The sequence below is a fragment of the Erpetoichthys calabaricus genome, chromosome 6 (genome assembly GCF_900747795.2).
Source record: "Erpetoichthys calabaricus chromosome 6, fErpCal1.3, whole genome shotgun sequence".
Classification (NCBI taxonomy): domain Eukaryota; kingdom Metazoa; phylum Chordata; class Cladistia; order Polypteriformes; family Polypteridae; genus Erpetoichthys; species Erpetoichthys calabaricus.
The window spans coordinates 49,595,274-49,667,362 of NC_041399.2; positions in this window are offsets into that span (position 1 = coordinate 49,595,274).

Sequence of the window (72,089 nt, forward strand, 5' to 3'; positions counted from 1 at the left end):
AGTCCCAAGTGGAATCCCCAAAGGACTGAGAAATGCACCCTGGCCAGTGTAGAGAAACAAAACCAGCAGCTGTAAAGAGTGCTGCAACAGGGTGTCAGCCATGGACACCAGTATAAGATGGAGAAAGAAATGCAGCCTGGTTGGAAACATGTAAGGTTCCTTCAGGATACTTGAGAGTCCCAGCAGGTGCCAAAGATGCCTGACGCTCTACATAAGAAGAGAATGTGACTACAGAGGACTGGCTGGAGGTGAGAACACATCCTGATTGACAGAAGCGGCAGCACATATTCCCAGGTAATTGTTAAGTTCTAGCCAGGGTCTCATCCCTGCTTCAAGTATGTTTATGTTTATTTAATACTAGTGAGACACGCTGACTTACAGTCAGAAAATAAAATGCTACAAAAGGCTAGATATAAAAAGTAAAAACTCTGCCCATTGTTTACAGATGTAAGACCTTACACTTGATTATGAATTCTAAACACGTGTACCATGTCCTGGGGGTCTATCAATATCTGGGCTGGCGGGACTGCTTTAGTTACAAAAAAAACATTTCTGCCCATCAGTAAAATGCCCACCTAATATTTTTTCTTAATTTCCAGAACATATCAAGATTAAGGTTCTTGCCCCATCACTTCTTGAACTTGAACTTTATTGCTAGGCAGAATAGAGGGTAGGAATTTCTCTAAACTGCTGTTGCCTGGTGTTTAGGCAATCCAGTGGGCCTATTCCTGGAATTATGATAGGCCTGTCCTTTTGTGGGGTTTTCCGGTGGCCTGCAACCATTGTTGTGGCTCTTTGTGGCACGATTTCATAACAGTAAGTAGATGTGTGACTGTGAAGCCCTTTTAAAGTGGGGAAGATGGCAGGAGGTCAGGTAGAAATCATCATCATCATTCCACATTTGAACTGGTGCAGGCAAATTAAAGAGAATGGAAGGCCCCAGTCTGTAGGAACACCAGCAGCTGCTGGAGGAAATTCTAGCCTGGCACCTCTATAGCAAAAGTAGGGCCACCATAATTAACTATGGAAAGGAATTTAGAGCCTCCACTCTTCAGAGAAAGGATATATTTATATTTCAGGTAGGTAAGTAGGTGAGCCACCAACCATGGAGACAGAAATAGACTTGTTCATTGTGACAGTTTAAATGGTCGTGCTATTGTGTTTTTAATTTTGTTTTTGTTTCCTTCCACTTCTGTATGTCTCCAGTTTTTTTCTTTTGACCTGAATGACATTTTTGGTGCAGAGGCTCACCACATGGGAAGTTCAACCTTTCAGCATATCAATAATTCAAAACCATGCAAATAAGCATTCACCTTTTACATTTTTAGCTGTTTTAGTGGCACGGTGGTGCAGTGCTGCTCTCTCAAATCTCCCGTGGCCAGGGTTGTAATCCTGGTATGGGCACCATTTTGTTGTGTTTGTTTGTTTTTACTCCTAGGTATTCTGTTTTATTCTCTCACACTCCAAAGATGTACATTCAAGGTTTAGTGGTATTGTCACTTTGTCGTTTTTGTAAATGTTGTAATTTCTCCTCCATTCTTTTGTTTGTTCTTGGTTTACTGTACTGAATGGAGTAGTCAGTGAAAGCTTTTAGGAGAAAAGACATAATTCAAGAAACAATATGTAGGTCAAAACTGGTCAGAAACATGATCAACAGAGCCCAAAACACTAACCAGAAATGAAAGTCAAAAAGGAATACTCAAGAAGTCACAAACCAAACAGAACATGAAGATCACACATACAAAGTAGTATTTTCTCCATCCAATCTCAGATATTGAGGACTGGCTTGGGTGTTCTTTATATTGGTGTACTTGCAAAATCATCACTGCACTGTCCCAATGCTTTTTGGATTCATTTCAATGGAAACCGGCAACATGAAAACTCCACCAAAGCGGGGTCAATTGGCCAAACAAAACAGCTTCAAGACTGTATTTAAAAATGAATAAATTTTTAAATGATGCTTCTAACCAAGAAATTAATGTCAGAAATGTTTGTATGAAACACCCCCCTGTCCAAAACACGTACAACTTAACATAAAAACACTCGGAGAATCCCGGAAAACTTATAAGAAATCATGCCATTCGTGTTTATGTTATTTTTAATTCTACCCTGGTCCCTTTCCTCAATGTTAATATAATAGGGTCTTCCGGCATTTTCTAAAGAGGGCACTATAAACACTTGTTGGCCTCAGTTTGGCCACAGAGGCATCAGCTGTTTATTCATCTCCTTTCTTTAAATTCCCTTTGTGACATTTATAAGTTTTATATTTTGATTTTTACTGTTTTTTGGACTACTTACTTTTGCTCTTTGGATATCAGATACTGTTTTTGGTTATTTTTATGTATCCTCTTTTGAGGCAACTTTTTGTTCTTTTGCCTTTTTGTGTCTCCTGTTAAATAAACTTTAGGAAACTATTTTTGTTTATTGGACCAGGGTTTTTACAGTTCCCCTCTCCTTTTTTGAGTTAACAAGCATGGCCTTGTTTTTGTGTTTGTCCAGGCCTTAAGCCTGTTCTTGAGTTTAGGTCCAGACTTCCTCAACGTTTGTAGGCCTCATTGGCATCTGGGGTTAGTTTATGAAGTAAAGCCTCTTCTGAGTTTGGAGGTATGAATATTGATAGTAAGTGATTGCTCAATGTGAGTAGATGTGAGGAGGTGGGTGAGTATGTGTTGTAATGGATTTGTTCTGATCCACTCACCCAAAATAGCCAAGGTGGTGAGAGGAATTCAAAAACAGACAGGGGCGCAGGTCTAAACTCACCAGCCTGCCCAGACAAGGTGCACCAAAAGGCATCCTGTGTATTGTATTTGTTCAGATGCAGGAGTTCTTCCCAAGCAAAATCCACAGGGGCCTCCACACTGGATGGGGAGCAGGCCAGGCTTTTTTCTGGTGTATCCAGCAGAGCCACATTTAATTTGGCCCAGTCCCAGGAGAGACCTACTGGCTTTAGGAAGAGCAGGTCCTCAAAAAAGAGAAACCGACCACAACAACTACTAAGTCCCAAAATACTGTAGCTAATGTCCACAACAGAGAAAGGATAACCATCAACCTTTGGCTGTATATAAGTGCAGACAAAGAATCTTTATAAAAAATGAAAGATTTATTTCAAAACTGCTTTACAAATCCAAAATGCTCAAATAGTAAAAAAAATGCATAAATGGATATTCCTAAAGGCAATCTGATAACAAACAGAGTCCAATAACTGCAGTCAAGAACAAAGGCCAGAAATCGAGAGAATCAAATAAAGAATAATATTTCAATAATCACAAAGAGAACTCACCAACACCAACTGTTATAAGACAATGAACTACATTAGACCAGTGGGTCTTCCCAGCCTTTATAGAGACAGACAGGTGGTCTTGACACTTGGGAAAGCACCCGCAAAGCACAAGGGACATAACAGAACATGAATACAAACTGAACAACGTAACTACACAATTATGAAGAATTATACAGAATACATAAATAATAAATATATAGAAAATGCCTGAAATAAAACAAGGAAGGCAATAAAAATGGCATAAACAACGAATACAAAACATAAACAAGCAGAGTCCTGACAGTATTGAAAGGCAGTTATGTGTAGTTTAGATTTTATTCTTGCTTCTGTTTATTTTGAGTTATTATTTTTCAGATCTTTGTTATCTATGTTGATTTCATATGTAATTATGTATCGGTGTACTGTCTCTTTAAATGTGAGTATGTTCCTAAGGTTCAACCAATAAAGAACATGGAGGTGGGACCACCCTGACATCACCATTCCTAGGCCCACCCTCTGAGTATATTGATAAGTCAGGGAGACCCAGTGAATGGGAACCATTGTTGTATAGTCAGGTGGAGTATTTGTGTCTATGGTTTGATTTTCTGGAATCTTCATTTTATTTGCTCTGTCTAGGAACGTTTTGACTTTGATTTCTTTGAATTGCCTTTTAGGTGACTCCTTTATGGCTCTTCTCTTCTTTTGCGCTATTCTATTTGTTTTTGATATTATTTGTTAATAAATCTTATTTGTATAAAGATTCTCTGCTTGCTCATCTATGCACAAGCCGAGGTTTACGGTTACCCTGCTCTTGTGGGGCTTTTGTGATATTTTGTGACATTATTAGCTGTTTTATCAACTCCTCATTCTGGGCCTGCTCCAGCTGAAGCCAGCAGGTCTCCTTGGGCCTGGCTAAAGTTAAAGCTGCCTCTGCTGGAGAGAGAGGTAAGGCTCTAGACTGCTTCGTAGATTCTTTTAGAGGCCTCACCCATTTCTGTCTTGGAGGAAAGTGTAATTCATGACAGCCTAGCTTCCACTTGAGTGGCTGGCTTAGCACTACACCTGGCTAGAATTCACTTAACTCTTAAAGTTCAAAAATATACTATTTCCCAAAATAAAATCAAAATGCCCCACTAGAAAGTGGAAAACCATCAGCTAGTATCTAGTACAGAGCAAGGCAAAAACCAAAAAAGCCAAAAAGGAAGCAAAAAGAAATTTGCCAACATGGCATTCCTAAGCAAACAAGTCCCAAAACACAAACCAGAAATCAAAATCCCAAAATCAGAAGGAAAAGTGTCCGAAAACAAGTAAATAAAAAATAATAAGCAATAGCAAAAAAGAAAAACATTCAGCATTCACCAAACACATATTTAAGAACCCCAGAAAGACCTGAAATTCCCATAAGCTTTTATAGGGCAGAGGGCAGTCTCTCAATGGAGATTGACAGGTGGCCTTGCCTCTTGGGGAGCCCCCTACAAAACTCAAAGAATAAATTGAAACACGTACAAACCAAATAATAAACAAAGCTGATGAAAATACATGATAATTATAAATAACTACATTAATGTAAATGATGATAACCAGCAGACCCAAAATGAACAAAAAATGGCATAGAAAGGAATTTAAATGGATGTCAGGGTAGTGACCATGGCTTAAACATAACACTATTCAGGGCTGGTTGATCCTTGTGCCTAATGCTGGTAAGCATTGGACTAAATGAGTTTGTTAATGGGTGAATGGAAGTTTTGGTTTAGTTATTTTTATGTCTACAGTAAAATTCTCACAGAGGAGCATAGTGATAGGGTTAGATACCTGCTGTAGCTGCACATCAGTCATTTCCTGAAAGCTAATAGTTCAGTAAACTGACCCTGACACCAAGGTGACAGTGAGACTAAACCTACCATATATTGTCAATAAATGAATGAATTTCCCTGGAAGCTCTTTGAAAGCCTGCAGATTTTATACCCATCATTAGAGAGCTGTGAGAAGGAAGTAATTTATTCATCACACAGATTACCAGGAGTAACAAATGGTATTGCCATGAGATATAAGGGCAAACTTTAAGTTAATTCATCAATCAAAGTCATATTTACAGGCGTTGTCATTGCATTCACCTTAATAATGCAAGTCATAATTTAAATCCGTATCAGGCAATGAATTGAAAATTTAAGGAAATTAAATTAGTGATTATCTCGTACCCTCCCTACATGGGCCAACAAGTCTCTAATAAGCGCACTAGCAATGTGGAACATGCTGCCAGCAATAATTAAAAATGAGTGGAATCTAAGATTGATTAATTAGAGATAAGAAATTTGGTGGTTTATTGGATCAAAAAATGGATAACAGTTAAAAAACACCAATCATAGCTTATTAATTGTTTACAATTTGCAACAAGCAAAGCCAAAATCAATATGACAAGAGTTTGTTTATAGACTGTTTGACATGTTCATAAATATATTTATGCAAAAAGTCATTGAAACATTTCCTTTATTTATGGGCTCAATATTTTGTGAAGCAAAAACCAGTGTGGCACATTGCATCCAGCCGGTCAATCTCTTTGAATTCATTGGCTTTCTACTCTTCTAAACCAAGCTGCATAAGACTCCCTAAATATGAATTTAATAGAGGATGAATTTGACAGAAGAGCATTTAGCTGTAATTGCTTCATTGAACACAATGAAATCAATAATTAAGATAAAAATAAGCTTAATACCTTTGTTGCCTCCTTCTACATACTACAGTAGCTTTTCAGGGCTGGCACTTGTTCTTTTCCGCATACCTGCTGCTTGCCTGCTCATCTCCGGAGTTGGCTTTCAACCCTGTTTACAAAAAAGCTTTCATCACTAAAACCCACGAGTCTGAGCAGGATACTAATTAGCTAATTAATCGAACCTGGGAAGTAGGAGCTTACCACAAAAACCTCCTGACATAGAATGAGCTGCAGGGGTCAGCAAAGCAAGTGAGAGCTAACCTAATCATAAAAGTGTTTACTTGGAGACATTGTTATAGATTAAGTGTTTATCTCTGTTAAACATTATTGCAAGAAGAAGAATGAATTTAAGTTGATCAGGGACCTGACAAGCAAGTAGGAAACACTCTAATTTGTATGGGTGTGAATGGAAATAAAAAGTCAGCTTGGTGAAGTCTCCACCATTGAGATTGCAGTTACACTACAGCATCAACAAGAGCACAAGCATTTTCAAAACAGGAAACCATTTAGTTCATCTACTATGGCTAAAAGTGTTTCAGCCACCTCTTTCCATTTCCTAATTGAAATGTTCCTTTTTCTACAGATAAATTAGAAAATGTACCGCACCCACCCACTGGCTTTTACAGTAAAGGATGGTACATGCATTGTGAGATCTGAGCATTACTGGTTCGCTCATCGCATCTTGTCAGGTTTCCTAATCAACATTTGTCTATTAAATATTAGCTGTTCACATCACTATTTGCCTTGCAATTTTATCAAACATTCCTTAAATCCACTCAAATATATTTAATAATATCAATTAATAAAATAATGGTGCTTGACATGGGAGCAGATTAATTCATCAATTAGTTACATTTATGTAACCCTTTACTTACTTCTCAAAGTGCTTTACCTCAGAAGCTGTTTCATACACCATCGTGGAGCATCCACCTGGATAATGCAATGGCAGCCATTCTTGCATTAGTGCGCTCACCACAGATTGGTGATTAGGTGGTGAAGGGGGTGAGAGAGATAGTTAGCCAGTTAGAGATAGGGGAAGATTAGGGGACCAGAATGACCAGACCGTTGAGGACAATTCAGCCAGGGCATTGGAAAACACCCTACTCTTTTTGAAAAATGCCCAGGAATCTTTTATAACCACTTGGAGTCAGGACCTCATCTTTACATCTCATCTGAAGTGTGGCGCCAGTTTCTGCAGCAGTGTCCCCTTCAGTGTTCAGAGGTATTAGAATCCGTGCACAGATCACAGGCTACATGTGCCAGACTCGCCAACACCTCTTCCAACAGCAATCCAAACTTTTTCCCAGAACGTCTCTCATCCAAGTACGCTTAGCTTCAGGTGGGGTGCATGTGGTATGGCTTCTGTCTAATGTGCCATGTTTCTGCAAAAAACAGTGTTAATAACTGTCTAGACATCATCCCTAGTTCAGCCTGTCAGCTCAGCTGTATTTCAGTCATTGGGCTTTATGGTTTAATTGCAAATAAAGCAGTAAGGTTGAACATGATCTGAGTCTTAATAGGTGAAGAATTTAGTTCTCTCCACTAAGGGTGGCATGAGAAGGTAAAATAATTCAGTGAGCAACGTTGTTACAGCACACGAAACAAATGATGATGACTACCTGGCTTTCTAAGTTATTGAATGTGCTCAATCCACTAGAAAGCTGTAAACAGAACAGTCATAGTTTGAACTCAAGTGGGACCAATCCAATCTCAATACTTGTAGTAGGTCTTGCGTCACCTTCAATGAGACAGAAAAAGTTGCTTTGCTGCCTTCTACCAGTTCACAGTGTCGGTCGGTGGCTCTATGTTGGCTCAATATGAGTAAATCTTAAGTTCTGTTCCGTGGTCTAATGTTCCATGAGAGGTAGTTCTCCTCCCTTCTGTTTGTATCTTACTTTAAGAAAGTCTTTGGCTTTCCTCGAATCTAACCTGAGTAAATGATGTCTAAAAAGTTAGGAAGTTTTCCTTTACACAGAGAACCATAAAAACGTGGACTGCGTTACCAAGTAGAGTGGTACACGGAAACACTTTAGGGACTTTGAAAACTCAACTTGATGTTATTTTTGAAGAATTAAGTGGATAGCACTAGTGAGCTTTACTGGACTGAGTGCCCTATTCTAATGTTCAAAAAAAGGAGGTAGTCTCACCACCCATATATTTTATATTACACCTATCAGACAAACAGCTACACACATTCAGAAGAGAAGAAAAATGTCCACAAAACCAAATAAATCCGCAGTAATAAAGAGCTAATCCCCACTGTGTACTGGATTATCACACGAGACATCTAGTCATCTTCTTCACATCTTTTAAAATATAAACACGGGCTACTCCATGAATTCACCCTTCTCCCCCTTCTTTAACTCTTCTGGGACTGAATTTTATTTTGTTATGGCTATAGGTTGTGTGGCGGGCGGCTGAAATGCCGAGAAGGACTGGGAGAGCGACTATGCCTTCCCAGACCACGAGAGGGCAGCTGCCCTGGGTTGTTTATGGGGGCCACGGGAATTGAGCATGGAAGCTCAACCCTGTAGGGGCCCGTGGCCACTGCCAGGGGGTTTCCCTGAAGACTATGGAGCCCTGGACGTCAGCACTTTTGCCACACCCGGAGGTGCTGGCGGCAGGAATGCCAGGGACACCTGGAGTGCTTCTGGGTGCTCATGCAGCACTTCCACCACACCAGGAAGTGCCGCCGGAAGCTCATCAGAGGGCACCTGGAGCACGTCCGGGTGAACATAAAAGGGGCCGCCTCCCTACAGTCGTCAGCTGGAGTTGGGTGGAAGAGGACAAGGCTTGGAGTAGAGGAGTGGAGGCGGCGAAGAGAGGACAGGATTTGAGAGGTCTGGACTGAGGGTGTGTGGTGCAGGGGCACTGAGTTGTGCGTGGGACACTATTTATTGTACATAAGTGTAAATAAACGTGTGTGGTGATTTGAACATTGATGTCCGCCTGTCTGTGTTGAGGCTGGTCTCCACCATTGATTTTTTTTTCCAAAAAAAAATTAATTTTTATTACTCAAATTGTAAAAAGAATACAACTAACAAATAATACATACTCTATATATGATAATTTTGAATTACATGATACCATTCAAAACAACCAATTGTATGCATTGTTAAGTCACTCTATTTGCAAAACGTGTTCCACTGCAGATGCTTTTTCAGCAGCAGTCTCGGTGTCATGTTTTTCTGACAGTACAGATTTTGAGTCATCAACAGTACACAAAACATCTTCTGCAGAATATTTTTATGTTAAGAGAGACCACTGGTGTTTGAAGCTGTGCTGTAAAGAAAATCAGTGCCTGAAGTGAGTATGACTCAGTGTATATTGCAGTTCTTGCCATCATTTATTGGAACAAGGTAAGTAATACATTCCAGGTGATGTTATTCAATGTTTTGTCTTCTACCCTTTATGTCAAATTTTGTCAACACAAAGTTAAGCTTATTGAGTTCTGGAAGGAATTGATTGATTTATAACAAATTCCGTGAGTCATTTCTGAAACATCTACATTGTCACCATTTAGGCTCCATATGAAATACTCCAAGGATGCATCTGAATCAGTGCACTTGAACAAGGAAGACATACTTACCCAGCTCATTTGGTAACTTAAACAGTCCTGAAAAACAGTTCAGGAGGCATTAATGAGGGTTTGGCAGAACTTTAAACAGCTTGCTTTACCCAACCAGCCGAACGAATGCTATAATGAAGTGCCTGCCTAAGTAGGGGGCTCCTATGAGCAGGCAATATAAAAACACTGAAAAGAAGCAAACACATGGCAATTGGACTTGAAAATAGAACAAAATCTATAAGATTGGGAAAGCAGAAAAGCAAAGTCTTTTTCTTTGAGAAAAAAATGCCAAAAAGCAGTCTTTTTTACTCCGCAAAAGGCTGATGTCTTGACAGTTGAGTCATCTTAAAAGCAGTCCTATTTATCCAAACAAAGCCAGGCTATGTTGTTCCAAATGCTAACGTGGCAGTTTGCCTAGTAATGTGCACTGCAGTGAAGTCCACACAATGTGATTCATCAAATATACAGGAAAGCTGCCAGAGCTACATGTCTGCAAAACCAACAAATAATATTTAAAATAGAACAAACAAGTGGTCAGCCGACTACTGAACCTGACACATGGATTCACGTCAAGGGCTGTCCCACAAACTTCCACCAGGCGGTCAATGGGCACATTGCATCTCTTCTCCCTGGGTTATATGCAGTGAGCCAGGGAGCCATCATTTCTGTTCGACTTCATAGCATGTTAAGAATACAGTATTATTTGTTCTCTTTCATTATCTTTAAACATATGGTTCCTTTGTATTGTCTATAATTGTATTATTATTTTTGTAACAATATGACTGTTTTGTTTGCTGTGGTATTGTGACTATCATGCTGTTGTTTGAGATTTTTTATGTATGCCTCCAATATTCTTTACAGTAATTATATCTGTTGATTTCCACATGCATGTGGCTATTGGGGCATCTACCATCTGGGCTTTATCGGTGCTCACCCAGGGGCTCATGATGGCAGGGAACTTTTTTACTACCCACAATCTTTCCTCCATGTGCCAAAATCAGCAAAGCGGACCCCTTCTTTCATGAAATAATTGTGGGTCCATGCACCAAAGTCATTAGGGAATAACACAACCTGCCCCTCTACACCGCCCGAGTCTCTGTGTACATAAAACGACAGGGTGTCCATGTGCTGCATTGTTTAAAGTATGATCAACTCTCTGTTAATTTATTAAGGTACCCAGGGGCCTGTGTGGGTCTTAGTTTGACCTTGGATGTGGCCAATTATAAAAGATGGCAGAGTATTCAGGGAAACACCCAAACTTTACTACTTAAAACACAATAATATTGTATTTTCTTTAACTTTGACTTGTTTACTTTTGTAACATTTGACCATACAATTTGATCTATCTATCTATCTATCTATCTATCTATCTATCTATCTATCTATCTATCTATCTATCTATCTATCTATCTATCTATCTATCTATCTATCTATCTATCTATCTATCTATCTATCTATCTATCTATCTATCTATCTTTATGACCTCTGCCTGAGCCCTGACTAGTGATGAATGAAACAGGCAAGTTACCATTTGCATACAGTGTCATGAAATTGACACTAAAATTTGTTTCACAGGCAATTTCAGAATTTTAAAACATGAAACTCACCTCATAAGAAGTCTGACAAACCAAGGAGACCATCACGTCCATCAAGCTTGTTTGTTTAGCCAATAGCTACGCTGTCCTAATATCTCATCCATATTTTTCTTAGAGGTTGTCAGGATTTCTGCTTCTATAATATGTCTCGGTAGTTTGTTCCAGATTTCCACAACTGTTTGAATAAAGAAGTGCTTCCTGACTTCAGTCCTAAATGCACTTCCCCTTAATCTCCACTGATGTCCTCGAGTATCTGATACACCCTTAAACCAAAAAAATGTTGCTGGATCGACTTTATCAGTGCCTTTGAGGATTTTAAATACCTGGATTAGGTCCTACTTGAGCCTTAACAGATTTAATTCTCTGAGTATGTCAGTGTAGGACACGTCCTTAAGTCCTGGGATGCACTTGGTTGTTCTCCTCTGCACATCTTCAAGTGCTGCTTTATTTATTTTTTTGTACTGTGGTGACCGGAACTGCACACGATACTCCAGAGGTGGTTACACTAGTGCATTATATAGTCTGAGGATAACATCCCCCGATTTATATTTAACCATATTTATAGATAGATAGATAGATAGATACTTTATTAATCCCAATGGGAAATTCACATTCTTCAGCAGCAGCATATTGATACAATAAATAATATTAAATTAAAGAATGATAATAATGCAGGTGAAAAACAGACAATAACTATGTATAATGTTAAATGTTAACGTTTACCCCCCCGGATGGAATTAAAGAGTCGCATAGTTTGGGGGAGGAACGATCTCCTCAATCTGTCTGTGGAGCAGGACAGTGACAGCAGTCTGTCGCTGAAGCTGCTCTTCTGTCTGGAGATGATACTGTTTAGTGGATGCAGTGGATTCTCCATAATTGATAGGAGCCTGCTGAGCGCCCGTCGCTCTGCCACAGATGTTAAACTGTCCAGCTCCATGCCAACAATAGAGCTTGCCTTCCTCACCAGTTTGTCCAGACGTGAGGCGTCTTTCCTCTTAATGCTGCCTCCCCAGCACACCACCGCGTAGAAGAGGGCGCTCGCCACAACTGTCTGATAGAACATCTGCAGCATCTTATTGCAGATGTTGAAGGACGCCAGCCTTCTAAGGTAGTATAACCGGCTCTGTCCTTTCTTGCACAGCGCATCAGTATTAGCAGTCCAGTCTAATTTATCATCCAGCTGCACTCCCAGATATTTATAGGTCTGCACCATCTTCACACAGTCACCTTTGATGATCACTGGGTCTATGAGGGGTCTGGGCCTCCTAAAATCCACCACCAGCTCTTTGGTTTTGCTGGTGTTCAGATGACATTTATGACATAACCTAACATTTTACTTGCCTTTTTAATCATTTGTGCATATTACTTAGATGTTGAAAATATGACGATATAAACCCTTTAATCCTTTTGAGAGGTTGCTTCCCGTATGACAGTGTCTCCCGTCTTGTATTTATAACTGACGTTCCTTTTACCAATGTAAAGTACTGTGTAATTTTCTACATTAAACTGCATTTTCCAATTGTTCGCCAACTTCTGCAGCTTATCCAGATCTTTTTAAATTATTTTTGTTGCCTCTTTATTGCCTCCCATTCCTCCATTTTTAGTATCATCTGCAAATTTCACAAACTACACTGAAGTCTATGCCATTAATGTAAATCAGAAAAAGTAATACTTCACGGAGAGACTCCTGAGGACTCCAATGCAAATCTCAATCCACATGAATCATTCTACTCTTATCTGTTCTCTTTGCAACCTGTCAGTCAAACAAAACAAAATCAATTGAAGTTTTTGTGAAGCTTTAAAGGTTTCTTGTTTTGGAAAGCAAGTAATATATTCCCAAAAGTTTCATTCACGTGTCCGTTTTCACTTGTGTTCTTTTCTGCAACTGAATAACGCATGTAATCCATGCCAACAAACTTAACAATATTTATGACTTTTGTTCACATCACTATGAAGGAGCACAGTATATATATATATATATATATATATATATATATATATATATATATATATATATATATATATATATATATATATATATATATATATATATATATATATGACATGCTGAATATTTTCCAGAAGAGGACACACTAAAACACTCCATTGTGCACATTAGTGTGTTTTTTTAAAGGAAAATCTCACTACATGGAAAGCTATCCTAGCTTCCAAAACCTTGCAGCCGTCTGTTTGAGGTTGAGGACCATCTGAGCACTGTGAAGCTTCAGGTTTCTTTTCAGTCTCTGATGCATCTTTAGGATTGCAATCACCAAGAGTGACTCCATAATAGGCAAAGATGGGCAATGTGCTACCAGAACAGGATTGCAGTCTCAACAAAATCTCCACAAATCACAAAATCTCACTAAAGATCTTTATTTAAATACTAAGTGACATGCATACTTAAATACTTATAGACAGAATTAAACATATTTCTTCTTGTGTCAGTGGCACAAATTTGCTGAAATCTGTTTCACAACCTCTTCTGCAAAGCAGAACACAGAGTTTCACCTGAATCGTTTTGCTCATCAGTTCTCCTGACTCTCATTCTGAACCTCCCTTTAAACTCAGATGACTGTGTAAGGCACCCTGTTAATTTACAAGCTCATTTGTATTTGCTTATGTCCAGCACAAATTTAACAATTCCATAATTATCTCTTGCTAGGCCCTGCTAGGAAGGAGGATTCATGCTAAACCCTTGTCAGCCTCTCAAGAAACATGTTTGTGCCTTGTGCTCTATTTCACAATTTTTGCTGCCTTTATATGGTAACTGGCTGGCAACACAGACTTCTTGAGGACTTCTCCTCTTGCTTTTGAAGCTTTTCTTAACACTGTCACAAACCCTTTCTATGAGTTAATTTACATACATTTTAATAATCTGGTGTTACAGAAAGAATCTCAGCTTCAAAAATGCCATGTAAACCCTTATTCTGGTTAGAGAAACCATAGTAACGCTGAAGCCAAGCTAATATATACCTCTCGAGACAACCATGAGTGAACTGTGCTTAAAATGAGGTGGGAAAAATTAAACAACTCACTGAGTGTCACATTTCCAAACCAGTCAAAAATCTGTGACTTTGAATTACAAATATCAGAGGTGCTCTTGTTAATCTGGTCTCACAAAGAGCAAGGTTCTTTTACAATGAACAGTCTACAAACGAAAAAAGTTTCATTTTAAAAATAAACATAGCCTCATGCGAGGGAAAAACCTTCTGTACCATCAGATTATGCATTGGCATTTGACTGCATCAATGGATAAACGGTAAACGTGAACAATGCATTGGTGCAAGTGCAGTGTGTGCTCTCTGTTGTTCAGCGTTAACAACGAAAGGACTGGCAGTTAATACAGAATATGCATTTGAAGCCAACAGTGTTTCACACGTAGTCAAAAGCACTGACATTAAGAGAGCTGATCATGAAAAGCCACATTAGATGCAGATTTCAGTACTCAAAACACCAGAATTAGCAAATCTCCCTAACAACACCAGTAGGTGCAAAGATGAAGCCGCACAACATCCGCCTTGTGACTGCACTTCAAAACAAATAACTACAGAAATTTAACATTACTGAATTGGAAGTGCAAACATGCGATAACAAAATATTTAGATACGCAGTGCTACTATCTTAAATGGATAACATCAGTTTTAGCTTTTTATTTTTTTCCTCAGTGCAAGTCTTTTGTTCAGTTTCTTTTGCTCTCTCCCTAAAACACATAGACTGGTGAAACTGGAGGTGCGTATTTTATGAAGAAGCCCTCTGAGTGTAAGATTTTGCCGCTGTTCACTACATACTTTTTAACAGGTTATTACCAGACGTGTATTCTCATTTGAGAATCATGTCTGGCCCCGCAAGACTAGATAGTGGTCATGGAGAAACCTAGTTAACACGTAGATTCCTGCATGTGTAGCCCAGTTATGTGGCCATGCAAACCCTTAGCCAAGCTGCAGTTAAATATTTTGTAGACTGCACATGTCTGTTGCACTCCGTTAGCCTACGCTTGTGTCAACTTCACATGCATCAAGCAGCCATAGGTAGGAATCCTTGAAAGCATCCTGAGGCAAATGCTCAGGCGATTGCATTATTCCTTCTCCTGTTTGAAATATTGGTTCATTGCTTGCATGGACTGTGTGTTGGGCAGGGTCGTGGGGTCCAGCAGCTGTGGGGCATCTCTTGGTGAAGGAAGATTCACTGATCTTGACTTTGATGATGATGCTGTGATCTTCACAGAGTCAATGGAAGCTCTGATTGGGCTCTTGAAAGACTAAGAGAGGAGTCTGAGTGTCTGGGCTTGCGAGAGTCCTGCATGAAAACCAAGATCCAGGCCTTTAAAAACCTCTTGGGCACATCCATCAGCAGTGTGTCTGTCTGCAGAGAGAGTTTCGACCTTGTCGAGAGGTTTACTTACCTCGCCTGCAACATTTATGTCTCTAGTGACACTTCCTATAAAGTCAGTAGACGGATTGGGAGAGCATGGGGTTGTCATGAGGTTGCTGAAAAGGGGTGTGTGGCGCTCCCGATATCTATACAAAAGGTCCAAATCTTCAGAGTCTTGGTGCTTCCTGTCTTGTTACATGATTGCGAGACATGGACGCTATCCAGTGACCTGACACGAAGACTGGACTCCTTTGGTACTGTGTCTCTTCAGAGAATCCTTGGGTACCGTTGGTTGGTTTGTGTCGAATGAGCGGTTGCTCATGGAGTCCCGAATGAGACACATTGCCTGCATTGTCAGGGAGAGTCAGTTGCGGCACTATGACCATGTGGCGCGACTCCCCGAGGGTGATCCAGCTCTGAGGATCCTCATTGCTGAGGACCTGAGCGACAGGACCAGGTCAAGGGGATGCCCATGTAACACCTGGCTGTGGCAGATAGAGGGTCATTTCTGGAGGATGGGACTGGACCACATGTCTGCCTAGGGGGTTGTCAACCAGGATCCCGAGCTGTTTCGCTGTATGGTAGGTGCAGCAACACACTATGCCAGTGCATGCCCCCCAACCTGACCTGACCTGACCTGACTGGTTGAAATAATCTGTGTCAGTGTTTCAGAAATTGCTAAATTTATGATCTCAGCATACGTGCTAATCTCAGCAGCACAAACTCAGGAGACACAGGCTCCATGCTTGTTTTCAGATTCATAGTGGCCCTTGATAATGTTTAATTTTTTTTTTGGCATATTTTTATGACATTGTTGTATTTTGCCAAAGGAGAACTCTATAAGTGAACTCACACATGTAAATGGTGGGGGAGGCCGGTTTCTGCTTTAACCGGGTTACTCACCTTATCCCGGAGTCGTGTGTGCATGTAAGCGCACTCAGTGACTTGGGTGTACTTACACCTATGTGTATATGAAGACTGGAACTTTAGGGCTGTCCTGTGTGTAGGGGGTCTTAAACTCAGTAGGGGGTTTGTGTGCCGATTAATGACAGCAGTTGCCTTTGAAAAGGACAGAGGTTGACGGATTAATAAGGAGGTGTTTTGAATACCAGGAGGAAGTGAAGATGTGCCTTTGAAGGTGTGGGGAGGAAGGGCAGGTGTCTGGTTTGGGTTTCACCGTAAAGGAAAAAAAGTTTCTGACAAACTACTTCACCGGAAGGTGTTTGGTTTCATATATGCCAGTTTGTTTTTCTTCTTAAAAGCCCAAGAATGAAAAAAAAAAACACCCAACACTTTAAAGTTGAGGTTAGATAATGGCACACAGGCATAGTGGCTAAAAACTGGAAGGTTAAAATTTCACAAGTGACAGTCCTGTACATCATAGTAAATAATTATCTTTACCTTTCCAACTTTTTGTTCTTTTCACTGTGATGCCCATCTAAACAAATTAGTGAGCGCTCAATCAGAAAGACAGTAAAAGAAACACTTCTGACCTGTAAAGTAGCTGTGGATGTGTACATCACCAGGTGCTTTTTTATTCTCTGGTCCAGAATCCTGGATGGCAAATAAAATGAGTAAAGATTCAGCAGAGAACAGCATAATTAAATTGAATGTTTCCTGCTTAAATCCTTTTTTTATAGCAGCCCTGCGAGAACGCCAGTTCCACCTCTGCTCCTCATTACCAGTGTTAAAACAATGCCAGTTGGCTTTCACATAAAGTTCATTTAAAGAGCAGGCAGGACTGACTTAAAGCTTCTGTTTGAAATCAAAAATGACATTTATAGCCCAAATGGTCCCTTGTAAACACAAAATCTCGAATGCGGTTGTAAAACCATCCACTTTTATTTCCTCTGGTGAAGTCGACAGCCGCTAAAGCGCACAATTGTGGCTTTTGGACGGCATCCTCTAAATGGTGGGAGAAATGTTTTTGGACGGGATTTGAAAATGAATTCCAAGCTCTTCTGGGAGGCTATAAAAACCAAACACATTCTGTGGAAATGAGTTGACGTCTCTGGCGGGTGAGCCAAGAGTGGGGTTATGTAACAAGTGAGGCCTGAAAAAATTGGATATCCACCTCACTGGCTGCCTGCAGCTGAGCAGGTGCATCATAAGGCACAAGAAAACTTTGAAACAACGCAGTGACTGTTTAAAAAAGAATAGTACAATAAACTGAATTAGAGGTAGGAAGGCGAAAAAGCAGAAAATATCCACAGTACATAAACAAAAGCATTGTGTGGCTTGAGAACCGCTTCTTGGATGGTCTCATATTAGGCAGGAATGAAACAAAAGAATTGCCCATCGCTCTATGGAGCTGTGATTTCAGTTACAGACGGGTAGGACAATGGAAAACAATCCCACCCTACCCCCACCGACAAAAGCAATTGAATGATTTATTGCATGTTAAATTTACTGTAGCATGCCTGGGGAGAACAAAGGCGGGATGACATCATTAGCCCTGGACTGGCTTTTTGTTGCCGTGCAAAGTTTCTTTTTTTTTTTTAGTTTTTTTTTCCCCTTTACAAGTGGCAGCTGAATATTTGCTGACGGTGTTTCACAACTCCATTTCTTATCAATAATTCTTTGCAGTGACGTTTGCCCAGCGACACAGGTCATTGCATGCTGAACGCCAGTTCCCCAATTTTACCCAAACTTGCTGGCTTTTTACTTTCTATGCCACATCCTTTTTATTTTTTGGAAGAGGAATTGGCATGCTGGTCCGAAAAAAAAAAAAAAAAGGAAGTTGACATTTCTTGGCTTATACCCCATCACCTTTTGAGAAGAATGAACAGATTGAAGGTATTTCTCTTTAAATATATCAACTTGCTCCTACTCCTCAAAACCAAAGAGCAGAAAATGAGAAAAGGAACTGCCGGGGTGTACAGGCTTGTACGATCTGACTGCTCCTTATAAAAACTGTCTGTTTACTTATGCAATACACCACCACCACCCCTCCATACTCTCCCCTCTGCCCTTCTCCCTGGCCATAAGCCCTCTAATCTGGATGGATCCAGATTTTTATGAGAACAATCCCCCAAAGTGAAGTCATAGGCTCGCAGATCCCGTGCTCGGCCTGTGCTGGTCAATAGTGCTGAATCAGGGCCGGTGATTGATGGCCGGCATCAAGGGGATGGGGGTGGGGAGCACTGAAGAAGGGGTCAGGACCACCTCTTCTATGCAGTTAAACTAGAGGACACTGGCAGACGTCACAAACCAAATGTCAGACTGCTCCAATTCTTGTGGCTAAAATAGCAAGGATTGTAGTTTTGGAAGCAGCGTTTTTTTTCCTTGCATTTTTAAGTTTTCTCTTTATTTTAAATGTGTAACTAATTTTTTTGTTGTTGTTGTTATTGTTTTTAAAGTGCTGCTGCATGTTTACTAGCTGAATGCAGTGTATCAGCCTTTGCATTTTAACTAGTGGGCTGGCAGGTTCTGTCACTCACCCTGTCCACTGCCAAGGCTACGAATTAACTGATGGTTAACTGTTGTGTCAAGGGAAACATCAAAGGGTTCCTTATGAAAAATTGCATCTGACATTATTTAAGCAATGACATTTTTCTTTTTTGGGTAACACAGTGGCTCAGTCTCTCAAATCCAACACCTTGGGTTCAAATCCTGCACCCAGTTGCCTCCTGCGTGCAACTTGCATATTATTCATTACATTTATTTACTGCCTTTCTAAGCTACTCAAAGCAAGTCCACCACCACTAGCGAGTAGCATCCACCTGGATGATGTGATGGCAGCCATTTTTGTGCCAGTACGCTCAGCACACATTGGCTTTTAGGTGGTGAAGGGGTGAGAGAGACAGTTAGCCAGTAAGGGGCAGGGGATGATTATGGGGCCAGAATGGTCAAGGCCATCATGGGCAATTTAGCCAGGCCATCGGGGTACACCCTACTCTATGATCATAGAGAGTCAGGACCTCGGTTTTACGTGTCATCTGAAGAACAGCAGAAGTTTTTACAGCATAGTGTCTCCATCACTGCACGGGGGTAATGGGATCAACACCCAGGGGCTAGGGTAAGCGCCCCCTGCTGGCCTCACCAACACCTCTTCCAGCAGTAACACATAGGTGGTCCCCCATCTAATTATTGGCTGGGCCCACACCTGCTTAATTTTCGGTTGAAGTGCAATTGTTATTGCTGTGTTTCTTTTCCAGGCACTCATGTTTACCCCAAAGTGTGGTGATTCTGAAAATGGCTCTTTAGTATTGGGAGGCTGAAATGCATTAATCAAATAAAAACGCTTTTGGAACTAAAATGCTTCACCAACATTTCTTAACATCATATAAATAAAATTAACCCCTTGTAGACGATTGTCGCGAAATCGCTTAAAACCGCTTCCAGCCTGAATGCAGCCGAGGTGGCGTATGTATTCTGCCAATGCCAGTTGACGCGTATTTGATACGTACCAAGGATCGTATTCGAAGCTCTGGTCATGCCATCTAGCAGTCGTAGTGGAGACTGCATCCACCTGATGGAAGCAAAGGGTTGGTGTGGCTATTAATGTGACTATTAATTTCGAGAAATTGCCCAAATTTGAGATAAGTTGTTATAAGATAAAAATATGTACCAGCTTATGATTTGCTTGTGTGCTATATTCAAATGAACAATCTCCACTTAATTTCAACAGAGTGTAATTGCAGACCACAGTACCTAAGAGGTCAGCTATGTAATGCCCCAACATCACGAAACACCCTCAACGTCAGTCACGTAACACCCATTGCATTAGACTATGGTTAACATTAGGGGCCCATTACCCTATGGTTAAGATTAGGGTTGTAGGAGGGTTATCTAAGTCAAAGGGCATTTTGTGACCTATGTCATAGGCATTGCAGGCTGCATCTAGACCCTTCTCCTTAATTTAGCATCTGCTTGACAGCAAAAACTCAAAAGTATTTCTTTTTTTATATAATTGTAAATAAAGTTAGGAAACAAGGGGTTAAAATGAATTTTTATAAAAATATTAAAGCTGATAAAAACTATTATCAGTCTTACAAGAACTGGCATGAAAAATTAGAACAATTATCACAAAGCTGGAATTTCTTCCGTCTTAAGAATCGGGCATGTGTTAAGGCCATGTCACATTTCGGTGATTTCCAGTGGTGGCCTTCATTGACATTATCTTAGTGAGTTGGAGGCAGTTGCTAAATGTGACATAACCAGCGACTCACTCCATCTAGTCTGTGACTTGCTACAATCAAATCCATCAGGTTGATGGATGACGATGAAGATGACTAGGAGAGGAAATGCTAGCCACCGCTAAATTCAAAACGGGACATATGTCCTATTGATTGTCACCTCCAAAATTCTAATCAAAGAATCGTTGGAAGGAAACAAAAGCTTACAGTCACTAACCAGCAATATTAAAGCACTTGGCATGCACACACACTCTAAATGATATTTTTTTTAAATATCCACAAACTTGGATAATGATGTACTTGACGTGCCACCTTTGTTGTCGTCGCATTGATAATGTTGATTATGTCATTCCAGAGATGTACTTTGTAGCATCATAACAACAGAGACTCACAATGGCAGTGCCCACAAAAACAAAATGTTGACAAAATTAAACAGAGATTTGTATTAATAACTGAATAATCCTCTTTAATAAAACCCCTGTGTGTGTCCGGTGTCCGTGTGTGTGTGTCTTCTGGTGAAGTGCGCATGCGCGGGGCGCGGTGTGATGCTTCAAAGGCCGCCTGACGCGTCACACAGATTGGGCGGGACCTATAAAATATTGCGCGGCCGATCCAATCGGATTTCAGTAAATGAGGTAACACCTAAAACATAAGGCACGAAAAATCCAATCGGGTACTGAGACACGGAGACCAGCTTCCCCAAAGACGTGGGATTAGTGTTTGTTGTTGTGCAAGTGTTCACTCTGAGGATGTCAGATTTGCGATTAACAAACTTGGCCCGGTAAAGTGTAAAATGTTTTCCTAAATATACGAATTTTCATGATATTACAATAGGATGACTTTTAAAAGTAGATTTATTTTCGCGCACATAAAATGCGTTGCTGGGGAGACGCCATACATACAATAATCAGCTGCACGCCAGCACAGATTAAAATACTTGCTGGAGAGACGTATTACTGTGAGAGAAAATTAAAGGCACACAATACAGTGACGCATATTACAGCCACATACAAGCCAGTATTACTGTAACAGAAAATAGATGGTCCTTTGCCATTTAATATAGACTGTTCCTACTAATGTTTATGCACTACTATTCTAGTGCCCGTTATTGTAACGGGCTTAATGTCTAGTAAATAATAATAATAAAACAATACATGCAAAATATGATGCAACACCAAAAATGGGAGAGCTGTGAATAAAATAACTGAAACAAGCACACAGGAATGTTTTTAAAGTTCATAGAATTGTGAGGAGAAGGATGGGTCAACAGAGACTATCTATTGAGCAGTTTTGTTTCTTCCAAAATGACTCATCAGACATAATGAAAGTAGAACCTGCATGCCACAATTTCCTTCTTCACAGGATATGCAGAACTGATGCAAATACTACTTTAGAAGCCTTGGTTTTGCAGCTTTTACATAATTAGACTTTCTGGATTTCAGAATTGGCATTGCTTGCTTGGGTTTGCCATTCAGACATATCCTTTGCTAATACAGTTTTGTCTCTTTGATCTTGTTTTTAGATTTTGATAAAAAAAAAAAAAAAAAATTTAAATATGAAGGTACATTTTCTGTTTATTTGGAACCAGGGGTTTAAACATTCCCCATTCTCCCTCCATTTTGATATATTTTTTCAGTCTTGTCCTTTTTGGTCTTTGCAGGCCATGAAGCCTTCTTCTTGAGTTTGTGGCCAGGCTGCTTTTGTTACTAGACTGTATGTGGAGCCTTGTAACCCTAATTATTAGAAAAAGCCTTAGTGTGTGTTTGGTGGAGCCCAACAACTGATAACATACCGTATATACTTGAGTTTAAGTTCTCCCGCGGGTAAGTCGGGGCTTGATTTTACCGTATAATTTCCAGTATTTTATAATGCCAGTCATATAAGTCGAATGCGGAAGATTCACGCTATTGGTCCATGAGATTACAATATGTTAACTCCCACCTGAGAGAGTAACCACGGAGCACACTGCCTTTTTTTCTGTGTATTGTGCCTACGTGACCACACAGTAATACCCAAACTATTCCGAAGCGACGTTTGCACTGTTTTGTGTTTTTTGTATCTCACACCCTCATACACCTTTATTGTAAGAGCATCCCTTATCTATCATGGAGCGTTCGATTAGAAGAAAATATGAAGCTGGTTTTAAATTAAAAGTCATTGAAGTGGCAAAAGAAATTGGTAACTGCGCTGCTGCAACAAAATTCGATGTGTCTGAGAAACTGATGTGAGATTGGAGGAAGCAAGAAGATGTGAAAAAAAATAAAGTTTTGTATTTTTGAATGGGTGTATAACTCTGGGTCTGATTTTATGATCGATTTTTTGGGTTTCAAGACCCGACTTATACGCGAGTATATACAGTAGATCTAATGAGAGCTGCTATGTTCTTTATTAGAGCAAAGGTTTTCCCTCGTTTGCCCTTCCATGAATGTCATGCATGAGCATGGTAGCTTTCATTATAATGTTATGGTATGAACAGACACAGAGGTCCTCGAATGCCATCCTGTTACTCATTGTAATAATTCAGAAGGATCTTCTACTGTGGGTAGACTCGCCATGACCTTTAATGATGAATATTTTTCTTGAAGAGACTGTTCAGCTAGCAGTCTGTAAAGAATATAGCAGGGCCTTACAACTCCACAATGCATTGCTGTGGTTTTCTAATCTCCCCAGGCTGATGCAGAACTCTTCCTGAGGTTGTTGGAGGTCTCCAGATTGTGACATGGTTTATTATACTAACCAAATGAGTAAGACCAAATTGTCTGACCTTTATATATAAGAGTTTGTCTTCTACTTTAGCTGATGAGTTGCTCTTTGCTTGGTCCCTGCTTGTTTTAGCCCCTGGTTGCGTTTGCCTTTTTGACTGAGCAACCAAACTTTGCGTTTCACATTCAGCTTTCAAGACTTAGGAAGTGCTGAATTAGTGTGTTTTCACTAGCAGGACCCTGTCATTTTAAAAGGTGGACAGATCATGACGTCACTCTCTGTTGTTTTTACAACTCCGCTACAGTGCAGGTGTCTTCTGTCATCAAAAAAATGAAACAATTTCACATTTTTTGCTGTGGGCAATTCTAATTGTAATTCTGTCAAGGTTTTAGCATGTAAGAGCTCATTAGGTGCAAAAATTTGAGGACACAGAAGGTCATCTGATTTGCAAAATGCTAGATTAGGGTCTCTTTGCTTGATTTGTTACTTTGACTTTTTTGCAGATTGTTCTCAGCGTGGTAACATTTACTGAATAATAGCAAAACGTAATATTGTAAAAATTCATTTAATCCTGTTCAAAATCCTGGGGGGAGGTGCACAACCTATTGTAGCACTTTAATTACAAGGCAGGAAACAACCCTGGACAAGGGTGCCAGTCCATCCCAGGCTCCACTCACACACACAGGCTCGGTTTGGAATTAGCAGTGAACCCAATGTGCGTGTGGGAGATGTGGGAGGAAAAATGCATGCAGACACAAGGAGAACATGCCAACTGCACAGAGCCAGGGATCGGGCACAGGATAGGAATGCAAGACACCAGATCCTGGATACCCAGTATGCCCACAATGCTGCATTTTACTGAATAATACTCGTCATAAATGGTCATATTAACCCCGTAAATGAGAGATACATATAATAATATTCACAAATAGGTTTTAAACTAAATGAATAATAAAGAGAGAAAAAATTGTATTGGAAATTAAATATATTATTTGGTGGCAATAGTTTCCTCCCACATCCTAAAAGACATGCAGGTTTCTTGTTGACTCTTAACTGAGTGTGTGGTTGTTTGCCACCTTTTGCCTACTGCTACTGGTAGAGGCTTTAACCCCTTGTGACTCTGATTTGGATTAGACAGAGAATGTATGTATTTGTGCGTATACAAATGAGCATATCATGTGACGGCACGTTGGATGTGTGAATGATTGTGCCTTGCGATGGACTTTAGTGATAGGCACTTTGATTCACTTTACCGATTCGATTCTTTCAAACTACTCGATTAAGTGAATCAATATATTTTAAAAAGAAAAACCTTTCTAGGGTAGTCTCCCTGCAATGAATCGCAAATAAATAATTTACTTAATGATAATATATTGTGAACAAGAATCGTGCGACTCATTCTCGGGTAATAATTCACTGATTAAATTCATGCAGAAATGAAGAAGCATGTCACTCGTTTGCAAATGAAACAAATGAGAATTATGTGACTTGTTTTTTGGTAATGATTCAGTCGAACATGAAAGAATTAGTGAATGACACATGCTTGGTGAATTCAATTAAACATCATAAGTATGCACTGAAGTGAAGCTGACAGCAAATAATGGTTAGAAATTAGAATTATATTTTTTATATTATAAGGTTCAGTGCTGTGTGAATGTGAAAAGGGACATAAATAAATTAGTTTATTAGCATGTTTATATATTCTGTTTAAAGCAATTCCAAAAATAAACTGTACAAAACAAACTAAACATTCTAATATAAACATGTTATTACTATATTTTATGATGAGTGAGGAATTGATCAAATCATTCCTGTTTCAGAGTTTCTGATCGTCGATAATGATTTAGTTCTAAGAATCACAAGCGAAGTGAACAAGAATCATGAATCGGGAGGGCAGTACTTGCACAGGCGCATTAGCACTCCCTTTGAACTCTAAAGAAATCGGCTCATTTGTGGATGCAAATGAATTCTCAAGAATCATTCAAAAAGAACAAATCATTCCTACATCCCCCATCACCAATGGACTTGCATTCTGTCCAGTCCTTGCACCCAGTGCTGGAACAGGATGTGGCCCTCCGTGCCCATATAGTGAAATGACCGTTTTCAGACAGTGAACATGTGAATGAGGATTTTTTGCAGTGGTGATGTGGTGTTTGCATGTTCTCTTTGTATTAACTTTATTTTTTTTCTTCTGCTCTTCTCCTACATTCTACAATATCCTTATTTACTGTAATGAATAATTGTGTTTGTATGGGAGTGATTGTGACTTAAGGTGTAGCTGCACTCTGCCATGGTTTGGCTCATACCTTAGGCCCAATACCAATGACCCTGTATTGGAATAAGACAGTTCAGAAAGTGAATTATTGAAAAATATGTTATATGGTAAAGTGGACACCACAGTTGCCACAGATTTGTATTCCATTTAGATCTATTTCCTGCCTTTTGTATCCCAGTACAAAAAAGTACACTAGTTTAAAGAAGTGGACAGATGGATAACTGTTGTGAGAAAGTATTTTACTAAACTCATTAAGAAATACAAGAAAAGTATATTAGACAGACGTAGGTGAGTATGTGTAGATAGTGTTGTAATGATCGCATCGCTATTGAGGGAATTCAGTGAATAAACACTGGCACAGCTGAAGGGCTCTAGTATACTGTAGTTCTACTGCCACACCAGGGGTTGGTGCTGTGTATAAACATCTTTCTCTTTCTCTCCCTGCAGACCAGACCGGATGACAAATGGCTAGAACACCTCTGACGTCATTTCCAGTGTCCGTCCACCTGGACTCGTCTCTTCCTGCCAGGAGGACTGAAAGCTGGAAGCTCCGCCATCTTTGGCAGTTCTGTTTGAACTCGTGTCTGCAGAGATTCAATCAAATTTACTGGTACTTGCCCAACAGTATCAGATAGGAGCCAACTGTGGAAGAGTCAGCAGATACAGATACTACATGTGTATAAATAGCTTTCTTTAGTTAACTTCTTAAGGCACCCAATAGTGATAAGTACATGTGAATCCAAAGTGCTTCATTCTAAGAATTTGCCAAGGCCAGATGTCAGTAGAGAAGGGCAAGCCAAACTGCCATCTACATCAAATGGGTCATGGGCATTGTCTGCAGGCAAAAAAGGTAAATCATATAATGGCATGTGGTGGACTGTCCCTTTCATGTATCCTTAATCCCTTTTTTGTCACACTGCTTAATTTTCTAAAAAGTTAATATGGTGAAATGATCTTCCTTATACCAGTGTTCGCTGCCCACTTTCATGTTTTTCATTTAGGGCTACATCCACACTGCTATTTTTTCATTTAAAATTGCAGTATCTTTTTCCGCACTAACACAACCGAAAACACATATGCCATAGACATTCGCCTACACTTGGTTGGAAAAAGTTACTGAGATAAAGAGATTTTTGTACAAATTGTTCAGGTTTGTAAAAAATGCTCACACTCTTTGTTTATGTCTGCTCATTGGCCACTTTATGAGGTCCACCTATTTAGTTCCTGTAGGGGCCCCATTTAAGCTATAGAATTCTTTAAAGCGTGGAGACATCCCTTGGAAATTTTGGCCCATTAGCATCATACAGACCTGCAGAGGATTTGTTTGCACATTCATGCTGTGAACCTCCTGTTCCACAACATACAAAAGACTTCTAACTTTCATAGATCTGGGACTCACTGGAGTAACCTGAAGTCTCTGTGGCTTGTTTTTGGCACCAGCTAGAGATGATGTCTGCTTTGTGGCATGGGATATTATCCTGCCTCAATGATTCCTATGAAAAACAGTACACTGTGGCCATAAAAAGACTCACATTGGTCAGCACCCATGCTTGGATCAGCTGTGTCATTAAAATTAAGCTCAGCTGGTACTTAGATGCCTAATGTGGGCTTTGGAGACATTCCCCATACCATTACACTGCCATTGACCTTCTACACAGGATGGATTCATGTGATTTACACCAAATTATGATCGCACCATCTGTATGTCACACCAGGCCACATTTTCCAGTCTTCAGTTATCCAGCTTTAGTGATCACATATGTCCATTGTAGTCTCATTTTCCTGCTCTTGGCTGGCAGGAGTGGAACTCATCCTGATCTTCTGCTGCTGCTGTAGTCCATTTACGTCAGATGAGTTGTGCATCTGGAAATCTCCTTGTGTGTGTTACTCCGGTATGTTGCTTTAATTTGTGTCTGTGGCCATTCATGTTCAACAGAGAACAGTGAAATTCTTTAATGCTGTCCAACCAACATGCAACACAACACCCCTTTTTTGCTCCAGAGTCAGCAAGTCAAACATGGACCATAATTTGAAAATTCTGGATTCTTCCCTCCTTGAACAAATCTGGTCATTTCCTCCTAACCTTTCTCATCAAGGTGTCTTTGCTTATAAAATCACTGCATTCCAGATGTGTTTTATTTATCGTACCATTCTTTGTAAACTTTAGTGATTGTTGTTGTGAAAACTTTCTGGTTACCAAAAAAAAAAACAAAACATCAAAATGAGGCCAGTGCTTTTGTGATGGATCCTCAGGCTCTCCTGCTTGTAGGCCCCTGAAATTGTAATAGCCAGTTGAGGCTTAGCCTCCTTACTCTAAGCCCCCAGAGAAACCTGAGGTATAGCATCAAAATAGTGTTACTTTAAGTAAGTAATCCAAAACAATCCTTTGGTAGCTTCACCCAAATACAGAATTAAAGAGAGGAACTTCTGTTCAAAAATAACACTGGGCTGTAAAAAAACAAAACAAATTTTTCAGCTCCCGTCAAAAATTTTAGGGGTTCTCTGTAGATTTGGGAGGTGCTGCATCCAAATCTGGCAACAGAATTGCTCCAGGACATCCAGTTTTTGAGAAGTGAAGATTTAAAATGAAAACGCACTGTTTTAGACAGCAAGCCTAATATATTTGTTAAATTTAGGAGCCCAAAGTTTATTCTGATTGGCAACTCTGCAAATCAAACAAAGATTGTAGGCATCTTTTCACAAGTGGTGTAAGCGACTTTCATTCCCACAAATGTAGCAAATGTGTCCGGTTTGTTTGTTGAATCACATAACACAATTCACTTTCACTAAATCATGACTTTAAAATTAAATGAGCTTCGCTGTCTGACTTCTGAGGTGCCACTGAACCTCTGCAGTGACTTGCAGGGTTTAGTTTGCTAGCGGGATTCCCGGAACTTCAGGAATGTTTGTTGTCTCAATGAAAAAAAAGGTGGTGTATCCTTTTAATGTTTGTCTACATGTTACCTGGTCAAGACAATGGATAGATCAACCCGACCTGGCAAATTTCTGTAAAACCTTCAGTACTAGGGTGTTGTACCATGTTAGCCATTATGGACATTAGTGGCGGTTGAAGTGGCTCCGCATTGTCCATGTAAAGTTCTTTGAGTGTCTAGAAAAGCACCGTAGAAATGTAACTATCTACGGTATCCGGTCCTAGTCAGAGCTCCAGCATGTTCCATTTAAATTTTGCCCGAGTCATTTCCTGTGTGGAGTTTACACGTTTGCCTTATGTTTCTAAGGGTTTTCTCCTGATACTCCTCTTTTCCTGCCTCATCCCAAAGACGAGGCTCATTAGCAACTCTTATTTGGCTCAGTGATGGTCTGTGCATAAGTCTCCTTTATGGTGGAGTGGAGTCCTGTATACATGGCTGGTTGCGATTGTTTTATCTGGGTCCCATGAGACTGAAGTGAATGAAGCAAGTTTGGAAGTGGGTGGATGTAAGTGTCTTCTTTATGGAAATCCTCTAGTGACCACAACAGGCCAAATCTTTCTGATATGCGAGTTTATCTTGGAGGATAACCATCCTAAAACTCCCCCACACCCCCGTAAAATCCTTAAGTGAAAGAAAAGCCGGTGATCAATGCTAAAATGTAACAAAAGGATCCCATCCCCCAATTATCTCTTCAATGGCACAATTCCCAGCTCCCCCTATTTGCCGTGTTAATAATTTAAAGATAAAACAGAGTGGGAGGTACAGTAGCAGAAACCCTTGAAAGGGGGCATTAGCCAAATGTTGCGGTCCATTAGCATGCCTTTAAAAAAGTGAAAAAAGAAATAGCCAAATGCTGTAAGCTTAAAGACATAGCCAGCTATTAACCAACAATGAAGTCACAGCTCTTTTACTCCTCCATAGTGAACTTTAAATCAGATTGCTGCTGCAAAGGGAAAAGGTAATGATACTAAGTAAAGAAAAAGCGTTGTTAACATTAAAATCGATATTTATTTTTATCAGCTCATTTTGCACTGAGCGCTCATTACAGAGCACTAGCAAGTAGACAATAAGACAACACAAGATAAGAAAGAGCAAAAAGTATTTTTAATTACAATTTGATGCTAACTGCTGGGCTTTAAATTACAGGTCTCAGCTGCCATTAAACTTCCTCCTGCCCCCCTATAAAATGTAATCTCCTGAGTAAATCCTTTCATCTTCCTCTCGCTCAAAGTGCGCTTTACTTGGTCTTCACCACTTCCTCCGCTGATTGCTGTGATTCTGTCCTCAACAGACTTGCTTCACGAGATATTAACAGCCTAGAGGTTATTAAAAATGCTGCTGCCAGAGTCCTGTCATGGCCACTCAATCTCTTGGGCTGGCTTGGCCTAGTGGACTTCCTATTCTGCTTAAGAATCAGACACCAGACATTAGCTGCCTTCGGTGTTTACCCGGCATGATCTACTGGAGCCAGGCCTCGTCTCCATCCCTTTCTCTGTTAAAACTAAATTGTGAACTGAACCCCTTTCTCTTCATTATCTGCTTCATTTAACAACCTTCTTTTCTTATTTTTAGTGTTTAATGATCTAATTACTGTTGACTGTGCCCTGTTCTGCCTTATATACTATCGTCCTGTGTTGCTTTTTAACTTCATGTTTCTTAATGTTGGACGGTTTTAATAGTTTCCACCTTTTGTGAGTGCCACTACCAGGCTTGTATAGAGAAAGCTTAAGTCCTGCTGAAATCCTAAAGAAAGTCACAGAAATTTCTGTTCATGCCAGTGTGGGTGCCGAGGATTGGGATGCCCTGCATCTCAGCAGGTTACCCCAGGAGAGCAATAGTCAGGGGTACAGCCAAAGTGATAGAGAGAGAGAGAATTGATTATAGGCCATTTTGCCCCAGGACACTAGGTGATAGGCAGCCTAGCAGGAAACAGGCTTGCCAGACCCTCACACTAGAGTCGGAGACGTGAAGATGGGGTGAGGACTTAAAATGCAAGAGGAGGATCTAGGTTAGTGATAAGCGAAGTGGGAGAGTTTCCATTCACATACAGTTTTGCATTTTGTGAACAGATCACTAAAATGATTATTTTGGAGATTTAATGTTTGGATATAAAACAAGGACAACTGCTTCGTAAAGGATCGTTCACATTTTGATGTTTACCCACGTTCCTTTCTGCAACTGTGTAATGTATGTAATTGGTACCATGCCAGTAACATCAGTCTTGGTCACATCAACACGGAGGAGTGCAGGACTTTCTTAAATATTTTTTCCCATTACTATGTTTTCTCCACAGGGAAATTTACTACATGGAAAGTCAGCACTGTCAAAGCACTCCTTCCTTTACTTAGCAACTGTCTTATCCTAGTTGAGGATATGTACATTTCTGGTGATTTTTTTTTTTGCACTATATATATTTATTTGAATATCATATGACATACAGATACTGTACATGCAGGATTAATGCATGAAAACACTTCCAGGCAGGAATTAAGCAAGTTTCAAGATAAGCAAGATATCCACACGTCGCTGGAAGCGAAATACAATTTATTTCACAAATTTTTTGTGGAGTGAAGCATTGATTTTTGATGCAAATTGTTTTGCTCATCACTAATCCAGAAGGAGTGATGTGGGGTGAGAAAGGACATTGTCTCCATTGCTTGTACGGTGGGAAAATGGGTTGGTCAACCCAGCTGGTAGAGTACGGTTGTGTTCAGCAGAGACCATTAGCTCCACGGATGGAAGGAGTTCAATGCTAGGAAATGCACTGTGGACAGTGCTACCTCACAGCCACAACAGTGGCAAAAAATAACCACAACAAAACCAAACCAAACAAAACAAAGAGCAATCATGGCACAAATAACAATTTTGTACTTAGCTTGTGTTAAAGAATACAGCATGCAATCCACGTTAGGCACTCCTAAGTGACTCCCATTGAATATTGGTTGACTGATTGTTCCTGTAGTGGATGGGATGCTCACTTTCTGTCTCTCTGTTAGCTGAGATACACTCAATGAACAGGCTGGTGTCTTGCACATTTGCTGTCAGGAGGGGTGCAAGAGTTACAGAGGCCCACAATTCAGATATCCTGGGGTGGGGCAGGTCAGTGGTGGTGGTGTTCCAGTGGTTGTGGGGTCTGAAATGCCAGGATGGGGTAACACGATTTGTAACATTAAGATAATATTGTTTTGGTACAACAAAGCAATATGTGTCTAACTTAGAGTTTAGGTGTCCATTTTTCTAGAAGACAAACAAGCTTCTTAGCATTTCTACTGACAGATCTCTTACAGATTTATATGACACAAGAATGAAAACAAAAGGCAACCAACGTATAATAAAAAGGAACATAAAGAACTGTAACATAATAATAAGAACAAAAAGCAAAAATAAAATAATATATAGTACATATAATTTAGGAAACAATAGTATATCACAGGCGGCACGGTGGCGCAGTGGGTAGCGCTGCTGCCTCGCAGTTGGGAGACCTGGGGACCTGGGTTCACTTCCTGGGTCCTCCCTGCGTGGAGTTTGCATGTTCTCCCCGTGTCTGCGTGGGTTTCCTCCGGGCGCTCCGGTTTCCTCCCACATTCCAAAGACATGCAGGTTAGGTGGATTGGCGATTCTAAATTGGCCCTAGTGTGTGCTTGGTGTGTGGGTGTGTTTGTGTGTGTCCTGCGGTGGGTTGGCACCCTGCCCAGGATTGTTTCCTGCCTTGTGCCCTGTGTTGGCTGGGATTGGCTCCAGCAGACCCCCGTGACCCTGTGTTCGGATTCAGCGGGTTGGAAACTGGATGGATGGATGGATAGTATATCACAGCACATAATGAGAGTTCTATGCTTATTAAATACACAGTAACATGCTCTATATTATTAATCTTCAATGCTGCTATATGTTTGTAGGCCTTCAGCGGCTGTAGCTTTTTATTCTTTTTAACGGCGATCTTGGATCCGTGTAGATTTTTTTTCAGGTTTAACATACACCTCATTACCACTTCACTATTGCTTCAGTGACAGTGAACAACGTGCGAACCCACACGGTTCTTCTCACTCTGTTTCTGTCTTTGTTTCAGACCACAGGATTGCGGTTTCAAAAAACTTCAGAACAGGGGTTATGTGGTCATACTAGAAATTGAGTGATCTGAGCATCTTGCAAATGACACACTTCAGTAGTCTGTTCTACCAGAAATTAATACACAGATTATGTTCTCTGTGTCCAACGTTATAAGAGTATGTTTAGCCCAAAGAACTTGGTTTTAGATAGTTTTGTAATGTGTGTCACAAAGACTAGTGCCACATGGCTAAGTCACTTGCTTTAAGACTAATGTTTAGTATAACAGTCAAAGGTGAGAAAGTGTTGCTGAGCAAGAAAGTGGCATCATAAGCTAGAAGAGTCAGATTTGCAAATATCTAATGGAGATCTGATTTAGCTGAGCAACAGAAATGGTGGTGGTTTTGCCTGTTAGGAATGAGACGTTCATGGCATGCGGAAATGGCCTAGACAGAAATGGTCACCAGAGTACAGGCAAATGTCAAAAAAGTCAGAAAACCACAAAAAATGAAACTCAATATGTAATCCCAAATTGTAGTCAAAGTAATGCAAAATTCTAAAGCCTTGGGTCACAAAGCCACAACTAAACACCAAAAGCATATCTATTTGGTTATGATCAGAATCTTGAGCAAACGTGCAATGCACAATTCCATCTTTTATACCGACAGAATGGTGACATCATATGCTGTGACTTCTAGTTGTCCCACAATAGTGACGAAGGTAGCAATGGTGGTATACAAAACTATACCCAAAATAACAACACCTGTGGAAAAACAAAACAGCATTGTGTCATGCCGGTGAAATATGGACCTTAAAAATGATTTTAAACTCACAAAACAATTAAATAAATGAATTCCCTATACCCAAAAATGCCCAAAATTGAAAAAAGCAAAGGATTATTTTGGAGATTTAATGTTTGGATATAAAATAAGGAGAACTGCTTCCTAAAGCATCATTCACATTACGATATTTACCTGTGTTCCTTTCTGCAACTGTGTAATGTATGTAATCGGTACCATGCCAGTAAAATCAGTCTCGGTCACATCAAAAGAAATTTGAGAAAATCAGTCCAGTAAAAAATGAAAACGTGAACCCCCATATCATAGCAGAAGCTTTTAATCCCAATGTCCTGAGTTGATGTCTCACCTGTACCATCTCAGCGAAGCCTGCGTCATATTAGACAATTTTTCCGTTGATTTTCTATTGTAGCCTTTGTTTACATTATCTTAGCAAGTTGGCGGTATGCTACTGTGAAGTCGATTGCCTAATGTGACATGCCCAAGGAGTGACACCAATTAGGTTTGATTTTGCCTTTAGTTGTAGGGGCTTAGGTGTGGAAGTGTCGAAATAGGAGATTCTTCAGCAGGGATATTTAAACAACTATTGCGTAAAACGTGAGTGGGCTTTGGCTGTTGTCGGTACTATTTCAGTAAGTCAGCTGTTGCTCTTAGAATGTTCCTTAGGTATTATTTTATAAATGTCATAAAATGTATGATTATTGAAACCTGAATGTTCATGTATGCTGGTTAAAAATACCATATATACTCGTATATAAGTTCTACCGTGGATAAGTTGGGGCTTGATTTTACCGTATAATATTCCGGTATTTTATAATGTCAGTCGTATATTGATCCAAGAGATTATGACATGCTAACGCCCAGCTGAGAGAGTAACCACGGAGCACACTGCCTTTTTTTTCTATGTATTGTGCCTACGTGACCACACGGTAATACCCAAACTATTCTGAAGCGACGTTTGCACTGATTTGTGTTTTTTGTATCTCAAACCCTCATACACCTTTATCATAACAGCATCCCTTATCTACGATGGAGCGTTCGATCAGAAGAAAATATTAAGCTGGTTTTAAATTAAAAGTCTTTGAAGTAGCAAAATAAATTGGTAACTGCGCTGCTGCAACAAAATTTGATGTGCCTGAGAAATTGGTGCGAGATTGAAGGAAGCAAGAAGATGCTAAAAAAAATTTGTGTCATATTTTTGAATGGCCGTATAAGTCGGGGTCTGATTTTATGATCGATTTTTCGGGTTTCAAGACCCGACTTATATGTGAGTATATACAGTACTCATGTTGACTCTGTTGGGGGGAGCTGACAGCTTACAATTTATGCATTTTGTCTGTGTATTTAGCACATGCCAGTACCATAAAAAGAATAAAAGCAACACATTTTTTTTATCATATTTTCAAAACCCAAGAAATCATCATTCACACTTTCCATTCATCGCAGGTGATACATCTGTTGGAGGCATAATTATATTTACTGTACTTGTATTACTCTCCCAAAATTGTGGGACCAATAAAACAATAATTTTGAATATTTGGAAAGAGCTTTGTCTGGAATATGAGATTTCTCAAGCAATGAATGGCTTTTAGTTAATTGCATGTTGGTAATTAGGTGCTCCGGGGTGAACATCAGTGCAATTTGGTTATCTTTGCTTACATTATCCTCCCTGTTAAGATGTGATTTTCCAGTATTTAGAGATGCCTGATTAATTTGTTTATTAACTGTATATGCTAATTCTTGTATTCTTTTGAGGCAGCTTTCATGACACTTATTTAAACTCCAAAGACAAATCGGATTTTAATGGGATCTCCATGCTGTGAAATACAATATAAACAGGAGTCAGCATCTGTGCATTTGTTTCCCTTGTTTTACAATTGTTTTGTTAACTTATTGTTACATTATGAAAATGTGTCATGAGTACCTCTCCCTTTTAACAGTTGAAAGCAACAGAAGTATGACTGCCAAAGGACATCTGTACATTAGGTGTTACATTTCTTGTAAAGTCCAGGTGTGAGTTCTTTATATATATACAGTATATAAAAAGAAAATGAAAGAAGCTTAGAAAACAATGGGAAGTAAAACGATGTGATGGAGGACCCACTTGGTACCATCATGAACAACAACCTGGGACATTTGGTGCCAGACGCACAAATATTTTGCAAAGTACTTTTATTCTTATAATTCTTTTTGTATTGGATTATTATAACAGTTTTAACATAAAGAGACTTTTACTACAAAAAGGTACAGATCAGATAACCAATCTCTGACAACACAATAAAGATCTAATTCCATCTTTATGTACACCGTTGCTGTTGTGTTTTTCTCACGAATTGGCCATTTCTCTTAGGATGGGGTTACACAATAGCTAACCGAATGCGCCAGATGGATCGCCTTTCTTTTTTCAGTTTAGGCTTGTAGTGCTAAAGTAGACAAGCATGTCAAAGAACTCGGGTCAGGGCTCAGTCACAAGGAGTAAACTCTTATTTTATTTCTGGGTTACTGGAAGAACCGATATACAATAATGACTATGTATGACTAATCTAAGGAGAGAAAACCTGAAAAAAATGTATTCCTGGCATTGAAAGCTTATTGGGTAATCAACCTTGCTGACTATATGTGAATGCCAGTTTGTAACAATAAATGCAAATGGCTGTCAGTTCTCTGTATAGTGCCATATGACGTGTGATGACAGGGCAAGTGTTAAGAGCCATTTAGTCATCTTTAAAATCTGCTTTTTCACATAACACCTCATATATCATATACAGTGGTTCCAATTAAAAGCACTAAAGCCCTTCGAAGTGAAAAGAAGCAGAACAACTCAACATTGCTCTAAATTACAACCAAATGGCTGTGGAAATACCTAAACTGATTCTGAATGGTTTATGTTAGCAAATGTGTGATGCTGGCCAGGTGGCAGACCACAACAGTGGTGGTGGAGGCAACAGAAATTTTAGACGGGTGTTCCCCTCAACTCCACTCATGGTGACGCCAGCAGAGGACTTCAAAAAGGCCCGATGAGTGGGAAGAGGTTGTCTAGCGTGAGAAGGAGAGGGAGCAGGAGAGCAACAGACTGACAAGTGTAGAAAGGAGTACTGGGTGTTAGTAATGGGGCGTTATAACTAAGAGGGAAAGAGAAACGAGGATGTGTACTTAACTAGTGAATGGACAGAGATAGAGGAGGATGTACTGTTTGTTGTTTTTTGTTTGGATTCTCAAGGATTTGCTATCAGGAAGACATTGGTGGTAGCACATTAGTAACTGTGCCACAGAGCGGGACAGCTGAGGGAGGTGACGGTATCTGATCTGAGGCTGCTTCTAGCATCCATCCTGGTATGTCATTATATTATTTTTTAGAAGTGGGATTGTGTGTTACCTCGGGGGCAGTGTAACGCTGGGCAGCTGGCAGACAGCATGGGTGGGGGTGGAGGGAGCAGAAATAATAACCAGGAGGATGTTAGCTTCCCTTTCACTCATGGTGAAGTCAGCAAAGGACTTAAAAAGGGACTGGTGAGCAGTAAGAGGCTGTCTAGGATGTGAAGGAGGAGAAATTATAATAATAATATTAATAATACATATTTATAGAGCACCATAGAAGAGTTATGCTGGGACCCAGTGGACTGGAAAACCACCTTGATGATGACTGTTACAAAATATATACTCACTGAGCAAATTATTAGTAACACTATACTGATACTGGCTAAGGCCTTCATTTGCTCTCAAAACAGCCTCAGCCATGGATTCCACAAGATGTTTGAAACACTCCTTTGAGATTCTGGTCCATGTTGATATGAGTGCATCATGTCATTTCTGCAGATTTGACAGCTGCACATTCAAGCTGTGAATCTCCTGTTCTGCCACATCCCAAAGGTGTCCTATTGAATTCTGATCTGGTAAATGGGAAAGCCATTTAAGAACTCTGAACTCATTTTCAGGTTCATGAAACCAGTTTGACTTTTGCTTTGTGACATGGTGCATTATCATGCTGGAAGTAGCCATTAGAAGACGGGTAAGGTGAGACCATGAAGGGATTCACATGGTCAGCGACAATACATAAATAGGCTGTGGCATTCAAGCGGTCATTGGTTGGTATTAAAGAGCCCAAAGTGTGCCAAGAAAATATTACCCATACCATTACACTACCATCACCAGCCTGGACTGTTGACACAAGGCAGGTTAGGTGCATGGATTCATGTTGTTGGCACCACATCCTGACCCCACCATCTGTCTGCCTTAAAATGATCAGGCCAGGCTACGTTTTTTGAGTCTTCAATTGCCCAGTTTTGGTGAGCCTGAGCTCACTGCAGCCTCAGCTTTCTGTTCTTCTTAGCCGATAGGATAGAATCCAATGTGCTTTACTGTTCCTGTTGCCCATTCACTTCAAGATTCAATGTGTTGAGCATTCTGAGACGCTTTTCTGCTCACCACAGTTGTACAGAGTGGTTATCTGAGTTACCATTGCTTTAATGTCATCTTCAAACAGTATGGCCATCCTCCTCTGATCTCTCTCATCAACAAGATGTTCTTGTCAGCAGAACTGCCACTCAGTGGATTCTAAATCAACTCTGCAGACTTTAGAAAATCCCAGGCGATCAGCAGTTACAGAAATACTCAAACCTGCCCGCTGGACACCAACATTCATGCCACGGTAAAAATCACTGAGATCACACTTTTTACCCATTGTGGTGTTTGATGTGAACATAACTAAAGCTCCTGACTTGTATCTGGATGATTTTATATGTTATGCATTACTGCCACATGATTGGCTCATTAGATAATTGCACGGATAAGCAGGTGAACAGGTGTTCCTAATAAGTTGCCCAGTGAGTGCATACAGAGAGAAATATTCTATTATACGCATCTAGTTTTCCCTTTTTGATGGTAGGTCAGTTGCTGGCTTTTCTTCCAGTATATGGGTCAGTGGATTTAAGCCATGCTTACAGTAGAGTAACCTAAAATGATGGATCAAATTTTGGCAACTGGCCCAGGATACATGAATACAAGTGCATCTGGTGTTCTATCCAGGATCACATCCTACTTGTGACTACTTCAGAAAGCACAGGGACTCTCCAACCCTGTAAGTGGGAAACTGCTTTAGAAAATGGAGCACTGACTCTATGAGTCTGACCCAGCTTGAAACTCTCCTTTTATCCACCAATGCACCACAAAAGTGGGCGTCTCATTTGATTACAGATAAGAAGCACTGTACAGGCTTGAAAAAGCATGTGCAGGTGCCATTTTGGATAAATGAATGGGGTGTTTATTTCACATCAGTAAGTGGAATTAGTGAAGAGCTGAGTCAGCATACATCTGTAAAGGGAAATTATCAAAAATTAATTCCACCTTAGAAAATCTAAGTTTGTAATGTTCATGTTAATATTGTACAATTCTTTATTGTAGAATTCTTTATTGTCATTATGCATACACATAATGAAATTTTTTGTTGGTAGGACTCGGCTTCAAGGCAGAATACTTAAAATACACAATACAATATAAATAATAAAATAAACATAATAAGTATAAAAGACAGTAGCAATAAAACATCATCCAGTCCAGACTTTTCCTGAGGTAGTACGCCTGCAGAGACCAGTGATCTGTGTGCGTGGGTCTGCAGGGGAGGAATACGAGAAAAAGTGAGTGTGCATGTCTACAGGGGGGCAGGTTAGGGGTAGATGTAGATATATGTGTGTATCAGCAGGGGCAAATGGACTTCACAGCTCTGGGGAAAAAGCTGTCTTTCAGTCTGCTGGTACGTGTTTTTATTTTTCTGTACCGCTTTCCCGAAGGCAGTGTTACAAACAGTCTATTTCCCGGATGGGTGAGATCCGCAGCTATACATTTGGCTCTCTTCTGCACCCTTCCAGTATATACAGAGTCCAGGTCTAGGAGAGGACTACCCACGATCCCCTGTGCTGTCCTCACCACCCATGCCAAGTCCTTCCTGTCCTGTGCTGTGCAGCTGCTGTACCACACTGTCATACTGTGACAAAGAATGCTTTCTTTAGTGGATCTGTAGAAGTTTATGAGCATCCGAGAGGAGAATCCAGCACATCTCATCTTACTGAGGAAGAAGAGTCTTTGTTGGGCCTTCTTTACCAGCAACATTGAGTTGTAATGAAAGGGAAACACAAATATGGCAAAAGGGTGTCAAGTCCCACAAAAAAGGCCAGGACATTCATTAGCCTGCCCAGATATGGCCTCACCACAGGCAGCCAGTTCCAGCCAAAACAGTCAGGCTTCAGCCTTCACAGGTCTAAAAAGGGGCCCTGGCTCTTAAAGTGTAAAAATATATAATATATAAATGTTACATATAACATGTAAATATACCGTATTTACTCGTGTACCACGCACACTCGTGTAAGACGCGCACTCTAATTTTTACAAAGAAAATCACAAAAGAATTTTTCCCCGTGTACGACACGCGTTGTGATTGTATAGGAAGAGTTTAGGGAACATTTTCCGCGAAATGCCCTTCTGTCTTTGTTGCATGACGAAAGAGCAAGAGAGAGGTAGAGAGCGCGAGCGAGCGAACGAGCAAGAGTGACAGAGAGGGCGTACGAGCAAGAGAGAGAGCGAGCGAACGAGCAAGAGAGAGAGAGTGAGCATGCATGATCGAGCGAGAGAGAGAGAGAGCGTGCACGAGCGAGCGCAAGAGAGAGAGAGAGAGAGAGTGAGTGAGCGTGCACGAGTGAGCGCAAGAGAGAGAGAGAGAGCGCGCACAAGCGAGCGAGAGAGAGAGCGTGCACGAGTGAGCGCAAGAGAGAGAGAGAGAGAGAGAGAGTGAGTGAGCGTGCACGAGTGAGCGTGCACGAGTGAGCGCAAGAGAGAGAGAGAGAGCGCGCACAAGCGAGCGAGAGAGAGAGCGTGCACGAGTGAGCGCAAGAGAGAGAGAGAGAGAGAGAGAGTGAGTGAGCGTGCACGAGTGAGCGCAAGAGAGAGAGAGCGCGCACAAGCGAGCACAAGAGAGAGAGAGAGAGCACAAGCAGAAGAAGTAAACATTACAGAAAAAAATTTCCTCGTGTATGATGCACACCTGATTTTCTAATGCTAATTTTCGGGGAAAAAATGTGCGCGTGGTACATGGGTAAATACGGTAAATAATCCAAAAATATCCAACAGTGCCCTTGAATGGAGAGGAACTGTAAAACCTTTGGCTTGACAAGACGAGTCCCATATGAACTCTTAATAAAAGAATATGTTTATGTGGTTTTAACAAAAAGACCAAAAGATGTCAAAAGAGGGACAAAGAAGGCAATGATTTGAAAAGGCAACAGAAAGCTGTGAAGTTCAATTTTACAATTCAGAAATAAGTAGTGCCAAAAGCAGAGGCAGTAAATCAGAAAATTCAAACACTGATGAAATGTGCTCTATCCAAATTTTCAAATACAAAGTCTGAGGGCGGTCCCTTAGCAGTGACATCAGGGTGACCCCAGCTGTGGGCATTTCACCCACAAAACACAAGGAATATAAATACTCAATAGATAAATATTAAATAATAAACAGAAATGACATAATCACATGAAAAATAATAATTTAGAAATGACAATAAAAAGTGAAACTATACACGAGCTAGTGAATGAACTATGGCTGTAATATAACAAGAACCAATAGACTTTCTGATATGGTTCCTCCATAAAGATTCAAAAACGATTTCTTAAAAATTAAAGAAACTGAAAGGTGCCTTAAACTTTGTTCACACACACTTCCTCAGTACTAAATGGTTAATTATGGGCTCATCTAGAGCAGTGCTTCCAGGAAAGATGTTTAGAGTAATTTAAACAATTTGTCTACCAAAAAACAGAGTTACAAAGTAGACTACCAAGTGTGGTGCCAGAGAGGAATCAGGGGCATCCTGGCTGGGATAAAGGAAGGATTCGTACCTGGCCGGGAGGCCATAATGGATGGACTGGGCGAACAAGCTTACCAGGAGTAGCTTATTCCCCCACATGACAGGTGGCAGTGTTCCTCAGGGCTAAACCTGATCAGGACACCCACACGGTGACAAGGGAGTTGGAGTCTGGAAACGCAGCCCTGTTGGGGTCTTTGGGGACCATCAGGGGCCGCTGCTGGAGGAGGACTGCCCTGGTGGCCACTTGACCTGAAAATGCTCCGGACAACATTGTTCCCAGTCCTTTTTAAAAGAAAGCTCATTGCCTCACTTAAATCGAGGTAGAGTTGGAGGCAGTGGGCAACACTCTTGGAGGAGGAAGGAGAATTGTGAATGGTTTATTTGGACTGGTGTTTGTATTAAGAAGGTGTTTTGGCATATAAAAATCACTTATTTGAATGTGGAATTGTGTTGAGTACAGTAATCCCTCCTCCATCGCGGGGGTTGCGTTCCAGAGCCACCCGCGAAATAAGAAAATCCGCGAAGTAGAAACCATATGTTTATATGGTTATTTTTATATTGTCATGCTTGGGTCACAGATTTGCGCAGAAACACAGGAGGTTGTAGAGAGACAGGAACGTTATTCAAACACTGCAAACAAACATTTGTCTCTTTTTCAAAAGTTTAAACTGTGCTCCATGACAAGACAGAGATGACAGTTCTGTCTCACAATTAAAAGAATGCGCGTCAGGAGCAGAGCATGTCAGAGAGATAGAGAAGAGCAAACAAATCAATAGGGCTGTTTGGCTTTTAAGTATGCGAAGCACCGCGGCACAAAGCTGTTGAAGGCGGCAGCTCACACCCCCTCCGTCAGGAGCAGAGAGAGAGAGAGAGAGACAGAGTTTGTTTTTCAATCAAAAATCAATACGTGCCCTTCGAGCTTTTAAGTATGCGAAGCAGCTGCACAAAAGATAGCAACGTGAAGATAATCTTTCAGCATTTTTAGACGAGCGTCCGTATCGTCTAGGTGTGTGAACAGCCCCCCTGCTCAATCCCCCTACTTCAGGATCAGAGAAAGTCAGCGCAAGAGAGAGAGAAAAGTAAGCTGGTGGCTTCTCAGCCATCTGCCAATAGCGTCCCTTGTATGAAATCAACTGGGCAAACCAACTGAGGAAGCATGTACCAGAAATTAAAAGACCCATTGTCCGCAGAAATCCGCGAACCAGCAAAAAATCCGCGATATATATTTAAATATACTTACATATAAAATCCGCGATGGAGTGAAGCCGCGAAACGCGAAGCGCGATATAGCGAGGGATCACTGTATTGCTATGTCTGCAGTTTGGGGCTCAGTGGTGGCCCCTAGTGGTTACACCAAGATAAGTGTATTCTGTAATTATGATTTACTAAATAATTGATTCTTAAAGAAACAGTATGACGAAATAAAGAAAGAATGAAATTAAAGTGAAATTAAAGAAGAAAATATGATTCAGAATTTGTGGCCATGTGAGGTGAAGTCGTTTACACTTGAATTCCAGCATTTTGTGAAAATGGCTATTGCAGAATTATATTTTATTTTTTTACAGTAATCTTATTTATGTTATTTTGACAGCATCATCAGTTGCATGCAATTTGGTCGGATGAAGCTCATACAAATAATCATCAATACAAATGTGTCACATAAGCACAACAGTACTCATTATTTCCTAAGAGCTGCAGTCACAAATTTTACAAAAATACACTTAGACATATTTATCTAATTATGGAATAAGACGCTCAAGGTCAGGATGTTAAGTTTGCATCTTTCACAGTCTGTGTATAAGTACTTTGTGAAAGCTTGTAAAGGGAGTTATGATGTTACTTGTTATGAAGAGTTGCATGTCGCATACTGTAATGATTGATCTTAACCACCTTAATTTTAGATTATAGAAGTCGACAAAGTACATAACTTATTACATCCCTCCATTTTCAAACCAACTTAATCTAGTTCAGGTTTGCAGGATGTTTGTATCTATAGTGTGAACACTGAGAGCAAGATTGGAGCTCGTTCCACTGAGGGGAACACAACCACACTTAAGCTAACGTCACATTATGCCACTTCTAGTTTTTGGGTATTTTAGACCTGACAACTGCAGTTGCTAATCTCTTCACCAATCTATGTCCATTTTAATGACAGAAAATCACTGAGCATGGGTCTGTAATCATCCGGGCGCCCCCTGGCAGTGGCCACGGGCCCCAACAGGGTTGAGCTTTGCAGCTCTGATCACATGGCCCCGATGCATTGCAGGTATTGTCCCTCTCTCAGTCCTTCCAGGTGTCCCAGCTGGGCAGGATCCCAGCCATCTGCTACAATATACATACTGTGTATATATATATATATATATATATATATATATATATATATATATATATATACAGTAATCCCACACTTATCGCGGGAGATAGGTTCCAAGGCCAACTGCGATAACTAAATTTCCGCGAAGTAGGGACACCATATTTATTTAATTATTTAACGTGTATTTGGACGTTTTTAAACCCTCTCTGTATTGTTTACAACCCACCCTTTACTCTATTAATAACAGGGACAACTGCTAAGCAATATGAAATTGGTAGATAAGTTTACACTTACTGTATAGCGAAGTACACATAGCAGCTTGTAGGCGGTCATGATGTTGTCGACCTTGTTGCAAAGATTCCTAAAGCAGATTCCATCCAGACTACTGCCTTATCACGTCCACTTGCAACTCGTTTTGCGCCCTGGTTAAAGGACACTGTGGCCGTAGATCTTATATGCTTTTCCTCCTTTTTAAATAAAAAGAATCGTGGACTCATTGAAACTTTTACCTTTTCTGCAATCATTTGCATCTTCTGTTGGCACTTGGACATGGCCCCTGAACCAGTAGCACGTTAATGCTGAATGAGTGAGATGAGACTTCCTGGTTAATGCAACACTCCGTCGCTGAGCCAATCAGCAGCACACAGGAACTTAACTGCGTGCTCTGATTGGGTAGCTTCTCAGTCATCTGCCAATAGCGTCCCTTGTATGAAATCAACTGGGCAAACCAACTGAGGAAGCAAGTACTAGAAGTAAAAATTCGCGTTATATATTTAGATATGCTTACATATAAAATCCGCGAAGTCGTGAATCCGCGAAAAGTGAACCGCGAAGTAACGAGGGACTACTGTATATATATATATATATATATATATATATATATATATATATATATATATATATATATATATATATATATATATACTGTATATATATATGTTTTCATTCTTATGCTGTATGAGAAAGTGTTTCTTGAGTTCTGCTGGGAGAAAGACCAAAAAAATATTTTGTTTTAAAGAGACTTTTAGAAAAGGAGGGACAAAATTCCTAGTTTGATACTGATTGGGTTATTGCATCAGAACAAGATTACCTTAAAGGTGTGAAAAGAGTGACCACACCCTGGCATGACCCAACCACTGCTGGACCATGGACACACCGCTGCACCATAGCTGCTGTGGCAGGAGGCTGGGGGCCAGACCCAGCCAGGACACCTGGAAGGACCTGGAGGTGGATTGTACATCCCCCGGGCCACGAGGGGTCAACTGCCCTGGATAGTGTGAGGACCTTCCAGGGATGCCCAGAGTGCTTCTGGGTGCTCATGCGGCACTTCCGCCACACCAGGAAGTGCTGCCAGAAGGACATCAGCGAGCACATCTGGGTGATTATAAAAGGGGCCACTTTCCTACAGTCGTGGAGCCAGAGTCGGGTGCTGGAGGAGGACGAAGCTCCAGCGCGAGGAAGAAAGGCAGCCTGTGTGAGAGTGAATGGTGCAGAAGCACTGTGTGCTGTGTGGGACTGTGTTGGGGACATTGTGGTAAATAAACGTGTGTTTTATAATAGTGCCGGTGTCTGTCTGATGGTGTTCGAGCCACCTCTCACACTGCTTATCTGCTCAAACCTGGGACTTTTGAATTGCTGCTCTTTGAATTCTGTACACCCCTACAACATCTGGAGAAGACAACAACAGGAGCACCAAGAGCACTCGGCTGACTTCTGTGTTCATCTCTTCCAACTTTTACCAGTAGCTTCCCAACAGAGCCTGTTTGTGGTTTTGTGTGCTGAAAGATTCTTTAATACAAGGTAAGTACATTAACAAACACATTATTTGTGTTGTGACTAATTTGTTTTGTTCTTGTGGATATTTTATTGCTGTTGTGGCACTGTAAGCAGAGCAAGCTTTTCACGGCACAACTTCCAGCATTGAACCTGGTCTGTCTGAGCAGCTAACACTCCCAGCATGACTCAATGGTGTATCTATACTGTACATAGCGTATATGGGAAAGAAATTTCAGGTTAGATAATCATATAGCATGATGATTTAATTCTGGGAAATATTTTTCTTTTTCTTATAAAAGCAAGAATTCACTCTTAAAGACATTTAAATTAGTAAATTATGACCATTATGTTATTACATTCATAGCAGTAAATCTGAAATATCCTAAGAGTGATGAAACCTACAATCAAGCTTATGTGCAAGTCAGAAAAAAGTTTGAACTTTCAATAATTTAAATTTCAGGAGCTTAGGCCAGGATATGTAAAGAGCAAAACATCAAGTTTGGCACACAGCCTTTAACTTTGTGTACTCATGTGCGTCTCCGTTTATTGCAGTATGTCACATAATTATTTGATTAAACATGCTTCAGTTTAACTTTGCCAAGGCAATCATTTATTACAAGCGTTGCTGTGAAGTTCCTTTGTTCAAATAAATTTGACAGGTTTGACAGGTTTACAAATTTCTATTTGTCGATTCTTGTGTTGTGTTTTCTAGTTAATTTGCTTTAGAAACTGCCTTGAGGTCAGTTGTATTTCTTGCAGAACAAGTTATGCAAAAAGATTGTGCTGATTTACATTAATAAGAAGTCTGAAAAGAGACGACTATACAGAGCTATGTGGGAAATTCTACTACGTGCGTTTACACTACGATTCCGTCTCTTTTCCATTTCTTATAAAGCTTAACAGGTAGAACACAAGCAGGGGACTGTAGAGTCAGACAAGTGCGTTTCTTCCTGAGGCTTGGACGGATCGAAGCCCAAGCCCACTACTGACAACAGAAATGGAGCAGCAATAGGAAAATGATATGCTCAGATCATACCCTTAAACTTTAACAGTGTAAAGCTGATTTTAATTAGCCTAAGATCAACAAACATCACTTAACCAGCATTATGAAAAGGCAAAATAATCATTTGCAATCTAAGCAGCCCAAATGAATTTTTACAGTATCTCACAGGTTTCTCTGGATACGTTACTCAAGCCAACTGACCAAAAGACTTTCATGTTACAGATTTTACTACAGTAAGTACTGAGCTCCAATCTGTTCTCTGTGGTAAAATTTTCCTTTTTTTGTAGTTGATGAATGAATTACAGATTTTCTGCTAGAAAAGCATTATGATTATCAACACGATTGGATTAGGATTTTCAACTATGAAACATCACAAGATATTTGAAGAAAAATGAACAGGTTGTTGAAACCTCCTTCCTTACTTGTGTTGTCACCCAGCTCGATCAGTTGCTTTATGTTATTGTCTTTTCTCCAGCCTGTTAGCTTTGAAGGTAACACGACACACATTTCAAATACATTGATCGCCCTTTACATTTTTCCCTGTGTCTCCTTCTGAGGGTCACCTGCCGGTTGTGCCCCTTTCCTCCAAGAGCCTTCACATGTGTCATTCCGTGACACTCTCATCTCAGGACGTTTTCTCACAGCCAGTTAAAGAGCCATTTTGCCTGCTTGCCCCAGCAGGTCTACAGCTCTCTTTTTGCACTGATTCAGCTACCTGCGGTGTCAATCTGGACACTCCTGCTGTTCGTCAATTCAATTGGCAGTCACAGCAGTTTGTTTCTAACCCACTCCTCTCACTCTGTGCCACCACCACTCTGTGATGCTGCCATTTCTGCATTTTATTAACCTCACAATCGCTAGCCTGCTTTCTGGTGGCGTCCTATTAATTTTTGCATAGCTTTCTGCCGCTAATCAAACCTGTCATCCATATTTAGTTGACCCATGTAAAGCGCAATATAAAATTTGATCTGTGGTATGTCTGAATAAAAAATAGCAACTTGGGAGTACCACATGAAACCAATTACACTCAAATAAAAATGTAAGAATGTTTATATCACAGGTTAGTAAGATTTGCACTTTGGGTAATTTCAAAGGCTGATGCATTGCATACTGAAACAAGAAAAGACAATTACCTGTTCATCTTGTTTTCTGTTCTTCATTGATTGTGGGGAGCATAGAGTTCAGGAAAAAACGAGCTATCTCAGTGAAGAAGAAAAAGAGGACATTGTATTTGTACAGCGCTTTACATAGAGAGGGGGAGCCACTTCAAGCACCACTAATGTGTAGCCACCTGGATGATGTAACAGTAGCCATTCTGTGCCAATACACTGACCACTTAGTAGCCATTCTGTGCCAATACGCTGACCACTCAGTAGCCATTCTGTGCCAATACGCTGACCACTCAGTAGCCATTCTGTGCCAATACGCTGACCACTCAGTAGCCATTCTGTGCCAATACGCTGGCCACTCAGTAGCCATTCTGTGCCAATACACTGACCACTCAGTAGCCATTCTGTGCCAATATGCTGACTACTCATTACAGAACGGGTGAGAGAGATAGACAATTAGAGACCAGGGCAGGATTGGGATGCCATGATGACCAGGCCTTGACAGCAGTAGCGTAGCTAGAGTTCGTGCCACTCAGGGCGGGGTGGTGCTTCAATTTGCCACTCTGTTAACTTATTTAAATAGAAAGTAAAATGAGGTATTGAGAAAAAATAAGGTAACTTTTGCATAGATTTATTCATATATAGAGAAACAGCAATATTTTTTCACATATAATTATTTATAAGCATCAACTAGACAAGAATATAGTATAGACGCACTGATAAGCCGTGTTCTAATTATTAGTTTAATATAATTATGCTGCGAAAACCAGAACCAGTGTAGTGTACAAGTGATAGGTGGGGAGTTTTCTGCGCAGAGCAAGAACGCATTCGGATTGATAACGTAACGAAATTATAAATTGCAAATTAGTTGTTTATCTTCTTAGAAATTATTACCAGTGTAATGTTTATGTTTATTTTTGTTATTGCCTCATAAAATTCAACTGCTGTGTCTGATGCCTTCACAGAAGGACAGGCTGAAAATTATTTTTGAAGCATTTGTGGATAAAAATCAGAGAATTTTACTTTTTTACACTTCTCCGGCGCCTTCAACGCCATCCAACCTCTGCTCCTTAGGGACAAGCTGACAGAGATGGGAGTAGATTCATACCTAGTGGCATGGATCGTGGACTATCTTACAAACAGACCTCAGTATGTGCATCTTGGGAACTGCAGGTCTGACATTGTGGTCAGCAACACAGGAGCACCGCTGGGGACTGTACTTTCTCCGGCCCTGTTCAGCCTATATACATCGGACTTCCAATACAACTAGGAGTCCTGCCACGTGCAAAAGTTCGCTGATGACACTGCTATCGTGGGCTGCATCAGGAATGGGCTGGAGGAGGAGTATAGGAACCTCATCAAGAACTTTGTTAAATGGTGCGACTCAAACCACCTACAACTGAACACCAGCAAAACCAAGGAGCTGGTGGTGGATTTTAGGAGGCCTAGACCCCTCATGGACCCCGTGATCATCAGAGGTGACTGTGTGCAGATGGTGCAGACCTATAAATACCTGGGAGTGCAGCTGGATGATAAATTGGACTGGACTGCCAATACTGATTCTGTGTGCAAGAGAGGACAGAGCCGGCTATACTTCCTTAAAAGACTGGTGTCCTTCAACATCTGCAATAAGATGCTGCAGATGTTCTATCAAATGGTTGTGGCGCACGCCCTCTTCTACGTGGTGGTGTGCTGGGGAGGCAGCATAAAGAAGAAGGACGCCTCACGCCTGGACAAACTGGTGAGGAAGGCAGGCTGTATTGTAGGCATGGAGCTGGACAGTTTGACATCCGTGGCAGAGCGACGGGCGCTCAGCAGGCTCCTGTCAATCATGGAGAATCCACCGCATCCACTGAACAGTATCATCTCCAGACAGAGGAGCAGCTTCAGCAACAGACTGCTGTCACTGTCCTGCTCCACTGACAGACTGAGAAGATCGTTCCTCCCCCACACGACTCTTCAATTTCACCCGGGGGGGGGTAAACATTAACATTATTCAAAGTTACTGTCTGTTTTTACCTGCATATTTATTATTCTTTAATTTAATATTGTTTTTTGTATCAGTATGCTGCTGCTGGAGTATGTGAATTTCCCCTTGGGATTAATAAAGTATCTATCTATCTATCTATCTATCTATCTATCTATCTATCTATCTATCTATCTATCTATCTATCTATCTATCTATCTATCTATCTATCTATCTATCTATCTATCTATCTATCTATCTATCTATCTATCTATCTATCTATCTATCTATCTATCTATCTATCTTTTTTCATTCATAAGTGATATTTTTCCGAAACCTGCTGCTTACACACGAATTGTACTGAGCCTTTTGGCCAATAATGCTGCCCCCAAAAATGTGAAGCCCGGGGCGGACCACCCCCTCCGCCCGACCCTAGCTATGCCACTGCTTGATGGGCAATTTACCCCTGACATCAGGTTAAACTCTACCATATACGAAAGATGCCCAAGGATCTTTTGTGACCACAGAGAGTCAGAACTTTGGTTTTATATCTCATGCGAAGTGCAGTGCCATTTTTGTAGCATAATTCCCCTGTCACTGCACTGGGGCATTGGGATCTATAAAAAGAACACAGGGTAAGCCCACCCCTGTTAGCCTCACCAACACCTTTTCCAGCAGCAACTCAAGCTCTTCCTAGATGGTTGTTCATCCAAGTACTGGCCAGGCCCAAACCATCTTACATTCAGGTGGATTACCAGTCCTGAAGTGCACGTGGTATGACTGCTGGCACAATAAAATAATGCAAACCTTCACATTTGCTAATAGCAAGCCAGTTTACAGTTGCCAATTAAAGTAACACTCATATCTTTAAGAGGTGGAAAGTAGCATGGAGAAAACATATACAAAGGAAGGATTCCACAGACAGGCCATGGAGTGGGCATTCAAACCAAGCCTTTGGAGGTGGAAAGCAGCAGGGCTTATCACTGCAATATTATGCCACAAAATGGCAAAGTACATTAACTAAAAAAATTGACTAAGGGACTAAAATTAACCCCCTGTTAAATGACCTGAGTCTTTGTCTATATCTCTAATGTCAGGGGTGTCCATCTCCGGGCCTGAAGGGCCGCAGTGGCTGCAGGTTTTCATTCTAACTCTCTTCCTAATCAGTAACCAGTTTTCACTGCTAATTAACTTTTTTTCCCTTCATTCTAATAGCCCTGTTTTTAAGGATTTAGTCCCTTGAATTGATTCTATCTACATTAAATGGATGCCAAACAGAAATTAAATGTAAAGTAAGCCAACAGATGACCAGCTAAATTAGGGCTTCAAACTCCAACCAATTTTGCTCCAAACAGTTTCTTAATGAGAAGCCGACTTGTGTTGTTAATTAAACCCTTTATTTAATTCCACAGCTTGTTGCTCCCACAGCAGGCCTTTCCAAAACTGTTCATTTTGTCCCCTGTCAAAATGTTTTGGTGACCTGAGCAGATTAATCTTACTGAGACCTTCACCTTACTTTTTTTTCAGATACTGTGGCTAGCTGGTCATGTGGTGGCTCGTTTTGTGTCTCATTATTGTTTGGCTGCTAATTAAGGAAAAAGAAACAACTAACTAAGGGGTGTGGGTCAAGTTCATTAAAACTAAGACAAAAGAAGTTAATTAGCAGCAAAAACTCGTCACTAATTAAGAAGATGGTTAGAATGAAAACCTGCAGCCACAGCAGCCCTCCAGGACCAGAGTTGGACACCTCTGTCTTATGTGAATTCATATAAAAAAAACACAGTATCATCAAGGAAGATGTTCAAGTAGAATCTTCTTTTTTCATGGGGACTGCTTGGTCATTTCTGCTCCCAGCATTGAAGTCCAAATTATTCAAAGTCCAAAGGTTTGTGGAATGGACAGGATGATAAGCAGTGAGCACTTCCTAAACAATATGTGGCTCTCACCACCTGGGTTAAAAACACCTATCTCAGATTTGACCAAGCCAATAAAGTAATACGACTGGCCTGAAGTAGCAGAGGTCTCTTGGGTAAAGGGAGGATTTCTTTTGGAAAGCATTGTGATTGTTGATTTTCTTGCCATTTCAACTTTAAAGTAGAAATGTGCACAACAAGTTAGATACTTACAGCCGACTCAGAAAGTATTCAGACCCCTTCATCTTCTGTACATTTTATTGTGTCGTATATTTAATTTTAAATTGATGCATTTGCTCTTTATGTCCATCAGTCTGCATTCAATAACCAATAATAGCAAAGTAAAAAATTTTTTCAGAAAGGTTTGCAAATTTAGTAAAAATCAAAAAAACTGAAATCTGTTATTCATATCAGTATTCGGACACTTAATGCATTTCAGAGAAGCCTCTTTGGCAGCAATTCCAGCTTTTAGTCTTTACAAGCTTTGCACTCCTGGATCTGGGCAGTTTATCTCATTCTTCTTGGTAGTTTCTCTGAAGCTCCATTATACTGGATAGGAAGCATCTGTAAACTGCCAACTACAGGTTTATCCATGGATTTTCCATGGGTGTTTAATTCTGGGCTTTGGCTGGGCCACTCAAGGACAATCAGAGACTTGCCTTTAGGCCACTCCAGTGTTGTCTTGGCTGAATGCTTTGGGTTATTGTCACACTGAAAGGTGAAGCGTCACCCCTGTCTGAGGTTAAGTGCACTGTGGAGCCGGTTTTCTTTCAGGACATCTCTGTATTTGGTTGAATTCATCCTTCCCTCAGTCCTTACAAGTGATGCTGTCACCACCATAGGGATGGTCTTTGGCAGATGATGAGCAGACATGGTGCTTGGAGTTGTGCCTAATTTTTGTCTCATCAGACCAGAGAATCTTTTCCCTCATGCTTTCATTTAAACTGTCATATGCTTTTTACTCAAAAGTGGCTTCCGTCTAGCAACTCTACGGTAAACACCTGAATGATGGAGTGATGCTGAGATGGTCATTCTTCCAACAGGTTCTTACTACCTCGGTAGAGGACTTCTGAAGCTCTGTTAGAGTGACCATAGAATTCTTGGTCACCTCCCTGACCAAGGCCCTTCTTGTTCGGTTACTCAGGATGGCCAACTCTAGGTAGAGTTAGGGGTTCCAAACATCTTCCATTTCACAATTATTGAGGCCACTGTGTCCCTGGGAGCACTCATAACTTTAAAAATGGTTTTATACCCTTGCTGTGTTCTACGCCTCACCACGTAGAGAGTTCCTCGGGCTCCATGCCTTGTTTTTTGTCCTCACATGGAGTGTGAATCATGGGACCTTATATACACTGGTGTGGGCCTTTCTAAACAAATGTCCAATCAGTTCAATTTGGTACCGATGGCCTCCAATCAACACATCTCAAGGATAATTTAAGCAAACAGGATGCACCTGACCATAATTTGGAGCAAAAGGTCTGAATATGTATATAATTGAGATCTCAGTTTTTATTTTTAAGTAAATTCGCAGACCTTTCTGAAAAAATGAGTTGTTGAGTATAGATAAATGGGCAAAAATGGCAAATGTATCCATTTAATATTAATTCTACAGCACAATACAGTGTGCAAAAAGTGAAGGGGTCAGAATTCTTTCTGAAGGTGTTGTAAACTGGCTTTCTTTTTAATGGTTGAATGTACCTTTCTCAATGTCTATTCATTCTACTCTTGTTCACTCTGGTCAGGTCATGCTAGAACAGGACTAACTGGACATCTGTCCATAGTTGGTATATAGAGATTTACAGGCTCCTAGTTATGGTTTATTTCAAGCGAGTTCTGATTTGTATGACATTCAAAAATGAGATACGCTGGTGTGAGAGAAGAATTTGCCTTTTTTTCATTCCCTTTCCAAGTCTGCATGACTGATACCTCTATCAAGGACAATTACTGACAGAAGAGTCCATAATTTGTCTTCTTCCTATAGTAATTTAAACCAGTCAATAAATCTGTACTGAAGGTTATTGGTTTCCAAACAGGGCCTTCCGAATGATTAGGTGCCTTAGAAATAAGGAATGCGGGAAGCAGCATCACTTTTGTCACCTTATTATAGGATTTAGAGTGATGCAATTCCACCTCCGAGTATTAGGGGTCACTCTAGAGTCAAGAACAGCCAACACCCAAGCAGAAAACCTGAGGGACACAGCTGAAGCTTTTTATGTTTGCTTCACTAAGGTCACCTTTGTAAACACTATGGGTGTTAAAAATTATACCAAAACATTGCTCCATTTGCAGGTTTTTATTTAATTATGTGGACTAACAGCATTAGAAAACTAGATGTGATTTTTTTTTTATTTTGTTAGTCTCGATACTATTTAATGTGCTATGGATAGGCTGAATAAATAAACAAGGCTGTCAAGAGAACCAAGATTGATTCCAATCACACAATCACCAGCATCAGATTTTTTTAACCTTGACCTTTATTTATGATTTTTGCTGCGTTTTACTGTTAATTAATAGACTTCACTCCAATGCAATATGCTGCCATTTATTTTCACTTTATCACGTGAAATCTAAGATTACTAAGACAGCTACTTCAGTGCACTTAGGCACATTGATTTGATTCTGAATTTTGCTTCATGAGGAGTGAAAATGATCATTTCATCCTGCCTCCCCGAGGACAATTAAAACAAATATAAATTATTTATTGATAACATTTCAATAGCTACAGTGGATTAAGGAAAGCAGGATGCAAAGAGTTGCCAGCTAATAGGGCTGCCTTATCCTACTTCTCTCAAGTCCCTAAAATGACCTGAATGTAATATTTACATCTTTTGGGAGGTTAGCTAATGTAAAAGTGGTACGCCAAGGCAGAACTGTATTACAGCAAAAATACTCTGGGATCTGAGAGTATTCCCTGAATCCATCTGAGAAAGTAAGCCAGCTGACGTCCTGAAGGAGGAAATTGACCAAGCGTCCGCTGGGGATTTTTTGCTAATTGATCACAGTTTGGTTCTTTAAGATTAATGCAATTAACACCTGCCTCTCGGGACCCCATCATAGATTACAGATAGCACAGCTGTCATTGAAGGGGCGCCTTATGCACTGTGATGATTCCCTGAAGACTTTGACAACTTTAATCAGGCCTGTCTCCCCATATATGACTGCAAGAAAAGTCGAGGATGGGTTTCATTACTTGCTCTTTGATTGCTCTTTTTTTATTAGTATTTCAGCTCAAACTAATCGGCCACATTGAAATTGAACTTGACTTACCGTGCAAAAGAAATTCTGTTCTTGTGTTGTCATGCAATCATGACAACATGCATCCACACCATGAAAACAACTGAGAAAACAAACCAAAACATGTTCAGTTTACATAATGAAATGATTACTGTCTCAAAGTATTACTGAATGAAGAAATTCTGCACTGTTGATCATTATAGTATTCTGCAAATGCTAAACCCTTTTTACCCGAACTGCATAGGTGAGTTCTGAAAACTGATGAATAGATACAAAACATTTTTAACCATTATCTGATATCGAGTTATGCAGCAGTTGCAGGAATGATCTCTTCTCCAGTTTTTCTTTATAGGGTTGTGTGGAGCCGAAGCTTAACCCTGCATCACTGAGCTGAGGGCAGGAACTAGTCATGGATGGGATGCCAGGCACAGTCACCTTCACAGGCAAGCACAATACTGATTTAGAGTTAAGAATTCAATAAACGGGCACATTTTGGGATTTAGGATGTGGGAGGGAGAATGGAGGAACAGAGAAAGCCAATTTAAACTTGAGGAGAATGTGACACCATTCAGCATACCGTGGAAGGGATAGCAGAGTAGTGGAGAAGGGCCATTGAGGATAGATGCTTTAAGATTACTAGGGAAAATGATTTGAGAGACAAGAACAAGATAGAGAAGTTAACCTCCATAGAGAAAGACTTTAGAATTTGAAGAAGTTCAAATATCTCAACGATAACATAAAGAGTTAGCTCTAGGAATAAACTTAAGAAAGCAATCAGTTTGGAAAAATTAGAAAAAACGTATCGGGAGTATTATGTGACTAAAGAATCGGTGCAAGAGCGAAGGATGAAAGGTATAAAACAGTGGCCAGACCAGTAATGTCATCTGGATCAGAAACCTTGGCAGTTAAAGAGGTACATGAAAGGAAACTGGATACTACATAAATAAAGATGTTGAGATGGATGTGTGGAGTAACAAAATTTAATAAGATCAGGAACGAGAAAGTCAGAGGTTCGGCTAAAGCTGGGAAAATAGATACAATAAAGTGGGTTAAAGTGGTAGACGAATGTCATGAGAAAAGAGGTAAACAATGTGGGAAGAAGAATAATGAATATGCAGGTGTTGGGATAGAGGAAAAGAGGACAACCAAAGAGAAAGTGGATGGACTGCGTGAAGAGGTGAACTAAGAGACAAAGGGGTATCAGCCAGGAAGTGTACAACAAACGAGAGCGGAGGAGGAAAAAAGAGGATGTGCAAACTTCTCACGGACACGATTGGTCCAAGAATTGAAGATATGTCTCTGCATCTGTGTGGCACTGCCACTAACTTATGTGCCACCATATTGTCCTTTTTGTTTTATATTATTATCCCCTAATAAATAAATATTAAAAACATGTGGGATACAAAAAGAGCTCCACAACAAAGAAAAAGAGTTGGGGACCATTCCTGTATAATGTCCAATGGATAAAAAATACAAAAAGGCAATATTTCTGATCAAAATACTTTTACAATAGTTGACAATGGTACATGAGAAAAGATGGCGTTTTATACAGTTGAAAAATGGCTGACGGAAATGAGTTGGCAGGAGATGACGTCATAGCTGTCAGACGGAAATGATGCAATCATTGGGAGCCAGAAGTAAGGTGATGCCGGAAGTGACATCATCGAGGTGGACCCGGACGTGACATCATATCACAGGTGCCGGAAATGACATCATCATCGGAAGTCAGAAAGTGGAAGTGACGATTGGATGCCATCATGGGAACCCGGAAGTATGAAAGGTAAGTTATATTTCTTCCTTTTGTCAGGTGAAAGATGTCAACTACAGACAGAGGTGTTAGTACGGTATATCAGCCCCTTGTCTCGTGATATTTCACTCACCTCAGGGCTTGTTGAATGCCTCCTAAGCACACATGTGTAACAGATGTTACTTATACTAAATACACACTAACACACATTAATAATGAGACCACGTAAACAATCCTTCAACTTCATAATCCACTTACCAATTTAGGGTCCCTGATAGAATTATTTTAGCATTGTAATCAACTTTACAGAATTTTTGGAACAAATGATGTTAAATAATAGCAGAAAACTTGACCTGTTTGTCATACAAGTCACTCCCTACAACCCTAGACTCAACAAATGTGTTAGAAAATGTAAATATGTGTGAAAAATGCTGCTATTGCTGGTAAGAATCTATCCATCCATCCATCCATTGTCTCCCGCTTATCCGAGGTCGGGTCGCGGGGGCAGCAGCTTGAGCAGAGATGCCCAGACTTCCCTCTCCCCGGCCACTTCTTCTAGCTCTTCTGGGAGAATCCCAAGGCATTCCCAGGCCAGTCGAGAGACATAGTCCCTCCAGCGTGTCCTGGGTCTTCCCCGGGGCCTCCTCCCGGTTAGACGTGCCCGGAACACCTCACCAGGGAGGCATCCAGGAGGCATCCTGATCAGATGCCCGAGCCACCTCATCTGACTCCTCTCGATGCGGAGGAGCAGCGGCTCTACTCTGAGCCCCTCCCGGATGACTGAGCTTTTCACCCTATCTTTAAGGGAAAGCCCAGACACCCTGCGGAGGAAACTCATTTCAGCCGCTTGTATTCGCGATCTCGTTCTTTCGGTCACTACCCATAGCTCATGACCATAGGTGAGGGTAGGAACATAGATCGACTGGTAAATTGAGAGCTTCGCCTTGCGGCTCAGCTCCTTTTTCACCACGACAGACCGATGCAGCGCCCGCATTACTGCGGATGCCGCACCGATCCGCCTGTCGATCTCACGCTCCATTCTTCCCTCACTCGTGAACAAGACCCCGAGATACTTGAACTCCTCCACTTGGGGCAGGATCTCGCTACCAACCCTGAGAGGGCACTCCACCCTTTTCCGGCTGAGGACCATGGTCTCGGATTTGGAGGTGCTGATTCTCATCCCAGCCGCTTCACACTCGGCTGTGAACCGATCCAGAGAGAGCTGAAGATCACGGCCTGATGAAGCAAACAGGACAACATCATCTGCAAAAAGCAGTGACCCAATCCTGAGCCCACCAAACCGGACCCTCTCAACGCCCTGGCTGCGCCTAGAAATTCTGTCCATAAAAGTTATGAACAGAATCGGTGACAAAGGGCAGCCCTGGCGGAGTCCAACTCTCACTGGAAATGGGTTCGACTTACTGCCGGCAATGCGGACCAAGCTCTGGCACCGATCGTACAGGGACTGAACAGCCCTTATCAGGGGGGCCGGTACCCCATACTCTCGGAGTACCCCCCACAGGATTCCCCGAGGGACACGGTCGAATGCCTTTTCCAAGTCCACAAAACACATGTAGACTGGTTGGGCAAACTCCCATGCACCCTCCAGGACCCTGCTAAGGGTATAGAGCTGGTCCACTGTTCCGCGACCAGGACGAAAACCACGCTGTTCCTCCTGAATCCGAGGCTCGACTATCCGACGGACCCTCCTCTCCAGGACCCCTGAATAGACTTTTCCAGGGAGGCTGAGGAGTGTGATCCCTCTGTAGTTGGAACACACCCTCCGATCCCCCTTCTTAAAGAGGGGGACCACCATCCCGGTCTGCCAATCCAGAGGCACTGTCCCTGATGTCCATGCGATGTTGCAGAGGCGTGTCAGCCAAGACAGTCCTACAACATCCAGAGCCTTGAGGAACTCCGGGCGTATCTCATCCGCCCCTGGGGCCCTGCCACCAAGGAGTTTTTTGACCACCTCGGTGACCTCAGTCCCAGAGATGGGGGAGCCCACCTCTGAGTCCCCAGGCTCTGCTTCCTCATTGGAAGGCATGTTAATGGGATTGAGGAGGTCTTCGAAGTATTCCCCCCACCGACCCACAACGTCCCGAGTCGAGGTCAGCAGCGCACCATCCCCACCATATACAGTGTTGACACTGCACTGCTTCCCCTTCCTGAGACGCCGGATGGTGGACCAGAATCTCCTCGAAGCCGTCCGAAAGTCGTTCTCCATGGCCTCCCCAAACTCCTCCCACGCCCGAGTTTTTGCCTCAGCAACCACCAAAGCCGCATTCCGCTTGGCCTGCCGGTACCTATCAGCTGCCTCTGGGGTCCCACAGGACAAAAGGGTCCCGTAGGACTCCTTCTTCAGCTTGACGGCATCCTTCACCGCCGGTGTCCACCAACGGGTTCGGGGATTGCCGCCACGACAGGCACCAACCACCTTACGGCCACAGCTCCGGTCAGCTGCCTCAACAATAGAGGCACGGAACATGGCCCATTCGGACTCAATGTCCCCCACCTCCCTCGGGATGTGGTCGAAGTTCTGCCGGAGGTGGGAGTTGAAGCTACTTCTGACAGGGGGCTCTGCCAGACGTTCCCAGCAGACCCTCACAACACGTTTGGGCCTACCACGCCTGACCGGCATCCTCCCCCACCATCGAAGCCAACTCACCACCAGGTGGTGATCAGTTGACAGCTCCGCCCCTCTCTTCACCCGAGTGTCCAAGACATGTGGCCGCAAGTCCGACGACACGAGCACAAAGTCGATCATCGAACTGAGGCCTAGGGTGTCCTGGTGCCAAGTGCACATATGAACACCCCTATGCTTGAACATGGTGTTCGTTATGGACAATCCGTGACGAGCACAGAAGTCCAATAACAAAACACCGCTCGGGTTCAGATCGGGGGGGCCATTCCTCCCAATCACGCCCTTCCAGGTCTCACTGTCATTGCCCACGTGAGCATTGAAGTCTCCCAGCAGAACGAGGGAGTCCCCAGAAGGTATGCCCTCTAGCACCCCCTCCAGGGACTCCAAAAAGGGTGGGTACTCTGAACTGCTGTTCGGTGCATACGCACAAACAACAGTTAGGACCCGTCCCCCCACCCGAAGGCGAAGGGAGGCTACCCTCTCGTCCACCGGGGTAAACCCCAATGTACAGGCTCCAAGTTGGGGGGCAATAAGTATACCCACACCTGCTCGGCGCCTCTCACCGGGGGCAACTCCAGAGTGGTACAGAGTCCAGCCCCTCTCAAGGAGATTGGTTCCAGAGTCCAAGCTGTGCGTCGAGGTGAGTCCGACTATATCTAGCCGGAACCTCTCAACTTCGCGCACTAGCTCAGGCTCCTTCCCCTCCTTTAACCGTCACCTTATCGTGGTGGAGGGGTTTGCGTGTCCCAATGATCCTAGGAGCTCTGTTGTCCGGGGCTTTATGCCCCTGGTAGGGCCACCCAAGGCAAACTGGTCCTAGGTGAGGGATGAGACAAAGAGCGGTTAAAAAACCTCCTATGAAGAAAAACAATTTTGGATGGCGTTTTCCCTTGCCCGGACGCGGGTCACCGGGGCCCCACTCTGGAGCCAGGCCTGGAGGTGGGGCTCGATGGCGAGCGCCTGGTGGCCGGGCCTGCACCCATGGGGCTCGGCCGGGCACAGCCCGAAGAGGCAACGTGGGTCCCCCTTCCCATGGGCTCACCACCTATGGGAGGGGCCAAGGAGGTTGGGTGCAGTGTGAGTTGGGTGGTGGCCGAAGGCGGGGACCTTGGCGGTCTGATCCTCGGCTACAGAAACTGGTAAGAATCTAATGGTAGGTATTTAAATTTTGAACGGATTTTGTTTACTTTATTTGTTATTGTTGTAATCTGTTGATGATGTGAGATTTTTCATGGTAACAAACGAACAAGATTTAGGGTAAGGCTGCAATAATAAATAGTCATGGTGCCGGAGAGTGGTGATGTGTTACATGTTGATTAGTCCATACATTTCATTATACTCTATACTCATGACAATGATGACCCTATAAATGTATAAACTCAAATGATAAACCACTCATTCCACCTTTAGAAACCCACACAGAAGCTGGAAGAATATGCTGACTCCTGGCAAGCAGTGGCTGAGACTGGAACCGAACCCGTGCTTCCCACGGTGTAAACAGTGTAAAGTCATCCCTGCTTGTTCTACCCTATGTTATCTTTCTTCTGAGGCTCTTGTTCGCTGCTGGTATATGAAAACCAGGGGTCATGTGCTTACACTTCAGTATACTTCAAACATACAAAGCCGCAAAATGATAATTTCATGTGACTGATGTTTTAACAATGAAAAGCAGACATTTAAACAGAAGTGACCATACCTGGACATCAGGCTGACTGTAAGTAAATGGAAGGCGCTTACTTAACTCTTTTAGGGTGGATGTCGACTTCTGTCGACAACAGGATTGAGGGTGATAATGAACTATAAACATCAAGAAAACACATTGTTACTTTATAGGTAGGCCCTCTTTGTTAGAAGGAATGTTTGACTCATTGACTTGATGTTGAATCCCTGCATGTGTATGAGTACCATAGAGTAAACAACATCTAGAATGGCATTGACATCTAGCGATAGAACAAAGAGAATGCACAAAGCAAAATACTCGGTGGACGATATTTTGCGTATATTTCATTATTTTGAATTTAACACTGACTTGTCAGACTTCGAATTTGGTGCAAGTGATCTGGAGACCGAGATCTAAAATGAAGTGAGGTACCGGCATCAGCTGATCAGTCCCCAGCTGATCCGCTGCTGACGCCGCCACCCCCACACAGCCACCAATGCTTCCATGGCAGCCAGAGATGGCTAACACGCTGCGACACAGCTCTGCACACGGCAACAGACATTTTATGTTGGTTTATGTGAGAATCTATTGCTTTGTGTGCTTTTTTGGAAAAATATTCAGCCCTGGGAGAAAAAGAAAAAGAAAAATCAGCCCTAATAGAGTTAAAGGAATACTCTACCCAACAATGATATTTTTTATATGTTACTAACCCCACGTCTATAATTTTCATTCACTACAGCATTTTTAGGAAGTGTTTTATTTAACATTATTTTAGTAAAAATACATGTGTTTGGGACATTGAGAGCATACAGATGGATGACTTAACATGAGAATAATGTGACACGAGTAATGTGAAATTTTTTTTCATGGACGTTTTGATATTACTAGCTGTTGTCTAGCATTGGTCACCATAGACTCCTTTGCTATCTGAAAGTTTGTTATCGCCACTCTGCATGAAAACATGAGAAAACACATTTTTCTCTGGCACTGCTACAAACTACATGAGGTAAGTAACACATAACAAAATATCATATATTTGTGGAGTATTCCTTTAAATCCAGTCTTAGGTGGAAAAAGAGTTACAGACATATGAGTCTCATATGAAGCATGGCTGTGTAGCACTAAACATCCTTACAGCTGATTTATGGAAAGAAACACAACACAACATTCATTTGGATTGGATTCTCCCCTAAATCGTATTTTTATTATGCTTTTCCCCAAGAATATCCATTAGTATCTTGCTTCAGAAACACATTTCATCTCTTTTATCGCCCACAGCTCAAAGAAGGTGCCCAGTGAGGACAATTCACCCCACCCCTTCATGTTCAGGAGCTATAAAAGTGAGGCGCTCTCGAAAGGTAGCGTCACATTCAGGACATGAGGTACCTGCATTACAGAGCTCACCCTATGACCGGACTGCTCTCCAGGGCCTATCAATAAGCCAACAGCTAAAAGATTATTTTGCTAACACATTGTGCTTTCAGTTCTTTTACTTTGCAAGTAAACGGGCTGGCCTGGCTGGCACCCCAACATTTCTTTCGAGTCCTGTCCTTTTGACTGATGGCATTATTTAATTTTAATTTTTATTTGTGCAACAATTCAAAAATACAGTATTTTGCATAAAAAAGGTGCAGAACATTTATAAGAAGTGAGATGACTTGTGTGGGACCAGAGAATGCCATCAATGCATTTGTCTCAGCATTTTTTGAAATGATGCTTTGTTTTCATGATGTACTACCAACTGTGGGAGCTCTTAACTTAACTTGAACCTAAATAAAAATATCTAAAGGCTGCTGGAACAATTCAAAGACTTATCCAGAATTTACATAGACACCAGCACCTATTTCGCTTTACCCATATAAAGCAAACGGAAATATAGATGTTTATTTTGATTGGGATTTTTATAATTGTGGATGGTGTTTCCTTAAGAGGCATTAGCTCTCTGGAAATGTGTTCTTTTGAATTGCTGCGTTTTAATGAACCTGAATTTAAATAATTATAAATAAAAAAGGTATTATCCCCACCCCTTATGCAATATGATGGTTACAAGATTACACAAGAAGCATAAAGGATAATTTAGCTCTTTACTGACGGTTTCACGCGGATATCACAAACGGGAAGCTTATGACAGACTATGAAGCATGTGGGTGTCTTGATCAACGCAGTCTGCCATCTTTCGTTTGCCACACTGAAAGGATTTTCACCGGACGGAAGACATAATCTTCCGCCCGGCAGCTTCAATGTGTTGGCTGTAGGTCCATCCTTATATTCTGGTTGCTCCATGTGCAGACTCCTTCTCTGGGTCCAAACAAGGACAGGAAATGACTCAAACCCCACCTTCAAAAATGCAGAAATGGCACAATGCCTACATATAGTTCTCATTCTCCCAACAAGGATAGTGTGCTGACAGAAGACAGAAATATACTAGTCTGTCTTTAGGCTGACTATTCAATTCTCCAGTTGTCTTTGGCTCTCTAGTCCTGTGCTTGGCTCGGCAATTCTAAATGAAGATGCTGTGCCCCTGTGTACCATACTTGGTCTGCCTGTATGAATGAGTCCATAACAGTGGGCACAGAGAACAGTGACACTAAACTTAATAATAAAACATTATAACAGATGGTGAAAAATCTCAATTATATGATTTCAAGTTATAACACACTAAATGGTGAGAAGGTTCAATGGAAGAGGTCATTGCCCTAATTTCAACCCCAATGAACCACATTTCACAAAAGGAAAGTATTATGTGTGTTTGATATTTTATGCTGCATTAAAATGTCCATTCATTTTGTGAATGTATAAATAAAATTGCAGCTAATACTGCGAATCTAAACCAAAAGTATATGCTATTGGAAAACGTGGCCTTTATTTTCAGTTTTAAGTATTAATTTGACACTATAATTGTGAATTTAAAATACTGATGATTTTACTAGCTTTTTTATTACAGATTCACGAGGACACAGAGATTGCACTTGAAATGAGGCAGGAATCAACTATGGACCATCACTTGGCCAACTCACATTGTAAATTTTAAAGCAGGCAATTAACCTAAGGAGCAAACAGGATTACCAGGAAAAAAATACACATGGATGTGGGAGCAAAGTGGAAAATCTACCAGGAGTCAGACCTCAGTCCTCAGAACCGCAAGTCAACAGTACTAATGTGACCCATAAAGTCCTCCAAGAAGAAAATAGAAAGAAGGGGCACATCAATCTATGATAGACGGTCACTGTCAGACCAAGTAAAATACCACCTGGCTGACAAAGAACACTACATGTCCCCAAGCAACTAATAAAAGGCCTAAGGTGTTCCTATAAAAGGATAAGCAACTGGAGGGCTGCCCTAAAGAAATGGATTTTTATGGCCCATTGCAGCCCTTCTCATACTGCACCTGAAATGATAGTCGATGAAGCTACAGTTCTGGGTAATTCAGAAAATTAGTCGGTATCTGCAAATTAGGATTAAAATTGTGTCAAAATTGTACAGTGTATGCCCAGTTTAAGACCTCTATGATGTGCCCATGCCCAGTGTAGGTTGACGACTACGTTATATGCATTTTCAGGCACTTTTAGTGTGGACAAAAATACTTTTTAAATCGATGTGAAAATATTAATGCAATAGTAATAGTTTGGACGTAGCCTTAGATTTCAATCCTTGTTCATCCCTTCCTGTTTTTATTAAGTTTATTTAATTATAAATCTCTTTTGTCCATTCCTTGGCCTCCCCGACCGTATTCTCATTTTTAGGGAAAACTTGAGAGAGCTCCAGTCTTCCACCACTGGTTTTAGTAAATACTTATTCAATAACTAATTCATTCTGTATCATTTCAGGACAAATGGAAAATTATATTTAAAAAATAATTTAATCCATCGTTAACCTGTCACTGATAATGTAGACGGTCATTATACACATGGGATTTGAAATATGGGGCCTTTGAAAAATTGGCTGTGGTGTAGCATGCATTACCTGATATAGCTGCATGAAAGCTTGACTTTGAGACAGGTTCACGTTTGTCAAATGTAGACAAATGAGAAGTGCTACTCCACAGCCATTTTCAGCTCCATTGCCATTTATTTGATTCTTACTGCTTGTTTTTCTGTTACTTTCAGTCGTGGCCTTCTCCTCCAGAGTGAAAGCGTACATCCTGTGACCATTTCTGGACCCCAAGAATTGTTCTCCACTTGAAGGGTCTCAAAAAGCAGAATTGTCTGAAAAGACTGACAGATTCCTACCAAGCAGTCACTGACCCTTGTTAACCTCATTGTGCCCATCCTGACCAGTCACGGTAGCTCAGCACCCTACTGAGTGACAGTTTGTGCTTTGGTTTATTCTTCCCCATCGTTTATAGCATGGCCACTGTCTCCGGTGGTTCATTTCTACTTTGTCAAACTGAATTTGTTTGAGGTTCAGAAAGTAAATGAATGAAAGGGGAAATTTGTTATACTTAATGGTGAATAATGACTTTGATTTGGTTGAAGTTAAAATATAAATCAATTTATTAAGACACAACTCTCAGGAAATGTTAATATTTTTGTGCATTTTCTGCTGTCTGATGTTTTAATCAAGACAGGAACAAACAATGCTGCCATTTTAATGCTCTTCTTGCCCCTGCTGTTCAGCTCTTCTAGGCAGCAGTGAACACTTTCTCCTCTGCTTGCCCAAAAATGCAGTACAAACACCACCAAATTGACATTGCTACATTTTGCCAATGTGGTTCAAGAACAATTGTTACATGATCAAACAATTTCCTAGGCCTCCGTCGGCATTTTGTAGTGTGCTAAGTTGTGGCTTTGTGACCTAAATCTCTTACGCTGCCTGTTGCTCACTCAGTGGGCCCCATTGCTTTCCAAAACAGAAGCTTTTCCTCAACATGTGGTTTTCATTTTCTCTCGCCCAGAATTTGCAGTCTAATGTTGGAGCCAAATGCCCAGTAGCATGAGGAGACGTTTAGAGTAGTAAAGTGAGACGTATTCTGGAACAGGCTGACAGAGCTAATCTATTAAATGATAGTTCTCTAAATGAGCACCTTTCATCGCCAGCACCAGCCCAAAGTGCACTAAAATGCACATCATAACAGAAATTACATACTGTATCCGTGTAATTAGAGCACTGGCAGACAAAGTGACTTACTCAGAGTCACAAAGTGAGTCAGGAGTAGGATTGGAGCCTGTAGATTATTAGTGTGAAGTCCAGCTCCCCAGCCTTTAGGTCAGACTGTAAGTTGCAGATGTAAAGCCTGCTGAAACATGGATTTCCTCTGTTATTACAGAATCGGATCAGCCAAGATCTCTTGACTGCAATGGAGTGTGAAGATGAAACAGCCTCAAAAGATCTCTGACAAATGCAGAAGGTAAGACCTGAGTTATTCCATTTACTCGTTTTTTTTTTGATTGCCTGATCCGTCCATTTTCTAACCGGCTTCTCTAATTCAGGATCACAGAGTCAGAGACTGTCCTGACAGCAACGTATCCAAGATGTAAAAAACAACTCTGGCGAAGGTGCAAGACAAGACAGATTTTGAGTTCCCTTATACAACCCATGTGGACACCGGGGGAATGTGTAAAATCCAGAAAGATGGTGCCTTCGTCAGGATTTGAACCCCCCACTAACCACTGTGTTACAGTGCTTCACCACAAATACACACATACATATTTAAATATACTCATCAGGGCTTCATTATGAGGAAACATTTAAGTAGGGCACAGAAAGGAAGGAAGCCCCTGACCAATGTGTGTTGTCTCCCTAGTTAATATGCGTACCATACTTGACAGACTAGCAGCGTATAAAGAGACCCAAGGCTTTCTGTTGGTGGTTCAGATAAGACAGGGGTTTTCTGACAATGAGCTCCTTTAGAAAGAGACAAGAGACTGCATGGAAATACACTATGAGGGATGGCCAGGATCATTACCCGTGATGTCTCCTTAGTGGAAGGACATGGGGAGATGGCTTATGAAGGGTGCAATCTCCAATGAGCTGCTATTTTGTACTTCTAACAGGATAATTTGCCATGTTACAAAGCATGCATCATCTCTGACAGGTTTCATGAACAGAACAGTCTACTGTACTCCATATGCCCACACAGTCCCCAAATCTCAATCTAAAAAAGCATTTTGTGATGTGAGCAGGAACAGGAGGTTTCCAGCATGAGTGAATGGCTAAAAAAAATCATGAGAACGAAGTGATGTTGTTGAGCCACCATGGACAAAATCCCTAAGGAATGTTAATAGATTAGAACACTAGAAAATCAGAACAGGCCATTCAGTCCAACAAAGCTTACCAATCCTATCCACCTAACTTCTGTAAAATAACACCAAGTCAAGATTTGAAGGTCCCCAAAGTCTTACTCCCTACCACACTTCTCTTGGTAATGTATTCTGTGTGTGAGGAATTTTGACATTTGTGTATCCCGTGTTCTTGCTAAACTCATTTTAAAGCAAAAAGCCTGGACCCATTGTACTAATACCTTTCATGACTGTACTAGTTATATGGTCATTATTGTCACATGTTCAGAATACAGTGAAATCCTTACTTGCGTGTGCTAATCTACATGGGACACCTTATCATGCTGGCTCCATGATTAGTGAGTATAACTGGTACACCTTGAACCGTCTGTCTTTCAATGTCAAGGCATTGTTGATGTTCAAAGGCAGTACTCCAAGGTCTCCACAGCCAGTTTCCAGGTCCTTGTTGAATTGATGCTGTTATTTCCTGGGTATTGTAACCTTTAAAAAGAGAATGACACTATTACAGTGCCTGCGTTTAATAACATAGCTAACCAAAGAGGATGAAAGAAGGTCTTAGCTAATTGGACTACTAAGTCTCCAAGAACAACTACTTGGTTCCAAACATCGAAGTACAGCAGCATAATGGAATGTATGACTCAAACAAAAAGCACTTAAAAATAAAAGCTCTCATACAATGTATCACACGCTCCTTTGGCAAAAAATCAGGGACCATCCTTGGTGCTAGGTAGGCATATTTAAGAAAGTGGCCTCTGTATGCAGCTAAAGAGCTGGGGAAACATGTTCTCCATGTCTTGTACAAAGCTGGTGAAATGAAGACTGTGATTTCACACTCGTACTCTAGGTAGATCATGGTAGGTAAAAGTGCTATGGTCACCAGGGAGTGCCCTCCAGCTTCCCAACAACAGACACCAGGCATAAGTGCAGAACAACACACATTTTATTTACAAGAGGAAAACGCTTTTCTTTTGTTCCCCCTACAGCTAGCACAATACAATATATACTAGTCTGTCTTCTTTCTTCTCTTCACTCTCTTCCACCGCCACTCCTCCTCCAGCAACCTTTGTTCTCTTCCTCCTGACTTTTACTTCCCAAATGAAGGCAAGCAGCTCCTTATATTCAGAATCCCAGGAGTACTTCAGTCAGTTCAAGTTTTCTCGATCTGTTAGTATCCTGCTAGGTAGCCTACTAGACATTAAAGATTTCTGTTCTGTCCATATATTAGGAACCTTTTCAAAAATTCAAAGAACCAAATTCATATGTAAAGAACCCTGTCCAAAATGAAATGGCTCTTCGCCAAGCAAATCTTCTATAAGGAACCATGCAACCCTCATGAGTGTAGCCTAATCTTCCTGTACTCACCCCACAGCAGTGAATCCTGATGTGTTTTTTTTGATGTAGTAGACCTTCCACCTTAAGGTCTGATGCGTTGTGAAATTCAGAGATGTCCTTCAGCACACTCTAAACACTAAAGAGCTTTACTTAGCTGGAATGAGTCCGTCCATTTTACTATAACCCTTATAGTAAAACCAAGGTGTCTTTGCCTGGTGCTCATGGGTATAATGTGCAAGCTCTAGTGATTGCAGTGTGTAATTATTCCAAGATGGCAGTGGTTTTGTATATTCTTGAACCAGCATGGCTGACACCTACAATCATACAAAGATCAAAGTCAATTATATCATGTTCCTTGGTTTTTGCAATGTTTGATTGAACAAAAACCTAAACTACTGGACCATAAGATGGAGTCACAAGTTTTGCTGTTTGGAGGAGGAGGCTGCGTTTGTGCAAAATAGGATCCTGCAGGAGTATTAAATTTATGTACTGTAAAAGGCCAACTTTACCTCCTGTGTAGCAGCCGTCCTGGAGGTCTGCCCATTCACCAGATGCCACATGCACCCAGAAGTCTGTTGTATTGTAAATTGAATAAGTAAATAATAATGAGTGTTTCTAAAATCCAGCTGTATAAAAAGTACAGAGCTCCCTTATCCCTATCATATGACCTTTTTTTCATCCTTTTTTTTTTTTGTTTTTAAATTAGAGGCAATGTCTGCACCCCATTAGCCACCCTGTCTCTTGTTGGCATTTAGCCGGTAATCTCACTATGTTTTCCGTGGCTGGAATGCAGCCAGAATCTGCAGCTGATGTTACTGTCTGTATTGTCTGGAGTGCCGACAGCTTTAGTGCAAAGAAAAAAGGGACCAGGCTATATTCATCAGTTAGCAGTTTATTCATTTTATAATATGACCTAGCAACCCCAGCAGCACACTGAGGCACAGTGCCATAATACATAATATGTTTAACAGCGATAAATGACCTTCTGTTATAAGACTAACAGGTTCAAGTCTAAATTACTGTAATATTGTTATCTATCTATCTATCTATCTATCTATCTATCTATCTATCTATCTATCTATCTATCTATCTATCTATCTATCTATCTATCTATCTATCTATCTTGAAGTCATCATAAACCCCATTCTTCGGTCATCTTTATGTCAATCTCCACTACAAGTGTCAGTGGTAGCCCTTCTTTGCCCAAGAGGTTAGACCCTCTAGTGGTCACTGAATCCAATACAGCCATTAAAGAGTCAAGTCACCCAGCTGAGCTCCTAACTGCCCATTTCCACAAAGGGGCAACAGAGCACACTCTTCCCAATAAGAGACGTTATGCTGCCACCTAGCAGCTTTATGGTAAAGTATTGGCTTCCTAAATGTCCTTGCTGGCCTTCCTCTTAAATGTATCACTTGATCCCAGCTTTGCCAGGTAGGCATCTTGTGTTGCTGCTTGTATGCGGTGTTTCTTGGCTATCAGGCCAATGGTGACCTGTGTTTTGCTCTTCAAATGAAGTTCTCTTAATCTGGTGTTCCTGAAGGTCTCACTGCTCTGTAACTGTGTCTACCACCTGCTAGCAAACCTCGTATTCTCACATATGATATGCAGAGGTGTTCCATCATCATCAACGTGATTCACTCCCACCCCTTAAAAGATTTGCTGCTCTCAGCTGATTTCCGTTTTCTTGGAAGCCTTTCCCCTAGCAATTGCTGGACAGCAAATCACAGTATATGAAAGAACACATAGTACTTACTGTATATAACAAAACATAGCATTCTCAAAACCACTTAATCCAGTTCAGGGTCATGGGGTTCAGTGGCAGTCCTTTGCAGGGCCCACATGGCACACACACCCACACTGAACACAGGGACAATTTACAATTGACAATTAACCTAATACAAGCATCTTTGGGAATGTGGGGGAAACTGGAGTACTTCTTCTTCTTCTTCTTTCCTGTTAGGGGTCGCCACAGCAGATCATCTTTTTCCATCTCTTTCTGTCCTCTGCATCTTGCTCTGTTACACCCACCACCTGCATGTCCTCTCTCACCACATCCATAAACCTTCTCTTACTGAGCGAAATTTACACAGACACAGGGGGTGCATGCAAACTCAGCATGGAGAACTTGTGAAGCACTGGCACTGACAACTGCTCTACTCACTAGATAAAAAACATACTTATGAACATCAAAAAAATATTTTGGTGAATAAACAGTTATTTAGAATACGACTTGATTCTCTTTAGCCAAAATAATGTTTTTATAATATATTGAAGTGTGCTATTATATATGAATGCTTTTGAATGTCAGTTCCAAAATAATATTTTTATAATATACTGAAGTGTGCTATTATAGATGAATGTTTTTGAATGTCAGTTAAACGCCGGCGCCTTTACATTTTGTGTCCTTTCTTTAACCCTCAGCCATGTTCTTTGCAATAGAAGGGAGACACCTAGTGGCCAAGTTTTAAAATGCTGAGTTATGCTACATAGTGTCCTGAGACAACTGGCAGGTTCATGCAGTATTGTGCTATTTTTATTTCTGTACTATGCACTGGGGTGCACTAAACAGAATATGTTAAGCAAATTCTAAGTTTGCAAAGTTGCATTTAATCTAGTAATTCCATTTTTCAAACTGTATGGTATAACAAATTAGATGACTTTATCTTACACTTTAGCAGTAATAAATGATTTCAAACAACAGCATTGGTAGAACGTTTTGTTTTTGATATTTGTGTAATAATAATAATAATTCATTACATTTATATAGCGCTTTTCTCAGTAGTTATTTAGTAGCTGCTGCCTCTGCACAGTTTAACACACTCCTCACATAAACATGCCACAATAAAAGCAGCAGAAGTGACATTGCATTGAGCAGCGTGCTATTTCTTTTAATTCTTCAGAGATTAAAAGGCAGCAGGGAGTATGAGCTATTTGTTAGTTTCACACATCGTATGTCAGACTTCAGTAGTTTGTAGCTTTCCAGTTTTTTAAAAATAAGCAGGTGTTGCTTTGACTCATCATACTTGATGGACTAAACAAGAGTTGATTGGTCCACAAAAAAAATCTGCCAGTGTTTTCATTCTGGTGGTAGATGACGTAACCTGGTGGCTAAAGCTCTAGACTTTTAGTCACAAGGCGGCTGGCTCAGTCCCCACTTCTGACTCACTTGATCACCCTGTGCTAGTCACAGAAGACAGAGAGTGACAGAGAGAGAGTTGTGGCCTGAGTTTAAATGTAGAAAGGTCCCTAAGGATCAGGGCAGGCGGTCCAGCATGTGTCAGGGAGGCCAAAACCTCTGACATAGGAGCAAGGATTATGTAGCAAAATTTAGGTAAGTCCGGGGATGACAGTCAGGAGACCAGAACTCTCCTTTTCATCTATTAAGGGACACCATCCAACACTCCTTTTAAGGGAATAAGCATGGAGGATGTGTGGGGAATTGAAGGCTCTCGGGTGTAGGAACAGCAGAGGCCACTCGAGGGACCTCTAATTTGATATTCCTGCAGCAAAACTAGGGCAAGATGGACCCTGGAAGAGATTGTCACATTTATATTACAGTTTTTTTAGACACTTTACATAGGCAGTGGGAAGCCACTTCAAACACCACCAATGTGCAGCATCCTCCTGGATGATGCAACAGCAGCCATTTTTGCACCAGTAGGCTCACCACACATTAGCTATTAGGTGGTGAAAAGTTGAGAAAGATATAGTAGTTAACCAATAAGGCACAGAGGATGATTAGGGGACCAGAATGAGGTAAGCCCTGGTGTGCAATTTACTCTTTTTTTTTTGAAGGATGCCCAGGGATTTTTTATGACCAAAAAGAGTCAGGACTTCAGTTTTACACCTCATCCGAAGGACGGTGCCAATTTTTAGAGCACAGCATCCCATCATTTCAATAGGGATTTG